Source organism: Oncorhynchus clarkii, chromosome 6 (assembly GCF_045791955.1).
Source record: "Oncorhynchus clarkii lewisi isolate Uvic-CL-2024 chromosome 6, UVic_Ocla_1.0, whole genome shotgun sequence".
NCBI classification, from domain to species: domain Eukaryota; kingdom Metazoa; phylum Chordata; class Actinopteri; order Salmoniformes; family Salmonidae; genus Oncorhynchus; species Oncorhynchus clarkii.
Genome location: NC_092152.1, coordinates 5,004,149 through 5,067,396, shown reverse-complemented (window position 1 = coordinate 5,067,396; position 63,248 = coordinate 5,004,149). Strand labels below are relative to the sequence as shown.

The 63,248-nt window shown below is 46.7% G+C and overlaps 2 protein-coding genes across 3 annotated transcripts in view; one reads left to right on the top strand and one right to left on the bottom strand.

Moving 5' to 3' along the window:
- Positions 1–13,858: 13,858 nt before the first annotated feature.
- On the top strand, positions 13,859–42,372 carry LOC139411878 (E3 ubiquitin-protein ligase KCMF1-like). The gene is made up of 8 exons (XM_071158627.1): positions 13,859–14,019; positions 16,571–16,738; positions 19,302–19,441; positions 32,282–32,383; positions 33,742–33,910; positions 39,984–40,072; positions 40,335–40,546; positions 40,687–42,372. Exons 1-8 carry the CDS (start codon positions 14,004–14,006, stop codon positions 40,976–40,978), a joined length of 1,188 nt encoding a protein of 395 aa, XP_071014728.1. The 5' UTR covers positions 13,859–14,003; the 3' UTR covers positions 40,979–42,372.
- Positions 42,373–61,336: 18,964 nt separating this feature from the next.
- The window catches only part of LOC139410563 (sodium-dependent phosphate transporter 2-like), a 131,819-nt gene continuing 129,907 nt past the window's right edge, over positions 61,337–63,248 (bottom strand). For both annotated transcript variants that reach the window (XM_071155852.1, XM_071155853.1), the window contains one exon: positions 61,337–61,608. In XM_071155852.1, the coding sequence (XP_071011953.1) occupies positions 61,444–61,608 (165 nt within the window). In that variant the 3' untranslated portion in view covers positions 61,337–61,443. The remainder of the gene's footprint in view (positions 61,609–63,248) is intronic.

The following is a 63,248-nucleotide window of genomic DNA, read 5'->3' as shown; positions in this document are numbered from 1 at the left end:
TTATACTACAGTTATACTGCACTCTGTCTACAGTTATACTACAGTATACTGCAGTTATACTGCACTCTGGCTACAGTTATACTACAGTATACTACAGTTATACTGCACTCTGGCTACAGTTATACTGCAGTATACTACAGTTATACTGCACTCTGGCTACAGTTATACTACAGTTATACTGCACTCTAACTACAGTTATACTACAGTTATACTGCACTCTGGCTACAGTTATACTACAGTTATACTGCACTCCTGCTACAGTTATACTGCACTCTGGCTACAGTTATACTACAGTGTACTGCAGTTATACTGCACTCTGGCTACAGTTATACTACAGTGCACTGCAGTTATACTGCACTCCTGCTACAGTTATACTGCACTCTAACTACAGTTATACTACAGTGTACTGCAGTTATACTGCACTCTGGCTACAGTTATACTGCATTCTAACTACAGTTATACTACAGTATACTGCAGTTATACTGCACTCTGGCTACAGTTATACTACAGTTATACTGCACTCTGTCTACAGTTATACTGCACTCTGGCTACAGTTATACTACAGTATACTGCAGTTATACTGCACTCTGGCTACAGTTATACTGCACTCTAACTACAGTTATACTGCACTCTGTCTACAGTTATACTGCACTCTGGCTACAGTTATACTACAGTATACTGCAGTTATACTGCACTCTAACTACAGTTATACTACAGTGTACTGGAGTTATACTGCAATATTTTTTTCTTAAGGGAAGACATCTTCAACCATGAATACATTTTTTTGCGCAATTTATAACAATGAAGTTACGGACGTTTGCAGGAATAACAGGTTTCAAGGTATCCATGAGAAGAAGATTTCGGGTGATATTTTATTTTGACATGTTTAGCTGTCTGTGTAGTTTCTTCTGGCAGACTACTTTAATTAACAGAGTTGTTATTCTGCCATGTGGTTACCTGCTAACAAGTTAAACTCTATCGCACTCAAGTGGCCAACAAAGAAAAGACACCTTTCTACAAATTTTTGGAATGGAGTTAGTTCCAAACTTCACTTCAGTTCAGAGGTCGATCAATTCAATATTTATGTTCCTGCGAGGGCGCTTCTATTGTGGAATTTGGTACATGACACGTGCAGCAAGACACAGAGATGGTGTAGGTGAACAAGTAACAGTCAGGAAGAGACAGAAGGACAAACACTATATAACGTTTTCAAGCAATCGATCACACACAAAACTAGATTATGGTCATTTGTAGGCTACACTTTACATAACTCGGGTTCAACCAAAATACGTTTCTTCTTTCTAGGGAGTTATTTTTTTTCTTCTGGCGACTGTGCTCCTGCTTGCTCTTTGGGGTTGCGATACTATAAAACACGTTGACAATCACCATGGAACTGATGAAAGATAAACCCGCACACAAACACAGTGTTAATTAACCTACGTCATGGGGTTTCGTGTATCTTACCTAGCTTGATGAGTATCTGAAGGGGTACATGACAGTAGCACTAGCAGCATGGCTTCAGCCCGTTGCTCCGGAGGGAGGCGGACCATGTGTGTGTGTGTGTCTTGAACAACATTGAGCAGGAAACGGTACAATTGCCTTCTAAATAAAAGTCCCCAAATGAAACTGATGCAAAACGGATGAAAATGGCGGAATCATGCCACAATTAGACTGGAGAATGCTAAAACAAGGTTGGAATGTTGTTATATAAATTCAACAAAAGAAAATAATTAGTTAATTTCACCCCCAAAAATCTGTTGAAATCGTAAATTAAATCATGTATGTATAGATTAAATAATTCCATTCTGGTCACACGTATAATATCATGAATAGCCTTACCTATGGATTTTGGGTGTGTTGGAGTGTCAGAGTGTCGAGTCCTGTCAGAGTGTAGAGTCCTGTCAGAGTGTCGAGTCCTGTCAGAGTGTCGAGTCCTGTCAGAGTGTAGAGTCCTGTCAGTGTCCTGTCAGTGTGCCGAGTCCTGTCAGAGTGTAGAGTCCTGTCAGAGTGTCGAGTCCTGTCAGAGTGTCGAGTCCTGTCAGAGTGTAGAGTCCTGTCAGTGTCCTGTCAGTGTGTAGAGTCCTGTCAGAGTGTAGAGTCCTGTCAGTGTGTCAAGTCCTGTCAGAGTGTAGAGTCCTGTCAGTGTGTAGAGTCCTGTCAGAGTGTAGAGTCCTGTCAGAGTGTAGAGTCCTGTCAGAGTGTCGAGTCCTGTCAGAGTGTAGAGTCCTGTCAGAGTGTCGAGTCCTGTCAGAGTGTCGAGTCCTGTCAGTGTGTCAAGTCCTGTCAGTGTCCTGTCAGAGTGTCGAGTCCTGTCAGTGTGTAGAGTCCTGTCAGTGTGTCAAGTCCTGTCAGAGTGTAGAGTCCTGTCAGTGTGTAGAGTCCTGTCAGTGTCCTGTCAGTGTGTCGAGTCCTGTCAGAGTGTAGAGTCCTGTCAGAGTGTCGAGTCCTGTCAGTGTGTCGAGTCCTGTCAGTGTCCTGTCAGAGTGTAGAGTCCTGTCAGAGTGTAGAGTCCTGTCAGAGTGTCGAGTCCTGTCAGAGTGTAGAGTCCTGTCAGAGTGTAGAGTCCTGTCAGAGTGTCGAGTCCTGTCAGAGTGTAGAGTCCTGTCAGAGTGTCGAGTCCTGTCAGAGTGTCGAGTCCTGTCAGTGTGTCAAGTCCTGTCAGTGTCCTGTCAGAGTGTCGAGTCCTGTCAGTGTGTAGAGTCCTGTCAGTGTGTCAAGTCCTGTCAGAGTGTAGAGTCCTGTCAGAGTGTAGAGTCCTGTCAGAGTGTAGAGTCCTGTCAGAGTGTAGAGTCCTGTCAGAGTGTCGAGTCCTGTCAGTGTGTAGAGTCCTGTCAGTGTCCTGTCAGAGTGTAGAGTCCTGTCAGGGTGTCGAGTCCTGTCAGAGTCCTGTCAGAGTGTAGAGTCCTGTCAGAGTGTAGAGTCCTGTCAGAGTGTCGAGTCCTGTCAGAGTGTAGAGTCCTGTCAGAGTGTAGAGTCCTGTCAGAGTGTCGAGTCCTGTCAGAGTGTAGAGTCCTGTCAGTGTGTCAAGTCCTGTCAGAGTGTAGAGTCCTGTCAGTGTGTAGAGTCCTGTCAGTGTCCTGTCAGAGTGTAGAGTCCTGTCAGTGTGTCGAGTCCTGTCAGAGTGTCGAGTCCTGTCAGAGTGTAGAGTCCTGTCAGTGTGTCAAGTCCTGTCAGAGTGTAGAGTCCTGTCAGTGTGTAGAGTCCTGTCAGTGTCCTGTCAGTGTGTCGAGTCCTGTCAGAGTGTAGAGTCCTGTCAGAGTGTCGAGTCCTGTCAGTGTGTAGAGTCCTGTCAGTGTCCTGTCAGAGTGTAGAGTCCTGTCAGTGTGTCGAGTCCTGTCAGTGTCCTGTCAGAGTGTAGAGTCCTGTCAGAGTGTAGAGTCCTGTCAGAGTGTCGAGTCCTGTCAGAGTGTAGAGTCCTGTCAGAGTGTAGAGTCCTGTCAGAGTGTCGAGTCCTGTCAGAGTGTCGAGTCCTGTCAGAGTGTAGAGTCCTGTCAGAGTGTCGAGTCCTGTCAGAGTGTCGAGTCCTGTCAGTGTGTCAAGTCCTGTCAGTGTCCTGTCAGAGTGTCGAGTCCTGTCAGTGTGTCGAGTCCTGTCAGTGTGTCAAGTCCTGTCAGTGTCCTGTCAGAGTGTCGAGTCCTGTCAGTGTGTCAAGTCCTGTCAGTGTCCTGTCAGAGTGTCGAGTCCTGTCAGTGTGTAGAGTCCTGTCAGTGTGTCAAGTCCTGTCAGAGTGTAGAGTCCTGTCAGTGTGTAGAGTCCTGTCAGTGTCCTGTCAGTGTGTCGAGTCCTGTCAGAGTGTAGAGTCCTGTCAGAGTGTCGAGTCCTGTCAGTGTGTCGAGTCCTGTCAGTGTCCTGTCAGAGTGTAGAGTCCTGTCAGAGTGTAGAGTCCTGTCAGAGTGTCGAGTCCTGTCAGAGTGTAGAGTCCTGTCAGAGTGTAGAGTCCTGTCAGAGTGTCGAGTCCTGTCAGAGTGTAGAGTCCTGTCAGAGTGTCGAGTCCTGTCAGAGTGTCGAGTCCTGTCAGTGTGTCAAGTCCTGTCAGTGTCCTGTCAGAGTGTCGAGTCCTGTCAGTGTGTAGAGTCCTGTCAGTGTGTCAAGTCCTGTCAGAGTGTAGAGTCCTGTCAGTGTGTAGAGTCCTGTTAGTGTCCTGTCAGTGTGTCGAGTCCTGTCAGAGTGTAGAGTCCTGTCAGAGTGTAGAGTCCTGTCAGTGTGTAGAGTCCTGTCAGTGTCCTGTCAGTGTGTCGAGTCCTGTCAGAGTGTAGAGTCCTGTCAGAGTGTCGAGTCCTGTCAGTGTGTAGAGTCCTGTCAGTGTCCTGTCAGAGTGTAGAGTCCTGTCAGTGTGTCGAGTCCTGTCAGTGTCCTGTCAGAGTGTAGAGTCCTGTCAGAGTGTAGAGTCCTGTCAGAGTGTCGAGTCCTGTCAGAGTGTAGAGTCCTGTCAGAGTGTAGAGTCCTGTCAGAGTGTCGAGTCCTGTCAGAGTGTAGAGTCCTGTCAGTGTGTCAAGTCCTGTCAGAGTGTAGAGTCCTGTCAGTGTGTAGAGTCCTGTCAGTGTCCTGTCAGTGTGTCGAGTCCTGTCAGAGTGTAGAGTCCTGTCAGAGTGTCGAGTCCTGTCAGTGTGTAGAGTCCTGTCAGTGTCCTGTCAGAGTGTAGAGTCCTGTCAGTGTGTCGAGTCCTGTCAGAGTGTCGAGTCCTGTCAGAGTGTAGAGTCCTGTCAGTGTGTCAAGTCCTGTCAGTGTGTAGAGTCCTGTCAGTGTGTAGAGTCCTGTCAGTGTCCTGTCAGTGTGTCGAGTCCTGTCAGAGTGTAGAGTCCTGTCAGAGTGTCGAGTCCTGTCAGTGTGTAGAGTCCTGTCAGTGTCCTGTCAGAGTGTAGAGTCCTGTCAGTGTGTCGAGTCCTGTCAGTGTCCTGTCAGAGTGTAGAGTCCTGTCAGAGTGTAGAGTCCTGTCAGAGTGTCGAGTCCTGTCAGAGTGTAGAGTCCTGTCAGAGTGTAGAGTCCTGTCAGAGTGTCGAGTCCTGTCAGAGTGTCGAGTCCTGTCAGAGTGTAGAGTCCTGTCAGAGTGTCGAGTCCTGTCAGAGTGTCGAGTCCTGTCAGTGTGTCAAGTCCTGTCAGTGTCCTGTCAGAGTGTCGAGTCCTGTCAGTGTGTCGAGTCCTGTCAGTGTGTCAAGTCCTGTCAGTGTCCTGTCAGAGTGTAGAGTCCTGTCAGTGTGTAGAGTCCTGTCAGTGTCCTGTCAGAGTGTAGAGTCCTGTCAGAGTGTAGAGTCCTGTCAGAGTGTTGAGTCCTGTCAGTGTGTAGAGTCCTGTCAGTGTCCTGTCAGAGTGTAGAGTCCTGTCAGTGTGTAGAGTCCTGTCAGAGTGTAGAGTCCTGTCAGTGTGTAGAGTCCTATCAGTGTGTAGAGGAGTCCTGTCAGAGTGTAGAGTCCTGTCAGTGTCCTGTCAGAGTGTAGAGTCCTGTCAGGGTGTAGAGTCCTGTCAGAGTGTAGAGTCCTGTCAGAGTGTAGAGTCCTGTCAGAGTGTAGAGTCCTGTCAGTGTGCATAGAGACAGTGCAAAAAGAAAGATACAAGCCATTTTGCTAGCTATTTAGCAGTCTCATGGCTTGAGGATAGAAGCCAGTTAAGTTTTGTTGTGTTACAGCCTGAGTTTAAAATGGATTCAATTGAGATTTTATGTCACTGGCCTAAACACAATATCCCATAATGTCAAAGTGGAATTACATTAGAGACGATGCAATGATACAATCGTTAACTCAGTTAGTTTGTGAAGCCATTTTGTTATCTATTTAACAGTCTTATGACTTGGGGATAGAAGCTGTTCAGGAGGATGTTGGTGCCCGACGATGTACCAGTATTGCTCGCTGTTACGTTCCCCAGTTTATGTGTTGTAGTTTGTGTATTTGCATGTGTTTTATTTCAGGAAATGGCTTCCTGAAATCCCTCAAGCAGCTGATTGGTCGACTCCAGGGCTAATTGGAGAGCTGACCACGCCCCCTCGTCAAGACACAGCTGTCTCCAATTACACATTCATTCTGAAGCTATATAAAAGCCAGTGTTCTGTTCAGGAGAGAGAGTTTTTCTGGGAGGTCATTGCAGAGTGATTGATTGTGATAGAGAGATTTTGCTAGAGGTTGATTTTGCTGGGAGTTCATTGCTGAGAGTTGGTATGTTCTGTGAGTTTGTTGCTCAGGTAGAGCTTATTTGATGTACTTTGTTTCTTAGTTTGTTTGTGAAAATTGTTTAATATTCTGTTTCATTTGTTCCCAGGGGGGAAGGGGAAGGCACCTTGGGAGTGCTTAGGCAAGAGGCCCGCTGGCATACATATACCCATAGTATATTCACTGTCTAGGCACACTAGGTAAGACCTGGGCGGACCACCCCCTGTATTTTGGTTAGGGCACCAGGTGGTGCTAAATTAGGTGAAAGTGGTTAGGCAGGTAAGATAGGAGAGGGGGGGGCTTTGAGATTTACTTTCTTTGCTTTGGTTCTGTCCAGCCCTTTTCCCCATATTACCGTGTAAAGGAATAAAGTCCTTGTAAACGGTACCACATTCTGCCTGTTGTCATCCTTACTCGCACCTACAGTCCATACCTCTTTCACTTCACAGAGAGTTTAGTTGTAGCAGGGTGTTGCGTTCCATCTTCATAGAGGCGTGCGTAACACTCACGCGGAAGCAGAAAGAACAGTCTATGGCTTGGGTGATTGGAGTCTAGGGCTGTCCCCGACACAAAAAAAAAACTAACTTGGTCGACCAAGAGTCATTTGTTTCTTCGACCAATTGACTGGTTGGAATTTTAAAATGTGTATTGTTCTATGTATAGACACGTCCTATGTGTTTTAATCAAATCAACTATATGCACTGAGCTTATCTGATGCTTTAAGCACAATCAATCAAATGTATTTATAAAGCCCTTCGTACATCAGCTGATATCACAAAGTGCTGTACAGAAACCCAGCCTAAAACCCCAAACAGCAAGCAATGCAGGTGTAGAAGCACGGTGGCTAGGAAAAACTCCCTAGAAAGTCCTCTTCTGGCTGTGCCGGGTGGAGATTATAACAGAACATGGCCAAGATGTTCAAATGTTCATAAATGACCATCATAGTCAAATAATAATAATCACAGGCAGAACGGTTGAAACTGGAGCAGCAGCACGGCCAGGTGGACTGGGGACAGGAAGAAGTCATCATGCCAGGTAGTCCTGAGGAATGGTCCGTTGTCTTTCTCTCTCCTCCCTGCTACAGCGACCACCACAGAACATCAACAGAGTGTATAATGTTGTCTCTCTCTCCTCCCTGCTGCTGTGACCATCACAGAACATCAACAGAGTGTATAGTGTTGTCTCTCTCTCCTCCTGTCCGTGTTACTGAAGGTGTAACATACCTACAACCATTTTTGACTGAAGAGTTTTGTTACCAAAATCCCTAATTTGGTTCATTTAAATTCGAACAGTAAAAAGTATATATTTTTTGTCATTGCTGTAGTATATGGTCAGATATAACATGGCGTTCAACCCATCAGCATTCAGGGCTCAAACCACCCAGTTTATGACTGTAAATAAATGCTGTTTGCACATGTGCATAACTATAGATAAATCTGACAGAAGAGAATGAGTGATTAATGTTGGACAGAGGATCTCAAAATCTCTGAGTGAGAAACACCAGAAGGAACTTTAAAGAATGAACGTTAGACTATTTTCTGGCAATTCTGCCCCAGCTCCAGCATTCTACCCTATCCCCAGCATTCTATCCTATCCCCTGCATTCTACCCCAGCTCCAGCATTCTACCCTATCCCCAGCATTCTACCCTATCCCCAGCATTCTACCCAATCCTCAGCATTCTACCCTATCCCCAGCATTCTACCCTATCCCCAGCATTCTACCCCAGCTCCAGCATTATACCCTATCCCCAGCATTCTACCCTATCCCCAGTATTCTACCCTATCCCCAGCATTCTACCCCAGCCCCAGCATTCTACCCCAGCTCCAGCATTCTACCCAATCCCCAGCATTCTACCCTATCCCCAGTATTCTACCTTATCCCCAGCATTCTACCCCAGCCCCAGCATTCTACCCCAGCTCCAGCAATCTACCCTATCCCCAGCATTCTACCCCAGCCCCAGCATTCTACCCCAGCTCCAGCATTCTACCCTATCCCCAGCATTCTACCCTATCCACAGCATTCTACCTTATCCCCAGCATTCTGCCCTATCCCCAGCATTCTACCCTATCCACAGCATCCTACCCTATCCCCAGCATCCTACCCTATCCCCAACCACTACCCCAGCCCCAGCATTCTACCCCAGCTCCAGCATTCTACCCTATCCCCAGCATTCTAACCTATCCCCAGCATTCTACCCTATCCCCAGCATTCTACCCCAGCCCCAGCATTTTTCCAGCCTCAGCATTCTACCCTATCCCCAGCATTCTACCCTATCCACAGCATTCTTCCAGCCTCAGCCTGCTCCCAACCCTCCCTGTGCAGGTGACCCGTCATTCAGGGCAGGTAACCCGTCATTCAGGACAACTGACCCGTCATTCAGGGTAGGTAACCCGTCATTCAGGACAACTGACCCGTCATTCAGGGCAGGTAACCCGTCATTCAGGACAACTGACCCGTCATTCAGGGCAGGTAACCCGTCATTCAGGACAACTGACCCGTCATTCAGGGCAGGTAACCCGTCATTCAGGACAACTGACCCGTCATTCAGGACAACTGACCCGTCATTCAGGGCAGGTGACCCGTCATTCAGGACAACTGACCCGTCATTCAGGGCAGGGGACCCGTCATTCAGGACAACTGACCCGTCATTCAGGGCAGGGGACCCGTCATTCAGGACAACTGACCCGTCATTCAGGACAACTGACCCGTCATTCAGGGCAGGTGACCCGTCATTCAGGGCAGGTGACCCGTCATTCAGGGCAGGGGACCCGTCATTCAGGGCAGGGGACCCGTCATTCAGGGCAGGGGACCTGTCATTCAGGGCAGGTGACCCGTCATTCAGGGCAGGGGACCTGTCATTCAGGGCAGGGGACCCGTCATTCAGGGCAGGGGACCCGTCATTCAGGGCAGAGGACCCGTCATTCAGGGCAGGGGACCCGTCATTCAGGGCAGGTGACCCGTCATTCAGGGCAGGGGACCCGTCATTCAGGGCAGGGGACCCGTCATTCAGGGCAGGGGACCCGTCATTCAGGGCAGGGGACCCGTCATTCAGGGCAGGTGACCCGTCATTCAGGGCAGGTGACCCGTCATTCAGGGCAGGGGACCCGTCATTCAGGGCAGGGGACCTGTCATTCAGGGCAGGGGACCCGTCATTCAGGGCAGGTGACCCGTCATTCAGGGCAGGGGACCCGTCATTCAGGGCAGGGGACCTGTCATTCAGGGCAGGTGACCCGTCATTCAGGGCAGGTGACCCGTCATTCAGGGCAGGGGACCCGTCATTCAGGGCAGGGGACCCGTCATTCAGGGCAGGGGACCCGTCATTCAGGGCAGGTGACCTGTCATTCAGGGCAGGTGACCCGTCATTCAGGGCAGGGGACCCGTCATTCAGGGCAGGGGACCTGTCATTCAGGGCAGGTGACCCGTCATTCAGGGCAGGGGACCCGTCATTCAGGGCACACCTGTTTTGAGCCCCACATTTTTACCTGGCATTAATACGTGTCACATATCAGCTTGCAAACAATGTAAAATAAAATAAAAAAATCTTTGAGTTGGTAAAGTCACATACAAACATGCTTTTTGCTTTCTTGAGTAAGGCAGCTCCAAAATGTAGGTGTTTCAGCCTAGCTCAGTGCTTTCTGTGGTGGTGGGGCAGCCAACGGAAAATACGGAGCGTAGGGGTTGGTAATGTCCTCTAGTTGCGCTGCGATTGGATAATGTTCTCTAGTTGCGTCATGTTTGGCTCAGTCTTCTGTCACTCATGGGGACACTACTTCACTGCCAAATCTAAGGGTAGACCTAAAAAAAATTCAAGCCCCTTGGGTGCTGCCGAAGAGTTACTTTTAGAAGTGTCCATCCAAGATGGGTGGTCATTGGTCACAGATAAAATGACGGCAAATCACGTTATTATCTACTGTAGCTTTGATTGGACTGATCTTAGCTAGCAAGATAGCAGAACCTAACAGTTTGTCCATCTCAACTGTCAGTAGAAACCAAATTTGTTTAAGCAAGTCAGCCATATCAGCTATGTTCTTTTTAAAAGGCAGTAAATGAGGCTGAATTAACTGTTTCGCTGCCAGACAAGGATCTGCTGATAGCCAGGTGTAGCAGTGGTAAGGTGTTGGGACTCTGCTGATAACCAGGTGTAGCAGTGGCAAGGTGTTGGGACTGCTGATAACCAGGTGTAGCAGTGGTAAGGTGTTGGGACTCTGCTGATAACCAGGTGTAGCAGTGGTAAGGTGTTGGGACTCTGCTGATAGCCAGGTGTAGCAGTGGTAAGGTGTTGGGACTCTGCTGATAGCCAGGTGTAGCAGTGGTAAGGTGTTGGGACTCTGCTGATAGCCAGGTGTAGCAGTGGTAAGGTGTTGAGACTCTGCTGATAGTCAGGTGTAGCAGTGGTAAGGTGTTGGGACTCTGCTGATAGCCAGATGTAACAGTGGTAAGGTGTTGGGACTCTGCTGATAGCCAGGTGTAGCAGTGGTAAGGTGTTGGGACTCTGCTGATAGCCAGGTGTAACAGTGGTAAGGTGTTGGGACTGATGTTTGCAGGTCTTAGGAGTTTGTGGGCTTGCCCCACCAAGATGTACCAGCTAAAATCGCCACTGGTCTCCATAATGATCAGTCTAAATGGCTTACCTACAACTGGCACGACGTGCACGCTCTGTTTCCGTGACTCGGCTACCTCTGCTGCAACACACACACACACACACACACACACACACACACACACACACACACACACACACACACACACACACACACACACACACCTCCGGCCCGCCGCCTCCCAAACATACACTCACTCACTCAATATCATAGTCAGTAACAGTGAACAATATATACTGAAATATATAAATTCCTATGGTGGTCGCGGTGGAATTTAGAAGTAGGTCAAAAAAATTATATATTTTCCACCCGTGACATCGTTTTCAAAATAGCCCAATTTGTCAGGAAGACTGTGAACATGGCAGCCCTCGTTCAGGAAACACTTATGTTCCTACCCTGTCACAATAACTGTGGCGGACTGAACAAGGCCACTGTTCCTAGGCCGTCATTGAAAATAAGAATCTGTTCTTAACTGACTTGCCTAGTTGAATAAAGGTAAAAATAAAATAAAAAATAAAAAAACTCCTCCTGGCGTTTTCATTTGTTGTCACATCAAACAACACTGTTTTCAACGTGCCCACTGCCCTATCGGGGGGCTCCCGAGTGCCGCAGCAGTCTAAAGCATTGCATCTCAGTGCTAGGGGGTATCATTACAGACCCTGGTTTGATTCCAGGCTGTATCACAACCGGCCGTGATTGGGAGTCCCGGCGCACAATTGGACCAGCGGAAAGTAAGAATTTGTTCTTAACTGACTTGCCTAGTTAGAAAATAACAATTTGTATTTATTTTTTATTTATCTATAGAATTAGAATAGTCATTGATTACATATCCTTGATTCCAACAGTTCACCAAAGTGTTTCGCTCTAAATCACAAGTCAAACCGTAATTGCAACCTTTATAAATAAAGCTTAGATTGTCTGCCCATATTGTGCAGCCCTAAGTGGCAGTGTGGAAAGGACATCGACTGAGTGAAGTTGAATTGAACAGTATAAACCAATCAGAATGGAGAAAGACCCATTGAAATCATGTAGAATGTATGTGTTGCCACCCTGTGATCACGACTCATAAAGAACATTTAGAATGTATGTGTTTTACCACCCTGGGATCACGACTCATAAAGAACATGTATAATATATATGTGTTGTCACCCTGGGATCACGACTCATAAAGAACATGTATAATATATATGTGTTGCCACCCTGTGATCACGACTCATAAAGAACATTTAGAATGTATGTGTTTTACCACCCTGGGATCACGACTCATAAAGAACATGTATAATATATATATGTGTTGTCACCCTGGGATCACGACTCATAAAGAACATGTATAATATATATGTGTTGTCACCCTGGGATCACGACTCATAAAGAACATTTAGAATGTATGTGTTGTCACCCTGGGATCACGACTCATAAATAACATGTATAATATATATGTGTTACCACCATTGGGATCACGACTCATAAAGAACATGTATAATATATATGTGTTGTCACCCTGGGATCACGACTCATAAAGAACATGTATAATATATATGTGTTGTCACCCTGGGATCACGACTCATAAAGAACATGTATAATATATATGTGTTGTCACCCTGGGATCACGACTCATAAAGAACATTTAGAATGTATGTGTTGTCACCCTGGGATCACGACTCATAAAGAACATGTATAATATATATGTGTTGTCACCCTGGGATCACGACTCATAAAGAACATGTATAATATATATGTGTTGTCACCCTGGGATCACTACTCATAAAGAACATGTATAATATATATGTGTTGTCACCCTGGGATCACTACTCATAAAGAACATGTATAATATATATGTGTTGTCACCCTGGGATCATGACTCATAAAGAACATTTAGAATGTATGTGTTGTCACCCTGGGATCACTACTCATAAAGAACATGTATAATATATATGTGTTACCACCCTGGGATCACGACTCATAAAGAACATGTATAATATATATGTGTTGTCACCCTGGGATCACGACTCATAAAGAACATGTATAATATATATGTGTTGTCACCCTGGGATCACGACTCATAAAGAACATTTAGAATGTATGTGTTGTCACCCTGGGATCACGACTCATAAAGAACATGTATAACATATATGTGTTGTCACCCTGGGATCACTACTCATAAAGAACATGTATAATATATATGTGTTGTCACCCTGGGATCACTACTCATAAAGAACATGTATAATATATATGTGTTGTCACCCTGGGATCATGACTCATAAAGAACATTTAGAATGTATGTGTTGTCACCCTGGGATCACTACTCATAAAGAACATGTATAATATATATGTGTTACCACCCTGGGATCACGACTCATAAAGAACATGTATAATATATATGTGTTGTCACCCTGGGATCACGACTCATAAAGAACATGTATAATATATATGTGTTGTCACCCTGGGATCACGACTCATAAAGAACATTTAGAATGTATGTGTTGTCACCCTGGGATCACGACTCATAAAGAACATGTATAATATATATGTGTTGTCACCCTGGGATCACGACTCATAAAGAACATTTAGAATGTATGTGTTGTCACCCTGGGATCACGACTCATAAAGAACATGTATAATATATATGTGTTGTCACCCTGGGATCACGACTCATAAAGAACATTTAGAATGTATGTGTTGTCACCCTGGGATCACGACTCATAAAGAACATGTATAATATATATGTGTTGTCACCCTGGGATCACGACTCATAAAGAACGTCAAATGAACAGATTATTTTTTATTTTGTTGGCTGAATTTATATGGGGAGGCAGGGTAGCCTAGTGGTTAGAGTGTTGGACTAGTAACCGGAAGATTGGAAGTTCAAACCCCCGAGCTGACAAGGTACAAATCTGTCATTCTGCCCCTGAACAGGCAGTTAACCCACTGTTCCTAGGCCGTCATTGAAAATAAGAATTTGTTCTTAACTGACTTGCCTAGTAAAATAAATATATAACAACATTCCACATTTTGTTTTAGACATATCGAGTCCAATTGCGGCACGATTCCACTGTTTTAATCTGTTTACGTCAGTTTCCAATGTGCGACTTTTATTTGGAAGGAGAATCGCAGATTCCCACTATTGTTTCTCACATCACACACATGTGGCTGCGGAGACCGGATCCTTCATATGAGTTATTAAGAGGTCAGGGACAGCTAGGTTGCTGGTTCAAGCTTCAAGCGAGTCCGTGTATGGGCCTGTGTTAGTGTCCCAATAGGATGTCCCGTCATGAAGGTAAGAAGTCAACTCGGGATAAAGAGACCGGGGTGAAGCGGGTTAGTGACATGGGAGGGTGTTGTTTTTGTATCGACCTGTATATGATGGCGGCACCACTTTAACATTTGGCCACTTTTATCAAGCCCCCTACCCGAGTTTCTGTAGCTAAATAATAAAGAAATACTTGCTTTCCAATAAAGAAATACTTGTATTTACCCGCAAGGACACTGGCCAAGAAAGCAGCTCATATTTGGTTTCTTATAGCTATCCAAACAACTACAGTCACGTAGAACTAAGTTAGCATTAGTTGGACTTGCTAATAAGTTAGCTGGCTAACTGTTTATTAGGTTTAAGGTACTGAGGCAAAAAAAAAAAACAACAACACTTTTTACAAATTTGAAAAGTATTTCGACACTTTGACAAAAGTGTCCTTGTTAAGTTGCCTCTGTTTCACTTTCCCTTTCTCTCTTGCCAACTTCACACTCACAGGTTGTGAATGAATGCCCTGTCATCAAATTAGTCATGGATGAGGCCCCTGTATTCAAGCTTTCAGCAGTATAGTTCGTTTACTCCATTTCTTTTAGCATGTACAACAACTAAAATATATATATATATCAGCGTAATTATTTTCTTGGTTTCTAAAATAAAAACCCAGATAATGAACAACCTTTGCTGGCTCCGTTCTGACCTCTGCTAGTTCGGTACAGTTCGGTACTGTTCGGTACAGTTCGGTACAGCCTGGAGATCTAACGTTGGCTTCAACGGTGGACATTATTGACAGAGTGGATTAGGAACGTTTTATTTCCTCTCACTACCTTTACAAGCCATAATGTTCAATCAAAGTATATTTTAACATACTTAAAAAAATGTTTTTATTGCAGGGAGGAATGAGATAAACAATGTCCACAAAAGTATACTTACATAATGTTTCAAAGTGCTGGTAGTGCAGTTCAATTGTCTTATCACCTGGAGCAAGGGTGTACACCTAGGGTGTACAATATTTTGTTGTGGGGGTGCGGGACCCTGCTTGTTTTGACGGGTACATTATTTAAAAAAAAATGATTTAAAATTCACGCTTGTTTATACCGATCATGCTTTAGTCTAGAAACAAGCAGTGAAATCCAAATTCAACGTTGGATTTCCAGGCTATTGGGGAATGTTGGCTCGTTTTGCAAACCAGCTAGTTTTTTTTTTTTTACCTGACGTAGAAAAGACGCCAGGACAAGTTAGTTTGAAAATACTGTATCCCTGAGAACCAGAAACATCCGCTTTTCTACCAACGCTGCTAAGGGTGGCTGTTTTATTTTTTTATATAGCAAGACTGTTGTAGTCAATCAATTGCCTGCTGTCAAAGTTGGAAGTTCACATAGCTAGCTGGATATAGTAATCACACTGGTATTTCATAACGACGGCCATCAGTCCTGCACTGGCATTGTAGCAATGGTGGCTTTTCATTAATCATGTGGACCCCGGAAATGTGAAACTGTTCTGTGTCTGTGCAGTAGGTTAGGTTAAGTGTGTTACATCAATATGTTGGTTCTATGTCATGATGGATAAATTATGCAACATGTAGGCTTGCTGTGTGTGTGTGTGTGTGTGTGGTGGGATTTGACCAATACTGTCGTGTGTGTGTGTGTGTGTGTGTGTTGTGGGGTTTGACCAATACTGTCTGTGTGTTTTATACCCTTTATACCCTGACTGCCATGTGTGTGTGTGTGTGGTGGTGTTGGGTTTGACCAATACCCTGTGTGGGGGTGTTGGGTTTGACCAATACCCTGTGTGGTGGTGTTGGGTTTGACCAATACCCTGTGTGGTGGTGTTGGGTTTGACTCGGTCCTGTGTGGTGGTGTTGGGTTTGACCAATACCTTGTGTGGTGGTGTTGTGTTGGGTTTGACCAATACCCTGTGTGGTGGTGTTGGGTTTGACCAATACCCTGTGTGGGGGTGTTGGGTTTGACCAATACCCTGTGTGGTGGTGTTGGGTTTGACCAATACCCTGTGTGGGGGTGTTGGGTTTGACCAATACCCTGTGTGGTGGTGTTGGGTTTGACCAATACCCTGTGTGGGGGTGTTGGGTTTGACTCGGACCTGTGTGGTGGTGTTGGGTTTGACTCGGTCCTGTGTGGGGGTGTTGGGTTTGACCAATACCCTGTGTGGTGGTGTTGGGTTTGACTCGGTCCTGTGTGGTGGTGTTGGGTTTGACCAATACCCTGTGTGGTGGTGTTGGGTTTGACTCGGACCTGTGTGGTGGTGTTGGGTTTGACTCGGTCCTGTGTGGGGGTGTTGGGTTTGACCAATACCCTGTGTGGTGGTGTTGGGTTTGACTCGGTCCTGTGTGGTGGTGTTGGGTTTGACCAATACCCTGTGTGGTGGTGTTGGGTTTGACTCGGTCCTGTGTGGGGGTGTTGGGTTTGACCAATACCCTGTGTGGTGGTGTTGGGTTTGACTCGGTCCTGTGTGGGGGTGTTGGGTTTGACTCGGTCCTGTGTGGTGGTGTTGGGTTTGACCAACACCCTGTGTGGTGGTGTTGGGTTTGACTCGGTCCTGTTAATGTTGTGTCCTTCCCCAGGTGTGAGCTGCGACGCGTGTTTGAAAGGTAACTTTCGGGGGCGGCGGTACAAGTGTTTAATTTGCTACGACTACGACCTGTGTGCCTCGTGCTACGAGGGCGGCGCCACGACCACCAGACACACTGCAGAGCACGCCGTGCAGTGTATACTAACCAGGGTCGACTACGGTGAGTACACACACACACACACGCACACACACACTTGCATATAAACCACAGACACACAACTACAGTGGGGCAAAAAAGTATTTAGTCAGCCACCAATTGTGCAAGTTCTCCCACTTAAAAAGATGAGAGAGGCCTGTAATTTTCATCATAGGTACACTTCAACTATGACAGACAAAATGAGGGAAAAAATCCAGAAAATCACATTGTAGGATTTTTAATGTATTTATTTGCAAATTATGGTGGAAAATAAGTATTTGGTCTGCTGTTCCATCCTATCTCCTCCTCCCTAACCTCTGCTGTTCCATCCTGTCTCCTCCTCCCTAACCTCTGCTGTTCCATCCTGTCTCCTCCTCCCTAACCTCTGCTGTTCCATCCTGTCTCCTCCTCCCTAACCTCTGCTGTTCCATCCTGTCTCCTCCTCCCTAACCTCTGCTGTTCCATCCTGTCTCCTCCTCCCTAAGCTCTGCTGTTCCATCCTGTCTCCTCCTCCCTAAGCTCTGCTTTTCCATCCTGTCTCCTCCTCCCTAATCTCTGCTGTTCCATACTGTCTCCTCCTCCCTAAGCTCTGCTTTTCCATCCTGTCTCCTCCTCCCTAAGCTCTGCTGTTCCATCCTGTCTCCTCCTCCCTAACCTCTGCTGTTCCATCCTGTCTCCTCCTCCCTAACCTCTGCTGTTCCATCCTGTCTCCTCCTCCCTAACCTCTGCTGTTCCATCCTGTCTCCTCCTCCCTAAACTCTGCTGTTCCATCCTGTCTCCTCCTCCCTAAGCTCTGCTGTTCCATCCTGTCTCCTCCTCCCTAAGCTCTGCTGTTCCATACTGTCTCCTCCTCCCTAAGCTCTGCTGTTCCATACTGTCTCCTCCTCCCTAAGCTCTGCTGTTCCATACTGTCTCCTCCCCCCTAAGCTCTGCTGTTCCATACTGTCTCCTCCCCCCTAAGCTCTGCTGTTCCATACTGTCTCCTCCCCCCTAAGCTCTGCTGTTCCATACTGTCTCCTCCCCCCTAAGCTCTGCTGTTCCATACTGTCTCCTCCCCCCTAAGCTCTGTTGTTCCATACTGTCTCCTCCTCCCTAAGCTCTGCTGTTCCATCCTGTCTCCTCCTCCCCCTAAGCTCTGCTGTTCCATACTGTCTAACCCTGTCTCCTACTCCCTATCCTCTGCTGTTCCATCCTGTCTCCTCCCCCCTAAGCTCTGTTGTTCCATACTGTCTCCTCCCCCCTAAGCTCTGCTGTCCATCCTGTCTCCTCCCCCCTAAACTCTGCTGTTCCATACGGTCTAACCCTGTCTCCTACTCCCTATCCTCTGCTGTTCCATACTGTCTCCTCCCTAAACTCTGCTGTTCCATACTGTCTCCTACTTCCTAAGCTCTGCTGTTCCATACTGTCTCCTCCCTAAACTCTGCTGTTCCATCCTGTCGCACTGCTGTTCCATACTGTCTCCTCCTCCCTAAGCTCTGCTGTTCAATCCTGTCTCCTCCTCCCTGAGCTCTGCTGTTCCATACTGTCTCCTCTCTAAGCTCTGCTGTTCCATACTGTCTCCTCCTCCCTAAGCTCTGCTGTTCCATCCTGTCTCCTCCTCCCTAACCTCTGCTGTTCCATCCTGTCTCCTCCTCCCTAACCTCTGCTGTTCCATCCTGTCTCCTCCTCCCTAACCTCTGCTGTTCCATCCTGTCTCCTCCTCCCTAACCTCTGCTGTTTCCGTCCTGTCTCCTCCTCCCTAACCTCTGCTGTTCCGTCCTGTCTCCTCCTCCCTAACCTCTGCTGTTCCGTCCTGTCTCCTCCTCCCTAACCTCTGCTGTTCCGTCCTGTCTCCTCCTCCCTAACCTCTGCTGTTCCGTCCTGTCTCCTCCTCCCTAACCTCTGCTGTTCCGTCCTGTCTCCTCCTCCCTAACCTCTGCTGTTCCATCCTGTCTCCTCCTCCCTAACCTCTGCTGTTCCATCCTGTCGCCTCCTCCCTAACCTCTGCTGTTCCATCCTGTCTCCTCCTCCCTAACCTCTGCTGTTCCATCCTGTCTCCTCCTCCCTATCCTCTGCTGTTCCATCCTGTCTCCTCCTCCCTAACCTCTGCTGTTTCATCCTATCTCCTCCTCCCTATCCTCTGCTGTTCCATCCTGTCTCCTCCTCCCTAACCTCTGCTGTTTCCGTCCTGTCTCCTCCTCCCTAATCTCTGTTGTTCCATACTGTCTCCTCCTCCCTATCCTCTGCTGTTCCATCCTGTCTCCTCCTCCCTATCCTCTGCTGTTCCAGACTGTTCCAGACTGTCTCCTCCTCCCTATCCTCTGCTGTTCCATCCTGTCTCCTCCTCCCTAACCTATGCTGTTCCACCCTGTCTCCTCCTCCCTATCCTCTGCTGTTCCATCCTGTCTCCTCCTCCCTAACCTCTGCTGTTCCATCCTGTCTCCTCCTCCCTAATCTCTGCTGTTCCATACTGTCTCCTCCTCCCTATCCTCTGCTGTTCCATCCCGTCTCCTCCTCCCTATCCTCTGCTGTTCCAGACTGTCTCCTCCTCCCTAACCTCTGCTGTTTCCGTCCTGTCTAACCACGTCCCGGTCCTCTTTTCTTCCAGACCTGTATTATGGGGGAGAGTCCTTCTCGGTGGAGCAGCCCCAGGCTTTCACCTGTCCCTACTGTGGCAGGATGGGCTACACGGAGACTTCTCTACAGGAGCACGTGACTGCAGAGCACACAGAGACCTCCTCAGAGGTGGTGAGTATACACTGAGTGGACAAAACATTAGGAACACCGACTCTTTCCTTCGACACCCTGACCAGTTTAAAGATATGATCCCTTATTGATGTCACTTGTTAAATCCACTTCAATCAGTATAGAAGAAGGGGAGGAGACAGGTTAAAAAAATATATATTTTTAAGCCTGGAGATAATTGAGACATGGATTGTGTAGGTGTGTCATTCATCAGGTGAATGGGTAAGAAAACATATTAAAGTGCCTTTGAACACTTGAATATCTTGGCCATGTACGGTTATAATCTCTACCCGGCACAGCCAGAAGAGGACTGGCCACCCCTCAGAGCCTGGTTCCTCTCTAGGTTTCCTCTAGGTTCTGGCCTTTCTAGTGAGTTTTTCTCTTGCCACCGTGCTTCTACACCTGCATTGCTTGCTGTTTGGGGTTTTAGGCTGGGTTTCTGTACAGCACTTTGAGATATCAGCTGATGTAAAATGGGCTTCATCAATACATTTGATTATGGTAGTAGGTGCCAGGCGCACCGGTTTGTGTCAAGAACTGCAACGCTGCTGGGTTTTTGACGCTCAACAGTTTCCCTGTGTGTATCAAGAATAGTCCACCACCCAAAGGACACCCAGCCAACTTGACACAACTGTGGGAAGCATTGGAGTCAACATGGGCCAGTATCCCTGTGAAACACTCAACATCTTGTAGAGTCCGCGCGCCCCGATGAATTGAGGCTTTTTTTTTTAGGGCAAAAAAGAGGGAAGGTGTTCCTAATGTTTTGTGCACTGTGTATATTACTGTGTATATAAGGACACAGAGACTTCTCTACAGGAACATGTAGCTACAGAGGCTTTTAAAACATTTTTTTTTAAAACCTCAGTTAAAGAACAAATTCTTATTTTCAATGACGGCCTAGGAACAGTGGGTTAACTGGTCTAGGAACAGTGGGTTAACTGGTCTAGGAACAGTGGGTTAACTGGTCTAGGAACAGTGGGTTAACTGGTCTAGGAACAGTGGGTTAACTGGTCTAGGAACAGTGGGTTAACTGGTCTAGGAACAGTGGGGTTAACTGGTCTAGGAACAGTGGGTTAACTGGTCTAGGAACAGTGGGTTAACTGGTCTAGGAACAGTGGGTTAACTGGTCTAGGAACAGTGGGGTTAACTGGCCTGGGAACAGTGGGGTTAACTGGTCTAGGAACAGTGGGTTAACTGGTCTAGGAACAGTGGGTTAACTGGTCTAGGAACAGTGGGGTTAACTGGTCTAGGAACAGTGGGGTTAACTGGTCTAGGAACAGTGGGGTTAACTGGTCTAGGAACAGTGGGGTTAACTGGTCTAGGAACAGTGGGTTAACTGGTCTAGGAACAGTGGGTTAACTGGTCTAGGAACAGTGGGGTTAACTGGTCTAGGAACAGTGGGTTAACTGGTCTAGGAACAGTGGGGTTAACTGGTCTAGGAACAGTGGGGTTAACTGGTCTAGGAACAGTGGGGTTAACTGGTCTAGGAACAGTGGGGTTAACTGGTCTAGGAACAGTGGGTTAACTGGTCTAGGAACAGTGGGGTTAACTGGCCTGGGAACAGTGGGTTAACTGGTCTAGGAACAGTGGGTTAACTGGTCTAGGAACAGTGGGTTAACTGGTCTAGGAACAGTGGGGTTAACTGGTCTAGGAACAGTGGGTTAACTGGTCTAGGAACAGTGGGTTAACTGGTCTAGGAACAGTGGGTTAACTGGTCTAGGAACAGTGGATTAACTGGTCTAGGAACAGTGGGTTAACTGGTCTAGGAACAGTGGGTTAACTGGTCTAGGAACAGTGGGGTTAACTGGTCTAGGAACAGTGGGTTAACTGGTCTAGGAACAGTGGGTTAACTGGTCTAGGAACAGTGGGTTAACTGGTCTAGGAACAGTGGGTTAACTGGTCTAGGAACAGTGGGTTAACTGGTCTAGGAACAGTGGGTTAACTGGTCTAGGAACAGTGGGTTAACTGGTCTAGGAACAGTGGGGTTAACTGGTCTAGGAACAGTGGGTTAACTGGTCTAGGAACAGTGGGTTAACTGGTCTAGGAACAGTGGGTTAACTGGTCTAGGAACAGTGGGGTTAACTGGCCTGGGAACAGTGGGGTTAACTGGTCTAGGAACAGTGGGTTAACTGGTCTAGGAACAGTGGGTTAACTGGTCTAGGAACAGTGGGGTTAACTGGTCTAGGAACAGTGGGGTTAACTGGTCTAGGAACAGTGGGGTTAACTGGTCTAGGAACAGTGGGGTTAACTGGTCTAGGAACAGTGGGTTAACTGGTCTAGGAACAGTGGGTTAACTGGTCTAGGAACAGTGGGGTTAACTGGTCTAGGAACAGTGGGTTAACTGGTCTAGGAACAGTGGGGTTAACTGGTCTAGGAACAGTGGGGTTAACTGGTCTAGGAACAGTGGGGTTAACTGGTCTAGGAACAGTGGGGTTAACTGGTCTAGGAACAGTGGGGTTAACTGGTCTAGGAACAGTGGGTTAACTGGTCTAGGAACAGTGGGGTTAACTGGTCTAGGAACAGTGGGTTAACTGGTCTAGGAACAGTGGGTTAACTGGTCTAGGAACAGTGGGTTAACTGGTCTAGGAACAGTGGGGTTAACTGGTCTAGGAACAGTGGGTTAACTGGTCTAGGAACAGTGGGTTAACTGGTCTAGGAACAGTGGGTTAACTGGTCTAGGAACAGTGGGTTAACTGGTCTGGGAACAGTGGGTTAACTGGTCTAGGAACAGTGGGTTAACTTGTTCAGGGGAAGAACGACAGATTTGTACCTTGTCAGCTTGGGGGTTTGAACTTGCAACCTTCCGGTTACTAGTCTATAACGCTCTAACCACTAGAGAAGTGAACCACTAACCTTTATTGGGGCCCCGGTCTTAGCCATGAAAACTGAAAAGTCTGAGTCTTTAGGTCAATCACTGAGGTAAATCCCTACAGTGGAAAAGAGACATCAGTGTTTTCTCTAGATTATTTCCAGGCGGGAGGGTAGGTGCAAAAATATCCACAAAAAGATCAAGGCCATGTTCAGTAAAACAAAACAGCACCTAAACAGCACCTAAAAAAAAGTCTGGCAGTAAAAGTGTTTTCAAATTCATTTGATGTGGAGTGTGTTCAGATGGTCGTGTGTTCTCTACCAGGGGTTGGAACCCGGTTCATTTGATGTGGAGTGTGTTCAGATGGTCGTGTGTTCTCTACCAGGGGTTGGAACCCGGTCCATTTGATGTGGAGCGTGTTCAGATGGCCGTGTGTTCTCTACCAGGGGTTGGAACCCGGTTCATTTGATGTGGAGCGTGTTCAGATGGTCGTGTGTTCTCTACCAGGGGTTGGAACCCGGTTCATTTGATGTGGAGCGTGTTCAGATGGTCGTGTGTTCTCTACCAGGGGTTGGAACCCGGTTCATTTGATGTGGAGTGTGTTCAGATGGTCGTGTGTTCTCTACCAGGGGTTGGAACCCGGTTCATTTGATGTGAGGCGTGTTCAGATGGTCGTGTGTTCTCTACCAGGGGTTGGAACCCGGTTCATTTGATGTGGAGCGTGTTCAGATGGTCGTGTGTTCTCTACCAGGGGTTGGAACCCGGTTCATTTGATGTGGAGCGTGTTCAGATGGTCGTGTGTTCTCTACCAGGGGTTGGAACCCGGTTCATTTGATGTGGAGTGTGTTCAGATGGTCGTGTGTTCTCTACCAGGGGTTGGAACCCGGTTCATTTGATGTGGAGCGTGTTCAGATGGTCGTGTGTTCTCTACCAGGGGTTGGAACCCGGTTCATTTGATGTGGAGTGTGTTCAGATGGTCGTGTGTTCTCTACCAGGGGTTGGAACCCGGTTCATTTGATGTGGAGTGTGTTCAGATGGCCGTGTGTTCTCTACCAGGGGTTGGAACCCGGTTCATTTGATGTGGAGCGTGTTCAGATGGCCGTGTGTTCTCTACCAGGGGTTGGAACCCGGTTCATTTGATGTGGAGCGTGTTCAGATGGTCGTGTGTTCTCTACCAGGGGTTGGAACCCGGTTCATTTGATGTGGAGCGTGTTCAGATGGTCGTGTGTTCTCTACCAGGGGTTGGAACCCGGTTCATTTGATGTGGAGCGTGTTCAGATGGTCGTGTGTTCTCTACCAGGGGTTGGAACCCGGTCCATTTGATGTGGAGCGTGTTCAGATGGCCGTGTGTTCTCTACCAGGGGTTGGAACCCGGTTCATTTGATGTGGAGCGTGTTCAGATGGTCGTGTGTTCTCTACCAGGGGTTGGAACCCGGTTCATTTGATGTGGAGCGTGTTCAGATGGTCGTGTGTTCTCTACCAGGGGTTGGAACCCGGTTCATTTGATGTGGAGCGTGTTCAGATGGTCGTGTGTTCTCTACCAGGGGTTGGAACCCGGTTCATTTGATGTGGAGCGTGTTCAGATGGTCGTGTGTTCTCTACCAGGGGTTGGAACCCGGTTCATTTGATGTGGAGCGTGTTCAGATGGTCGTGTGTTCTCTACCAGGGGTTGGAACCCGGTTCATTTGATGTGGAGTGTGTTCAGATGGTCGTGTGTTCTCTACCAGGGGTTGGAACCCGGTTCATTTGATGTGAGGCGTGTTCAGATGGTCGTGTGTTGGAGTGTGTTCTGGTCTGTGTTCTCTACCAGGGGTTGGAACCCGGTTCATTTGATGTGGAGCGTGTTCAGATGGTCGTGTGTTCTCTACCAGGGGTTGGAACCCGGTTCATTTGATGTGGAGTGTGTTCAGATGGTCGTGTGTTCTCTACCAGGGGTTGGAACCCGGTTCATTTGATGTGGAGCGTGTTCAGATGGTCGTGTGTTCTCTACCAGGGGTTGGAACCCGGTTCATTTGATGTGGAGTGTGTTCAGATGGTCGTGTGTTCTCTACCAGGGGTTGGAACCCGGTTCATTTGATGTGGAGCGTGTTCAGATGGTCGTGTGTTCTCTACCAGGGGTTGGAACCCGGTTCATTTGATGTGGAGCGTGTTCAGATGGTCGTGTGTTCTCTACCAGGGGTTGGAACCCGGTTCATTTGATGTGAGGCGTGTTCAGATGGCCGTGTGTTCTCTACCAGGGGTTGGAACCCGGTTCATTTGATGTGGAGTGTGTTCAGATGGTCGTGTGTTCTCTACCAGGGGTTGGAACCCGGTTCATTTGATGTGGAGCGTGTTCAGATGGTCGTGTGTTCTCTACCAGGGGTTGGAACCCGGTTTTGATGTGGAGCAGATGGTCGTGTGATGTGATGTGGAGCGTGTTCAGATGGTCGTGTGTTCTCTACCAGGGGTTGGAACCCGGTTCATTTGATGTGGAGCGTGTTCAGATGGCCGTGTGTTCTCTACCAGGGGTTGGAACCCGGTTCATTTGATGTGGAGTGTGTTCAGATGGTCGTGTGTTCTCTACCAGGGGTTGGAACCCGGTTCATTTGATGTGGAGCGTGTTCAGATGGCCGTGTGTTCTCTACCAGGGGTTGGAACCCGGTTCATTTGATGTGGAGCGTGTTCAGATGGTCGTGTGTTCTCTACCAGGGGTTGGAACCCGGTTCATTTGATGTGGAGCGTGTTCAGATGGTCGTGTGTTCTCTACCAGGGGTTGGAACCCGGTTCATTTGATGTGGAGCGTGTTCAGATGGTCGTGTGTTCTCTACCAGGGGTTGGAACCCGGTTCATTTGATGTGGAGTGTGTTCAGATGGTCGTGTGTTCTCTACCAGGGGTTGGAACCCGGTTCATTTGATGTGAGGCGTGTTCAGATGGTCGTGTGTTCTCTACCAGGGGTTGGAACCCGGTTCATTTGATGTGAGGCGTGTTCAGATGGTCGTGTGTTCTCTACCAGGGGTTGGAACCCGGTTCATTTGATGTGGAGTGTGTTCAGATGGTCGTGTGTTCTCTACCAGGGGTTGGAACCCGGTTCATTTGATGTGAGGCGTGTTCAGATGGCCGTGTGTTCTCTACCAGGGGTTGGAACCCGGTTCATTTGATGTGGAGTGTGTTCAGATGGTCGTGTGTTCTCTACCAGGGGTTGGAACCCGGTTCATTTGATGTGGAGCGTGTTCAGATGGCCGTGTGTTCTCTACCAGGGGTTGGAACCCGGTTCATTTGATGTGGAGCGTGTTCAGATGGTCGTGTGTTCTCTACCAGGGGTTGGAACCCGGTTCATTTGATGTGGAGCGTGTTCAGATGGTCGTGTGTTCTCTACCAGGGGTTGGAACCCGGTTCATTTGATGTGGAGCGTGTTCAGATGGTCGTGTGTTCTCTACCAGGGGTTGGAACCCGGTTCATTTGATGTGGAGCGTGTTCAGATGGTCGTGTGTTGTTCTCTACCAGGGGTTGGAACCCGGTTCATTTGATGTGGAGCGTGTTCAGATGGTCGTGTGTTCTCTACCAGGGGTTGGAACCCGGTTCATTTGATGTGGAGCGTGTTCAGATGGTCGTGTGTTCTCTACCAGGGGTTGGAACCCGGTTCATTTGATGTGGAGCGTGTTCAGATGGTCGTGTGTTCTCTACCAGGGGTTGGAACCCGGTTCATTTGATGTGGAGCGTGTTCAGATGGTCGTGTGTTCTCTACCAGGGGTTGGAACCCGGTTCATTTGATGTGGAGCGTGTTCGTGTTCAGATGGTGGAGCGTGTTCAGATGGTCGTGTGTTCTCTACCAGGGGTTGGAACCCGGTTCATTTGATGTGGAGCGTGTTCAGATGGTCGTGTGTTCTCTACCAGGGGTTGGAACCCGGTTCATTTGATGTGGAGCGTGTTCAGATGGTCGTGTGTTCTCTACCAGGGGTTGGAACCCGGTTCATTTGATGTGGAGCGTGTTCAGATGGTCGTGTGTTCTCTACCAGGGGTTGGAACCCGGTTCATTTGATGTGGAGCGTGTTCAGATGGTCGTGTGTTCTCTACCAGGGGTTGGAACCCGGTTCATTTGATGTGGAGCGTGTTCAGATGGTCGTGTGTTCTCTACCAGGGGTTGGAACCCGGTTCATTTGATGTGGAGCGTGTTCAGATGGTCGTGTGTTCTCTACCAGGGGTTGGAACCCGGTTCATTTGATGTGGAGCGTGTTCAGATGGTCGTGTGTTCTCTACCAGGGGTTGGAACCCGGTTCATTTGATGTGGAGCGTGTTCAGATGGTCGTGTGTTCTCTACCAGGGGTTGGAACCCGGTTCATTTGATGTGGAGCGTGTTCAGATGGTCGTGTGTTCTCTACCAGGGGTTGGAACCCGGTTCATTTGATGTGGAGCGTGTTCAGATGGTCGTGTGTTCTCTACCAGGGGTTGGAACCCGGTTCATTTGATGTGGAGCGTGTTCAGATGGTCGTGTGTTCTCTACCAGGGGTTGGAACCCGGTTCATTTGATGTGGAGCGTGTTCAGATGGTCGTGTGTTCTCTACCAGGGGTTGGAACCCGGTTCATTTGATGTGGAGCGTGTTCAGATGGTCGTGTGTTCTCTACCAGGGGTTGGAACCCGGTTCATTTGATGTGGAGCGTGTTCAGATGGTCGTGTGTTCTCTACCAGGGGTTGGAACCCGGTTCATTTGATGTGGAGCGTGTTCAGATGGTCGTGTGTTCTCTACCAGGGGTTGGAACCCGGTTCATTTGATGTGGAGCGTGTTCAGATGGTCGTGTGTTCTCTACCAGGGGTTGGAACCCGGTTCATTTGATGTGGAGCGTGTTCAGATGGTCGTGTGTTCTCTACCAGGGGTTGGAACCCGGTTCATTTGATGTGGAGCGTGTTCAGATGGTCGTGTGTTCTCTACCAGGGGTTGGAACCCGGTTCATTTGATGTGGAGCGTGTTCAGATGGTCGTGTGTTCTCTACCAGGGGTTGGAACCCGGTTCATTTGATGTGGAGCGTGTTCAGATGGTCGTGTGTTCTCTACCAGGGGTTGGAACCCGGTTCATTTGATGTGGAGCGTGTTCAGATGGTCGTGTGTTCTCTACCAGGGGTTGGAACCCGGTTCATTTGATGTGAGGCGTGTTCAGATGGCCGTGTGTTCTCTACCAGGGGTTGGAACCCGGTTCATTTGATGTGGAGCGTGTTCAGATGGTCGTGTGTTCTCTACCAGGGGTTGGAACCCGGTTCATTTGATGTGGAGCGTGTTCAGATGGTCGTGTGTTCTCTACCAGGGGTTGGAACCCGGTTCATTTGATGTGGAGTGTGTTCAGATGGTCGTGTGTTCTCTACCAGGGGTTGGAACCCGGTTCATTTGATGTGGAGCGTGTTCAGATGGTCGTGTGTTCTCTACCAGGGGTTGGAACCCGGTTCATTTGATGTGGAGCGTGTTCAGATGGCCGTGTGTTCTCTACCAGGGGTTGGAACCCGGTTCATTTGATGTGGAGCGTGTTCAGATGGCCGTGTGTTCTCTACCAGGGGTTGGAACCCGGTTCATTTGATGTGGAGCGTGTTCAGATGGTCGTGTGTTCTCTACCAGGGGTTGGAACCCGGTTCATTTGATGTGGAGCGTGTTCAGATGGTCGTGTGTTCTCTACCAGGGGTTGGAACCCGGTTCATTTGATGTGGAGCGTGTTCAGATGGCCGTGTGTTCTCTACCAGGGGTTGGAACCCGGTTCATTTGATGTGGAGCGTGTTCAGATGGTCGTGTGTTCTCTACCAGGGGTTGGAACCCGGTTCATTTGATGTGGAGCGTGTTCAGATGGCCGTGTGTTCTCTACCAGGGGTTGGAACCCGGTTCATTTGATGTGGAGCGTGTTCAGATGGTCGTGTGTTCTCTACCAGGGGTTGGAACCCGGTTCATTTGATGTGGAGCGTGTTCAGATGGTCGTGTGTTCTCTACCAGGGGTTGGAACCCGGTTCATTTGATGTGGAGTGTGTTCAGATGGCCGTGTGTTCTTTACCAGGGGTTGGAACCCGGTCCATTTGATGTGGAGCGTGTTCAGATGGTCGTGTGTTCTCTATCAGGGGTTGGAACCCGGTCCATTTGATGTGGAGCGTGTTCAGATGGTCGTGTGTTCTCTCCAGGGGTTGGAACCCGGTTCATTTGATGTGAAGCGTGTTCAGATGGTCGTGTGTTCTCTCCAGGGGTTGGAACCCGGTTCATTTGATGTGGAGCGTGTTCAGATGGCCGTGTGTTCTCGCCAGGGGTTGGAACCCGGTTCATTTGATGTGGAGCGTGTTCAGATGGTCGTGTGTTCTCTACCAGGGGTTGGAACCCGGTTCATTTGATGTGGAGCGTGTTCAGATGGTCGTGTGTTCTCTCCAGGGGTTGGAACCCGGTTAATTTGACGTGGAGCGTGTTCAGATGGTCGTGTGTTCTCTCCAGGGGTTGGAACCCGGTTCATTTGATGTGGAGCGTGTTCAGATGGTCGTGTGTTCTCTACCAGGGGTTAGAACCCGGTTCATTTGATGTGGAGCGTGTTCAGATGGCCGTGTGTTCTCTCCCGGGGTTGGAACCCGGTTCATTTGATGTGGAGCGTGTTCAGATGGTCGTGTGTTCTCTACCAGGGGTTGGAACCCGGTTCGTGGAACAGAACCAAAAGAGTAAATATTTGAGGAACAAAATCAAACTCGTTAAGGAAAGTGATCTAGAACCCCTGGAGAGAACACACGACCATCTGAACACGCTCCACGTAAATTTACGTTACGGGTGTTTAAAAAAAAATATATATATATTTTTTTTTCAACCAAAAAACACAAGAGTGAGGGCTTTGCATAGACACTTGTCACTCAAACCTATTCCAATGCCTGCCTGTTGGCTGATAATTTTTGTCTGGGTGTGCACGATAGGGCTGACCCCAATTAGTCGACTGGTCGACCAAGATTTTGTTGTTGTTGAGCACTAGCAAATATATATAAACGCAGCAACAAAAAAGAAACGTCCCCTTTTCAGGACCCTGTCTTTCAAAGATAATTCGGAAAAATCTAAATGACTTTACAAATCTTCATTGTAAAGGGTTTAAACACTGTTCCCCATGCTTGTTCAATGAACTATAAACAATGAATGAACATGCACCTGTGGAACGGTCGTTAAGACACTAACAGCTTGACGGTAGGCAATTAAGGTCACAGTTATGAAAACTTAGGACACTAAAGAGGCCTTTCTACAGACTGAAAAAGACACACAAAAAAAGATGCCCAGGGTCCCTGCTCATCTTCGTGAACGTGCCTTAGGAATGCTGCAAGGAGGCATGAGGACTGCAGTTGTGGGCAATAAATTGTAATGTCCATTAGGGCTGAGTGATAAATCAATATCAATAATTAGAGGTGATTACTTCCCTCCAATAACGATAAAAAAAAGTGTAGATTTATTTTTGATAATATCGATATAGAATAATTCGGTACAGCAGTCCATTTCACCCCTGTGACGCAACAGGAACGTGCAGAGAAGTGACACTATGCACGTGGAGAGGTACACGCCCACTAAACACCACTTAGCACCTCGAGTAGCCACTATTAACCACGAAACATTTGTGATGTAGGTGAAAACAGTGGCAGTGAAAGCCATGGAGCAGCTTCCAACCAAGAAATCATTGATATTAAAAGGGTTAAACGGTTTCAGTCATATTATGCATTGCATTGCTAGGGACATTGGTAAGGATCAATTAGCACTGTCGAAAAGGAAGGTTAAGAGGCTTATCAATTTAATTGACCCCAGGTACGTGCTCCTTGGCCTCCTTTATTTAACTAGGCAAGTCAGTTAAGTTGACAGCCTATCGGGGAACAGTGGGTTAACTGCCTTGTTCAGGGGGTAGAACGACAGATTTTTACCTTTCTGTTACTGGCCCAACGGTCTAACCACTAGGTTACCTGCCGCCTCTACACTCTAACCACTAGGCTACCTGCCTCCTCTACACTCTAACCACTAGGCTACCCTGCAGCCTCTACACTCTAACCACTAGGCTACCTGCCTCCTCTACACTCTAACCACTAGGCTACCCTGCCGCCTCTACACTCTAACCACTAGACTACCTGCCTCCTCTACACTCTAACCACTAGGCTACCTGCCTCCTCTACACTCTAACCACTAGGCTACCCTGCCTCCTCTACACTCTAACCACTAGGTTACCTGCTGCCTCTACGCTCTAACCACTAGGCTACCTGCCTCCTCTACACTAACCACTAGGCTACCCTGCCGCCTCTACACTCTAACCACTAGGCTACCCTGCTGCCTCTACACTCTAACCACTAGGCTACCCTACCGCCTCTACACTCTAACCACTAGGCTACCTGCCTCCTCTACACTCTAACCACTAGGCTACCCTGCCTCCTCTACGCTCTAACCACTAGGCTACCTGCCCCCTCTACACTCTAACCACTAGACTACCCTGCCTCCTCTACACTCTAACCACTAGGCTACCTTGCCGCATCTACACTCTAACCACTAGGCTACCCTGCCGCCTCTACGCTCTAACCACTAGGTTACCTGCCGCCTCTACACTCTAACCACTAGGTTACCTGCCGCCTCTACGCTCTAACCACTAGGCTACCTGCCGCCTCTACGCTCTAACCACTAGGCTACCTGCCCCCTCTACACTCTAACCACTAGGCTACCCTGCCTCCTCTACACTCTAACCTCTAGGCTACCTGCCTCCTCTACATTCTAACCACTAGGCTACCTGCCTCCTCTACGCTCTAACCTCTAGGCTACCTGGCGCCTCTACACTCTAACCGCTAGGCTACCTGCCGCCTCTACACTCTAACCACTAGGCTACCTGCCTCCTCTACATTCTAACCACTAGGCTACCTGCCTCCTCTACACTCTAACCACTAGGCTACCTGCCTCCTCTACACTCTAACCACTAAGCTACCTGCCGCCCCTACGCTCTAACCCCTAGGCTACCTGCCCCCTCTACACTCTAACCACTAGGCTACCTGCCGCCTCTACACTCTAACCACTAGGCTACCTGCCACCTCTACACTCTAACCACTAGGCTACCTGCCACCTCTACACTCTAACCAATAGGCTACCCTGGCGCCTCTACACTCTAACCACTAGGCTACCTGGCGCCTCCACACTCTAACCACTAGGCTACCTGCCGCCTCTACACTCTAACCACTAGGCTATTCTGCCGCCTCTACACTCTAACCACTAGGCTACCTGCCTCCTCTACACTCTAACCATTAGGCTACCTGCCACCCCTACACTCTAACCACTAGGCTACCCTGCCACCTCTACACTCTAACCAATAGGCTACCCTGGCGCCTCTACACTCTAACCACTAGGCTACCTGCCACCCCTACACTCTAACCACTAGGCTACCCTGCAGCCTGAACTTGATAGAAGCTGCTCCTCTGGAGGTATAACTCATCTAGCGCCCTACACTTGTCTGTCCAACGCATGTAAACAGCTTGCCCAGTCCACGGCCCAGTCCACGGCCCAGTCCACGGCCCAGTCCACTGCCCAGTCCACGGCAAGCTGCTCTATCCGCACTGATTGATAGATCACTTTAATGTTGAGGCAAATGTAAAAAAATATAATAAAAAAGGAATTATATAAACATGACTTTTCGGTTAAGAACATTTTATTTTGCTGGTCAGACAGTGGAATGAACGATTGGAAAATAATTTTGGTTCCAACCCTTGGTTCTCTCTCTCTCTCTCTCTCTCTCTCTCTCTCTCTCTCCCTCTCCAATTTTGGTTCCAACCCTTGGTTCTCTCTCTCTCTCTCTCTCTCTCTCCCTCTCCAATTTTGGTTCCAACCCTTGGTTCTCTCTCTCTCCCTCTCCAATTTTGGTTCCAACCCTTGGTTTTCTCTCTCTCTCTCTCTCCCTCTCCAATTTTGGTTCCAACCCTTGGTTCTCTCTCTCTCTCTCTCTCTCTCTCTCTCCCTCTCCAATTTTGGTTCCAACCCTTGGTTCTCTCTCTCTCTCTCTCTCTCCCTCTCCAATTTTGGTTCCAACCCTTGGTTCTCTCTCTCTCTCTCCAGATCTGTCCCATATGTGCTGTGCTGCCTGGCGGAGACCCTAATCACGTGACGGGCGACTTCGCTGCTCATCTCACACTTGAACACAGAGCACCCAGAGACTTGATATCCTTTACCCTCAGGGTCTTTCCCAATAGGCACACTACCGTTCTTTGAGCATGAATGAGTCCAAATCAAAGTATGCAAAAAGGGAGGCCTTTCTTGGGATGCGTACTTCGCTTGTAAATATTTTCGAAAGCGTGCGTCAACGCTTCAATGAAAAGGACGTAAAGACGATGTAATGCAATATTTCTCTAAAATCGGTGGCGAAAATTGTTTGGGCTGAAGAGAGAAAATAAACGGACTTTGCCTCTTCACATCTCATATCTTGCCTGACTACAATATTAATATTCTATCTTGATATGTTAATAAATACATGGTGTTTCATTTTGGCTTGTTTACCTGCCTATAATACCCACTGATGTGTGTAGATCACAACCCCATAGTAAGTCAATAGGGCTAGCTAGCCATTAAGAATTGGTTGATTCTCGCGTCCCACTGGCGTGTAGATCACAACCCCATAGTAAGTCAATAGGGCTAGCTAGCCATTAAGAATTGGTCGATTCTCGCGTCCCGACTCCCGCTCTTTCACTACAAAAAAATATAATCTGACAGAGAGGATGGCGACCAGTGATATCAGCAAACCACAACTGAACTCTAGTCTAGTGGGAAGATGTGTCTATACTGAACAAAAAAGTATAAATGCAACAATTTCATAAGGATATCAGTCAATTGAAATAAATTCATTAGGCACTAATCTATGGATTTCACCTGACTGGGAATACAGATATGCATGTGTTGCTCAAGGACACCTTAAAAAAAAAAACATGGGCCTCATCTCGTCACGTTATCTCTGTGCCATTGATTAAAATGAAACTGTTTGTTGTCCGTAGCTTATGCCTGCCCCATACTATAACTGCATCGCCACAACGGGGCGCTCTGTTCACAACGTTGACATCAGCAATATACACGTGGTCTGTGGTTGTGAGGCATGTTGGACCTACTGTCAAATTCTCAAAAAAAATATATATATATTGGAGGCGGCTTATGGTAGAGAAATGAACATTCAATTCTCTGGCAACAGCTCTGGTGGACATTCTTGTAGTCAGCATGCCAATTGCATTCTGTTGTGTGACACAACTGTACATTTTAGTGGCCTTTAAAAAATGTTTTGTCCCCAACACAAGGTGCACCTGTGTAATCAGCTTCTTGATATGACACAACCGGCCGATGGATGGATTATCTAATGAGTAGTTAGTAGTTAATAGCCAATGAGAAATGATCACCAACAGGGATGTAAATAAATCTGGGCACAATATTGAGAGAAATAATATTTTTGTGTGGAACATTTCTGGGATCTTTTTATTTACATGTTGTGTATATTCATGACGTGCCCTTGATGTTCCTTGACGGTGTTGCTCCACGATGAGTCGAGCGGTGTGCGGCACGTGCGTAGGATGATCCACCCGGGTCGGGGTCTAGGGGGGCCGAGGGCCCGTCGATCCAACATGCACTTCACCTCGTCAACCTCCGGGGGGAGCTCTACTACACAGAGCTCCAACTACAACAGGGAGGCCATGGATCCTATAGGAGGTAGGATGGGGACGGCTGGTTTGGAGATGACACCGCCTAATGCAGAAGTCTGTTCTACGAAATATATTTACAGAGCCTTCGGAAACTATTCACACCCCTGGACATTTTTTTTCCACATTTTGTTACATTAGACTGATTTAAAAAAAAAATGGATTGAATCACTGGTCTACCCACAATACACCATACTGTGAAAGTGGAATTATGATTTTAGACATTTTTTTTTTTTTTACAAATGAAAAACTGAAATGTCTTGCGTCAATAAGTATTCAATTCCTTTGTTATGGTAAATTAGTTCAGGAGGAAACATTTGCTTAACAATTTAACATATTGCAGAGTGAGTCCATGCAACACAAGTGTGTAACATGATTTATTTTTTTATGACTACCTCATCTCTGTACCCCCACACATACAATTATTTGGACGGTCTCTGTCAAGTAGTGAATTTCAAACATATTCAACCACAAAGACCAGAGTTTCCCAATGCTTCGCAAAGAAGGGCACCTATTGGTAGATGGGCAAAAAAACAAACATTGAATATCCCTTTGAGCATAGTGAAGTTATTAATTACACTTTGGATGGTGTATCAATACACTCAGTCACTACAAAGATACAGGCGTCCTTCCTAACTCAGTTGCCGGAGAGGAAGGAAACCCCTCAGGCATATCACCATGATGCCAACGGTGACTTTAAAACAGAGTTGAATGGCTGTGATAGGAGAAAACTGAGGGTGGATCAACGACATTGTAGTTACTCCACAATACTAACCTAAATGACAGAGTGAAAAGAAGGAAGCCTGAACAGAATACAAATATTCCAAAACATTTTGACAGAGAAACTAACTATGTCCTGAATACAAAGCGTTATGTTTGGGGCAAACACAACACATGGCCGAGTACCACTCTTCATATTTTCAAGAATGGCGGTGGCTGCATCATGTTATGGGTATGCTCATCGGGAAGGACTAGGGAGTTTTTTTTAACAATAACCCAACTTTTCAAACAGACACTAAAACACAAGGCTAACCAAGACGACATTGAATGTTCCTGAGTGGCCTAGTTAGTTTTGACTTTAAAAAAAAAAAAAAAAAATTGGCTTAAATCTACGGCCAGACTTGAAAATGGCTGTGACTTCCCCCCCTTTCTCTGCCGATAACTACTTTAAAATGTACGGTACATTCGGAAAGTATTCAGACACGTTGACTTTTTCCACATTTTATGTTAGTTACAGCCTTATTCTAAAATGGATTAAAGGAAATGTTTTCATTCTAAAACACACAATACCCCATAATGACATCACAATACCCCACGATGACATCACAATACCCCACGATGACATCACAATACCCCACAATGACATCACAATACCCCACAATGACAAAGCAAAAACAGGTTTTACATTTTTTTTGCACATTTATTAAAAATAAACTGAAATACATTATTTACTTAAGTATTCAGACCTTTTGCTATGAAACTTGAAATTGAGCTCCGGTGCATCCTGTTTCCATTGATCATCCTTGAGATGTTTCTACACCTTGATTGGAGTCCACCTGTGGTAAATTCAATTGATTGGACATGATTTGGAATGGCACGCAGCTAGGACTTTGGCGGTCACGGTTATTGTAAAGCAAAACACTGTCTGTCTCATGGTAATTGACTGTTATTCAACAAACACATGTAGCATCTCCTGGCTTCCACACATAGCCAACATGCCATTTTAAAAAGTCTAATAAATCCATGTAATATAGCCATTATTTATTTTAGACAGGTCTAAAGAAGCATGATTTGAAGAAAATATAGTATTTCCGAATAAAAGAATAGCATACTCTGAGTTGTCCTTATGTTATGTCCTGATGTGGCTATGCCAAATGGCTTTGGGGCGGCAGCGTAGCCAAGTGGTTAGCGCGTTGGACTAGTAACCAAAATGTTGCAATATCAAATCCCCGAGCTGACAAGGTACAAATCTGTTGTTCTGCCCCTGAACAGGCAGTTAACCCACTGTTCCTAGGCCTTCATTGAAAATAAGAATTTGTTCTTAACTGACTTACCTAGTTAAATAAAGGTAAAATGTTTTTTGAAAGTCACGCACTGCTTATGTATGATATCAGTTACGCCCCTTGTAAAGCAGATTAATTAATGTGCTTAAATTAAGAAGTTATTTGGCCACTTTAGTTGTGATAAACCTTATTAAAACATATAGGCCTATGGGCTAGGCTACATGAGTTGTGATACTAACCTTATTAAAACATATAGGCCTATGGGCTAGGCTACATGAGGTGTGATACTAACCTTATTAAAACATATAGGCCTATGGGCTAGGCTACATGAGTTGTGATACTAACCTTATTAAAACATATAGGCCTATGGGCTAGGCTACATGAGTTGTGATACTAACCTTATTAAAACATATAGGCCTATGGGCTAGGCTACATGAGGTGTGATACTAACCTTATTAAAACATATAGGCCTATGGGCCAGGCTACATGAGTTGTGATACTATGATTAGAAAAAGTTGCCAAAAAAAGTCAGTTTCTTGCCTTAAATTGGGGATCATTCACTAGTGATGGGCTAATATTGTCACTCATCACACTATTCTTGATTTAATCTTGTCTTTACATATACTAAATAACGTGACATTTAGTTAATTTCGATTGGACCATTAATCATGCACGTGTATCGAAAGAGGGGCAGAGGAAATGCATATATCTATGCACTTAAATAGGAAATGGAGAACGCTTTTCCTATGATTTATTTTCATGCCAGCCAGCTAGGTTATGCTCCTGTTGTAAATCTAAGCAATGTGCTTAATATTAGGAAAGTTGAGAAATACATATATTAAGGTTAGCCTATAGAAAGCTGATGGGAGCCTCCTCTTTTTAAGAGGCCATCACTCCTGTTTTCTCACGCAATTGCATAGGCTATAGAAATGTTGCTCTCGTGAAGTGTTTGATTCGATTTTTGGGCTCCCGAGTGGCCAGCGGTCTTAAGGCACTGCATCTCAGTGCTAGAGGCGTCACTACAGAATCTGGTTAGATTCCAGGCTGCATCACCACCAGCCGTAATTGGGAGTCCCATAGGTCGTGATTGGGAGTCCCATAGGTCGGCGCACAATTGGCCCAGCGTCGTTAGGGTTTGGCCGGGGTAGACCGTCATTGTAAATAAGAATTTGTTCTAAACTGACTTGCCAAGTTAATATAAAAATACATTTTGCATTGATGTCAGAGTGATTAGAGGGAAAATAGAGTGCTGAGTACCAGGCAGTTAGCAAGTTTGGTAGGCTACTAGGTTACGACCAGGAGCAGCATCAGAGCTTGGCGAAGCTTAATTGCCGTGACTAAAGGGTCAAGTGGAATTTGACTGCCTTCATGACTCATGACTGCCGGTGTGGCGGTAATACGGTCACCACAACAGGGCTACATTTCATCACTTTGTAGAGTCCATTTTACAGTAGAAATGGACGCAACCGCTCGAATGCCCGACCGTCCAGTCTTTATTTAGCTGTTCATTACACACACACACACACACACACACACACACACACACAAAAAGTGTGTAACTGCCAAAATAAAGGAAACACCATGTTTTTAGGGCATTGGGCCACCATGAGCCAGAACAGTTTCAATGCGCCTTGGCATACATTATACCAGTGTCTGGAAGTCTTATCTTCTTCCATGAGAAATTCCATCATTTGGTGTTTTTTGTTGTTGATGGGGGTGGAAAAAAATGCTGTCTCAAGGGCCAACTCCAGAATCTCCCATAAGTGTTCAATTTGGTTGAGCTCTGGTGACTGAGATGGCCCAGGACATATAGTTTATGCTCACCAAACCATTCAGTGACCAGTCCTGCTCTGTAGATGGGGGAATTTTCAACCTATGGGGGGTGGGGGGGGGGGGGGGGGGGGCATAGACATGGTAGCCTAAATCATCACCTTTATTTAACCAGTTAGGCTAGTTGAGAACAAATTCTCATTTACAACTGCGACCTGGCCAAGACGAAGCAAAGCAGTGCGACAGAAACAACAACAGAGTGACACATAAACAAGCGTACAGTCAATAACACAATAGGAAAAAAAAGAAAGTCTATATACAGTGTGTCTAAATGGCATGAGGAGGTAAGACAATAAAATAGGCCATGGTAGCAAAATAATGACAAAGTAGCAGATTAACACTGGAGTGATAGAGGTGCAGATGATGACGTGTAAGTAGAAATACTGGTGTGCAAAAGAGCAAAAAAAGTAAATAAAAACAATATGGGGATGAGGTAGATAGACTGGGTGGGCTATTTACAGATGGGCTGTGTACAGCTGCAGCGATCGGTTAGCTGCTCAGATAGCTGATGTTTAAAGTTAGTGAGGGAGATGTAAGTTTCCAACTTCAGCAATTTTTTTTTGTTGTTGTTGCAATTAGTTCCAGTCAATGGCAACAGAGAACTGGGAGGATAGGCGGCCAAAGGAGGTGTTGGCTTTAGGGATGACCAGTGAGATATACCTGCTGGAGCGCGTGCTACGGGTGGGTGTTGTTATCGTGACCAGTGAGCTGAGATAAGGCGGGGCTTTACCTAGCAGAGACTTGTAGATGACCTGGAGCCAGTGGGTCTGGCGACGAATATGTAGCGGGGGCCAGCCGACTAGAGCAGACAGGATGCAGTGGTGGGTGGTGTAAGGCGCTTTGGTAACAAAACGGATGGCACTGTGATAGACTGCATCCAATTTGCTGAGTAGAGTATTGGAAGCTATTTTGTAGATGACATCGCCGAAGTCGAGGATCGGTAGGATAGTCAGTTTTACGAGGGTATGTTTGGAAGCTATTCTATAGATGACAGGATGTCATTGCTTAATTACCTGAAGAACCACACCTGTGCGGAAGCACCTGCTTTCAATGCACTTTGTATCCCTCATTTACTCAAGTGTTTCCATTATTTGGGCCTGTGTATATGTATTTCTGTTCACCCTGCTACATCAGGCGACGGAGATCATTCTTATTGCACATCTGATAATGTACACCATGGATAGCCTATATGCATGGTCCAATGTGTTCATCTGATAATGTACACCATGGATAGCCTATATGCATGGTCCAATATGTTCATCTGATAATGTACACCATGGATAGCCTATATGCATGGTCCAATGTGTTCATCTGATAATGTACACCATGGATAGCCTATATGCATGGTCCAATATGTTCATCTGATAATGTACACCATGGATAGCCTATATGCATGGTCCAATATGTTAATCTGATAATGTACACCATGGATAGCCTATATGCATGGTCCAATGTGTTCATCTGATAATGTACACCATGGATAGCCTATATGCATGGTCCAATATGTTCATCTGATAATGTACACCATGGATAGCCTATATGCATGGTCCAATATGTTCATCTGATAATGTACACCATGGATAGCCTATATGCATGGTCCAATGTGTTCATTTTGGCTCATTTCTGGAGGTAGAAGTTGTATTTTAGATGATGTCGGCGTGCTTTTTATTTTCATACATTTTGGAGTAGGACACACACACACTGGTAGGACACACACACACTGGTAGGACACACACACACACACACACACACACACACTGGTAGGACACACACACACTGGTAGGACACACACACACTGGTAGGACACACACACACTGGTAGGACACACACACACACACTGGTAGGACACACACACACTGGTAGGACACACACACACACATACTGGTAGGACACACACACACTGTTAGGACACACACACAACAGATTCCTAAAAAAGAATATGCACTGTGCAACACACACCCTTAGTACATACCCGCCCCCACCCCCCCCCAATAGACCAGTCAAGACTAACACCCCCCTCCCACCCAAGGCCCTGACAGACCAGTATATCAGTAAAGACAGTGTTCGTGTCGGTGTTGCCATGACACATTCCTTAGTTATCCTAATCCTGTTTTTAATCCCGATTTTAATCCGTTTGGTTCAATGCCTACCACTGCTGTTTTTTAATGGCACCGGCCCAGATAGACTGCCACATGGACAGACAGAAATGACATTTTTATTTAACCCCTTCTTCCTCCCCACGCCTCGCAGAGCTGCTGTCCCAGTTGTCAGGGGTGCGTAGGTCGGCGGGCAGCCAGCTGAGTTCAGGTCCTTCAGCCTCCCAGCTACAGCAGCTCCAGGTAGGTAGTCCATAGGAGGGTCAGCAACCAGAGGGTCGACAGTTCGAATCCCAGAGCCCTCCGGTTGTTGTTATCAGTAGCCTAGAATCTGATGCAATTATTCTGCCATTTATGCCCTTAAGTGAAGCACTTTAACTCTTCATTGTCTTCTACGACTTCTTGTTCATCACTTCCTCCGTCCCCTCTCTTCCAACTTCCTGTCTTCATCTTCTCCTCCTCCTCCCACTTCGGTCTTCTTCGTCCTCATCACTTCGTCCTGTAGATGCAGCTCCAGGTGGATTGGCAGCAGACCCAGGCTACCAGACAGCAGTTGGAGACGGCCCGGGGCACCTCGCAACGCGGCAGCCGCACCTCCAACCACGCAGGGAATCACAACGCCAACCCTGGCTCCAACTTCTTCAACAACCTTAGTCCCAACCCGGAGCAGCAGGAGCCCAAAACACAGAGCAGCACCTCCCAGTTCCTTCTCAACAGGTTGGCAACTGTCTGCTACACTTCATTTATACTAGTTATTCTCTTGAGCGAGAGGCTTGTCTGCCCGTTAGATGTGGGTGATGGATTGTTTTTGTAATAGAGCTCCATTTGTCCCCCCTCCATCCTCCCTCCCCCTCCAGACTGAGTGAGCCGAGGTTGTCAGAGGCGGAACACCAGCTATGTGAGGGCCAGTGGGCGGACCGCTCGCTCTTCGTCACGGAGCTCCTCCTCTCCACCCTGCTGGCCAATCCCGAACACAGCGAAGACGACGACGATCTCCGTGACTACCACGATGCCGTGACGCGAGGCTCGGATGCCTTCGCCGCCTTCGAAGATATGGGCTGCGTGGGGGTCATGACCCTAGACGTGGCTCTGCAGAACCTCAACCTCCGAGAACTGAAGAACGAGCAGCATCCCCCGGCGTTGCCGTAGCCACCACTACAAAGTTGGGGGAGGGGGGGGGAAATTGTCATCTCATCTGTCAACCCCCCACACCACCACCACATTCTATTACAATGTGTACATGACAGGACACAGAATGTGAACGTGAGAGAGCGAGTGTTGTGAGCAAGAGGCAATTGAACAATTTATAATACATCTATATAAATGTTTATGAATGAAAGCGGATAATCAACTCCACATGAAGACGTGTTTGACTGCTTGGCCCCCAGCAGGTGAACGTAGGTCAGATAGATGGGTAGGTATAGCAGCTTGATCATTTATTATCATAGAGTCGTCCACAGACACACAAGAGGACAGACAGACAGTGGGAAGATCTCAATTGCATACTCCTTGTCCCCTATCCCTTAAAACCCAGTGGGTTTTAAGGAGACGTTTTAAGGAGACGTCTTCCCAGATTCTCTCCTCCTACGCCTCTGTGTTCCTGGATATTTATCAAAACCTACTTTGATGGTTTGCCACAACAAACGTTGGCACGTCCAGATTGTTCACCACTGTGTTCCCTCTTCTCAACTACAGTCACTGTTCCATATTAAACTGCTATCACAAATCGGGGAGTCGGGTATCATCGTAGAGATGTTTTAACTCCTATAGGATAGCATATGTGTGTTCGGTCTATGGCTAATCTTCCTAACCTGCTCTGTCAATTATAGGGGGTGTTTTTTAATTTTAATTTTAGTTCTACACAAATGATTCACTCCTCAGAGACTGTTGATTGAATGGTTTAGTTCCTACCACGTGTTTAATATCACTTACGGTGCCATGTGACCTTCTGCTTAATGCCAACTGACCCGTAGCTCAGTTTTTTTGAGTTGCATATCCAGAGAGAAGCTTCATACAGTATGCATAACACTACATAAAGGAGGTAATTAGACATGTTACACAAGAGGACCATAGAAGATCCACAAGACTGGTATAAAAAGGGAGTGTTTTCTTCTAAAAGGCAGGTCTGGAAGTAGGGAGTGTTGTCTTCTAAAAGGCAGGTCTGAAAGTAGGGAGTGTTGTCTTCTAAAAGGTCTGAAAGTAGGGAGTGTTGTCTTCTAAAAGGTCTGAAAGTAGGGAGTGTTGTCTTCTAAAAGGCAGGTCTGAAAGTAGGGAGTGTTGTCTTCTAAAAGGCAGGTCTGAAAGTAGGGAGTGTTGTCTTCTAAAAGGCAGGTCTGAAAGTAGGGAGTGTTGTCTTCTAAAAGGCAGGTCTGAAAGTAGGGAGTGTTGTCTTCTAAAAGGTCTGAAAGTAGGGAGTGTTGTCTTCTAAAAGGCAGGTCTGAAAGTAGGGAGTGTTGTCTTCTAAAAGGCAGGTCTGAAAGTAGGGAGTGTTGTCTTCTAAAAGGCAGGTCTGAAAGTAGGGAGTGTTGTCTTCTAAAAGGCAGGTCTGAAAGTAGGGAGTGTTGTCTTCTAAAAGGTCTGAATGTAGGGAGTGTTGTCTTCTAAAAGGTCTGAAAGTAGGGAGTGTTGTCTTCTAAAAGGTCTGAAAGTAGGGAGTGTTGTCTTCTAAAAGGTCTGAAAGTAGGGAGTGTTGTCTTCTAAAAGGCAGGTCTGAAAGTAGGGAGTGTTGTCTTCTAAAAGGTCTGAAAGTAGGGAGTGTTGTCTTCTAAAAGGCAGGTCTGAAAGTAGGGAGTGTTGTCTTCTAAAAGGCAGGTCTGAAAGTAGGGAGTGTTGTCTTCTAAAAGGCAGGTCTGAAAGTAGGGAGTGTTGTCTTCTAAAAGGCAGGTCTGAAAGTAGGGAGTGTTGTCTTCTAAAAGGCAGGTCTGGAAGTAGTGAGTGTTGTCTTCTAAAAGGCAGGTCTGGAAGTAGGGAGTGTTGTCTTCTAAAAGGTCTGAAAGTAGGGAGTGTTGTCTTCTAAAAGGCAGGTCTGAAAGTAGGGAGTGTTGTCTTCTAAAAGGTCTGAATGTAGGGAGTGTTGTCTTCTAAAAGGTCTGAAAGTAGGGAGTGTTGTCTTCTAAAAGGTCTGAAAGTAGGGAGTGTTGTCTTCTAAAAGGTCTGAAAGTAGGGAGTGTTGTCTTCTAAAAGGCAGGTCTGAAAGTAGGGAGTGTTGTCTTCTAAAAGGTCTGAAAGTAGGGAGTGTTGTCTTCTAAAAGGCAGGTCTGAAAGTAGGGAGTGTTGTCTTCTAAAAGGCAGGTCTGAAAGTAGGGAGTGTTGTCTTCTAAAAGGCAGGTCTGAAAGTAGGGAGTGTTGTCTTCTAAAAGGCAGGTCTGAAAGTAGGGAGTGTTGTCTTCTAAAAGGCAGGTCTGGAAGTAGTGAGTGTTGTCTTCTAAAAGGCAGGTCTGGAAGTAGGGAGTGTTGTCTTCTAAAAGGCAGGTCTGAAAGTAGGGAGTGTTGTCTTCTAAAAGGTCTGAAAGTAGGGAGTGTTGTCTTCTAAAAGGCAGGTCTGAAAGTAGGGAGTGTTGTCTTCTAAAAGGCAGGTCTGAAAGTAGGGAGTGTTGTCTTCTAAAAGGCAGGTCTGAAAGTAGGGAGTGTTGTCTTCTAAAAGGCAGGTCTGAAAGTAGGGAGTGTTGTCTTCTAAAAGGTCTGAAAGTAGGGAGTGTTGTCTTCTAAAAGGCAGGTCTGAAAGTAGGGAGTGTTGTCTTCTAAAAGGCAGGTCTGAAAGTAGGGAGTGTTGTCTTCTAAAAGGCAGGTCTGAAAGTAGGGAGTGTTGTCTTCTAAAAGGCAGGTCTGAAAGTAGGGAGTGTTGTCTTCTAAAAGGTCTGAATGTAGGGAGTGTTGTCTTCTAAAAGGTCTGAAAGTAGGGAGTGTTGTCTTCTAAAAGGTCTGAAAGTAGGGAGTGTTGTCTTCTAAAAGGCAGGTCTGAAAGTAGGGAGTGTTGTCTTCTAAAAGGTCTGAAAGTAGGGAGTGTTGTCTTCTAAAAGGTCTGAATGTAGGGAGTGTTGTCTTCTAAAAGGTCTGAAAGTAGGGAGTGTTGTCTTCTAAAAGGTCTGAAAGTAGGGAGTGTTGTCTTCTAAAAGGTCTGAAAGTAGGGAGTGTTGTCTTCTAAAAGGTCTGAAAGTAGGGAGTGTTGTCTTCTAAAAGGCAGGTCTGAAAGTAGGGAGTGTTGTCTTCTAAAAGGTCTGAAAGTAGGGAGTGTTGTCTTCTAAAAGGCAGGTCTGAAAGTAGGGAGTGTTGTCTTCTAAAAGGCAGGTCTGAAAGTAGGGAGTGTTGTCTTCTAAAAGGCAGGTCTGAAAGTAGGGAGTGTTGTCTTCTAAAAGGCAGGTCTGAAAGTAGGGAGTGTTGTCTTCTAAAAGGCAGGTCTGGAAGTAGTGAGTGTTGTCTTCTAAAAGGCAGGTCTGGAAGTAGGGAGTGTTGTCTTCTAAAAGGTCTGAAAGTAGGGAGTGTTGTCTTCTAAAAGGCAGGTCTGAAAGTAGGGAGTGTTGTCTTCTAAAAGGTCTGAATGTAGGGAGTGTTGTCTTCTAAAAGGTCTGAAAGTAGGGAGTGTTGTCTTCTAAAAGGTCTGAAAGTAGGGAGTGTTGTCTTCTAAAAGGTCTGAAAGTAGGGAGTGTTGTCTTCTAAAAGGCAGGTCTGAAAGTAGGGAGTGTTGTCTTCTAAAAGGTCTGAAAGTAGGGAGTGTTGTCTTCTAAAAGGCAGGTCTGAAAGTAGGGAGTGTTGTCTTCTAAAAGGCAGGTCTGAAAGTAGGGAGTGTTGTCTTCTAAAAGGCAGGTCTGAAAGTAGGGAGTGTTGTCTTCTAAAAGGCAGGTCTGAAAGTAGGGAGTGTTGTCTTCTAAAAGGCAGGTCTGGTAGTAGTGAGTGTTGTCTTCTAAAAGGCAGGTCTGGAAGTAGGGAGTGTTGTCTTCTAAAAGGTCTGAAAGTAGGGAGTGTTGTCTTCTAAAAGGCAGGTCTGAAAGTAGGGAGTGTTGTCTTCTAAAAGGTCTGAATGTAGGGAGTGTTGTCTTCTAAAAGGTCTGAAAGTAGGGAGTGTTGTCTTCTAAAAGGTCTGAAAGTAGGGAGTGTTGTCTTCTAAAAGGTCTGAAAGTAGGGAGTGTTGTCTTCTAAAAGGCAGGTCTGAAAGTAGGGAGTGTTGTCTTCTAAAAGGTCTGAAAGTAGGGAGTGTTGTCTTCTAAAAGGCAGGTCTGAAAGTAGGGAGTGTTGTCTTCTAAAAGGCAGGTCTGAAAGTAGGGAGTGTTGTCTTCTAAAAGGCAGGTCTGAAAGTAGGGAGTGTTGTCTTCTAAAAGGCAGGTCTGAAAGTAGGGAGTGTTGTCTTCTAAAAGGCAGGTCTGAAAGTAGGGAGTGTTGTCTTCTAAAAGGCAGGTCTGAAAGTAGGGAGTGTTGTCTTCTAAAAGGCAGGTCTGGAAGTAGTGAGTGTTGTCTTCTAAAAGGCAGGTCTGGAAGTAGGGAGTGTTGTCTTCTAAAAGGTCTGAAAGTAGGGAGTGTTGTCTTCTAAAAGGCAGGTCTGAAAGTAGGGAGTGTTGTCTTCTAAAAGGCAGGTCTGAAAGTAGGGAGTGTTGTCTTCTAAAAGGTCTGAATGTAGGGAGTGTTGTCTTCTAAAAGGTCTGAAAGTAGGGAGTGTTGTCTTCTAAAAGGTCTGAAAGTAGGGAGTGTTGTCTTCTAAAAGGCAGGTCTGAAAGTAGGGAGTGTTGTCTTCTAAAAGGTCTGAAAGTAGGGAGTGTTGTCTTCTAAAAGGTCTGAATGTAGGGAGTGTTGTCTTCTAAAAGGTCTGAAAGTAGGGAGTGTTGTCTTCTAAAAGGTCTGAAAGTAGGGAGTGTTGTCTTCTAAAAGGTCTGAAAGTAGGGAGTGTTGTCTTCTAAAAGGCAGGTCTGAAAGTAGGGAGTGTTGTCTTCTAAAAGGTCTGAAAGTAGGGAGTGTTGTCTTCTAAAAGGCAGGTCTGAAAGTAGGGAGTGTTGTCTTCTAAAAGGCAGGTCTGAAAGTAGGGAGTGTTGTCTTCTAAAAGGCAGGTCTGAAAGTAGGGAGTGTTGTCTTCTAAAAGGCAGGTCTGAAAGTAGGGAGTGTTGTCTTCTAAAAGGCAGGTCTGGAAGTAGTGAGTGTTGTCTTCTAAAAGGCAGGTCTGGAAGTAGGGAGTGTTGTCTTCTAAAAGGTCTGAAAGTAGGGAGTGTTGTCTTCTAAAAGGTCTGAAAGTAGGGAGTGTTGTCTTCTAAAAGGTCTGAAAGTAGGGAGTGTTGTCTTCTAAAAGGTCTGAAAGTAGGGAGTGTTGTCTTCTAAAAGGCAGGTCTGAAAGTAGGGAGTGTTGTCTTCTAAAAGGCAGGTCTGGAAGTAGTGAGTGTTGTCTTCTAAAAGGCAGGTCTGAAAGTAGGGAGTGTTGTCTTCTAAAAGGTCTGAATGTAGGGAGTGTTGTCTTCTAAAAGGTCTGAAAGTAGGGAGTGTTGTCTTCTAAAAGGTCTGAAAGTAGGGAGTGTTGTCTTCTAAAAGGTCTGAAAGTAGGGAGTGTTGTCTTCTAAAAGGCAGGTCTGAAAGTAGGGAGTGTTGTCTTCTAAAAGGTCTGAAAGTAGGGAGTGTTGTCTTCTAAAAGGCAGGTCTGAAAGTAGGGAGTGTTGTCTTCTAAAAGGCAGGTCTGAAAGTAGGGAGTGTTGTCTTCTAAAAGGCAGGTCTGAAAGTAGGGAGTGTTGTCTTCTAAAAGGCAGGTCTGAAAGTAGGTGTTTGCTATAGAATCACTTTTAGCTTTTACATCACAATGGTTGATTTATATGGACAGACATGGGGGAGGGGGCTGATCCTAGATCAGTACTTTATGACACCGACACTCTCCTGCCAGTTTACATAGTCCCCCCCCCCCTGACTGACAGTATTCCTCAATTGCAGAGATGCTAATCTGACAGAGTGACTGGAGAGAATCCTTTATATTATCTCTCTCTGTCTCTCTCTCTCTCTCAGACGACCCTTTGTATGCCTCCAATGCTACCTTTAACAAATGCAATGTATGATTACATGTTTTTGATGTTTTGGAAAATGCTAAAAGACAGGGTAAATTGTTCAACTTGGGGAGGACAATAAAATTAGTTTTGGATGTAAAATTAAATACACCATCGCTGTCTAGAGACTCCTAAATGCGACATCCCCGTCACTATTCTGTAGAAAGAGGTGCCCAGCAGGTAACCATCTATTTTTTCGGCAGAGCGTACCTTTTAAACGTGCCCAGAGGGGCAGAGCGTACCTTTTAAACGTGCCCAGAGGGGCAGAGCGTACCCTTTAAACGTGCCCAGAGGGGCAGAGCGTACCCTTTAAACGTGCCCAGAGGGGCAGAGCGTACCCTTTAAACGTGCCCAGAGGGGCAGAGCGTACCCTTTAAACGTGCTCAGAGGGGCAGAGCGTACCCTTTAAACGTGCCCAGAGGGGCAGAGCGTACCCTTTAAACGTGCCCAGAGGGGCAGAGCGTACCCTTTAAACGTGCCCAGAGGGGCAGAGCGTACCCTTTAAACGTGCCCAGAGGGGCAGAGCGTACCCTTTAAACGTGCTCAGAGTGGCAGAGCGTACCTTTTAAACGTGCCCAGAGGGGCAGAGCGTACCTTTTAAACGTGCTCAGAGTGGCAGAGCGTACCCTTTAAACGTGCTCAGAGTGGCAGAGCGTACCCTTTAAACGTGCCCAGAGGGGCAGAGCGTACCCTTTAAACGTGCCCAGAGGGGCAGAGCGTACCCTTTAAACGTGCCCAGAGGGGCAGAGCGTACCCTTTAAACGTGCTCAGAGGGGCAGAGCGTACCCTTTAAACGTGCCCAGAGGGGCAGAGCGTACCCTTTAAACGTGCCCAGAGGGGCAGAGCGTACCCTTTAAACGTGCCCAGAGGGGCAGAGCGTACCCTTTAAACGTGCCCAGAGGGGCAGAGCGTACCCTTTAAACGTGCCCAGAGGGGCAGAGCGTACCCTTTAAACGTACCCAGAGGGGCAGAGCGTACCTTTTAAACGTGCCCAGAGGGGCAGAGCGTACCCTTTAAACGTGCCCAGAGGGGCAGAGCGTACCTTTTAAACGTGCCCAGAGGGGCAGAGCGTACCTTTTAAACGTGCTCAGAGGGGCAGAGCGTACCTTTTAAACGTGCCCAGAGGGGCAGAGCGTACCCTTTAAACGTGCCCAGAGGGGCAGAGCGTACCCTTTAAACGTGCCCAGAGGGGCAGAGCGTACCCTTTAAACGTGCCCAGAGGGGCAGAGCGTACCCTTTAAACGTGCCCAGAGGGGCAGAGCGTACCCTTTAAACGTGCCCAGAGGGGCAGAGCGTACCCTTTAAACGTGCCCAGAGGGGCAGAGCGTACCTTTTAAACGTGCCCAGAGGGGCAGAGCGTACCCTTTAAACGTGCCCAGAGGGGCAGAGCGTACCCTTTAAACGTGCCCAGAGGGGCAGAGCGTACCCTTTAAACGTGCCCAGAGGGGCAGAGCGTACCCTTTAAACGTGCCCAGAGGGGCAGAGCGTACCCTTTAAACGTGCTCAGAGGGGCAGAGCGTACCCTTTAAACGTGCCCAGAGGGGCAGAGCGTACCCTTTAAACGTGCCCAGAGGGGCAGAGCGTACCCTTTAAACGTGCCCAGAGGGGCAGAGCGTACCCTTTAAACGTGCCCAGAGGGGCAGAGCGTACCCTTTAAACGTGCCCAGAGGGGCAGAGCGTACCCTTTAAACGTACCCAGAGGGGCAGAGCGTACCTTTTAAACGTGCCCAGAGGGGCAGAGCGTACCCTTTAAACGTGCCCAGAGGGGCAGAGCGTACCTTTTAAACGTGCCCAGAGGGGCAGAGCGTACCTTTTAAACGTGCTCAGAGGGGCAGAGCGTACCTTTTAAACGTGCCCAGAGGGGCAGAGCGTACCCTTTAAACGTGCCCAGAGGGGCAGAGCGTACCCTTTAAACGTGCCCAGAGGGGCAGAGCGTACCCTTTAAACGTGCCCAGAGGGGCAGAGTGTACCCTTTAAACGTGCCCAGAGGGGCAGAGCGTACCCTTTAAACGTGCCCAGAGGGGCAGAGCGTACCCTTTAAACGTGCCCAGAGGGGCAGAGCGTACCTTTTAAACGTGCCCAGAGGGGCAGAGCGTACCCTTTAAACGTGCCCAGAGGGGCAGAGCGTACCCTTTAAACGTGCCCAGAGGGGCAGAGCGTACCCTTTAAACGTGCCCAGAGGGGCAGAGCGTACCCTTTAAACGTGCCCAGAGGGGCAGAGCGTACCCTTTAAACGTGCCCAGAGGGGCAGAGCGTACCCTTTAAACGTGCCCAGAGGGGCAGAGCGTACCTTTTAAACGTGCCCAGAGGGGCAGAGCGTACCCTTTAAACGTGCCCAGAGGGGCAGAGCGTACCCTTTAAACGTGCCCAGAGGGGCAGAGCGTACCCTTTAAACGTGCCCAGAGGGGCAGAGCGTACCCTTTAAACGTGCCCAGAGGGGCAGAGCGTACCCTTTAAACGTACCCAGAGGGGCAGAGCGTACCTTTTAAACGTGCCCAGAGGGGCAGAGCGTACCCTTTAAACGTGCCCAGAGGGGCAGAGCGTACCTTTTAAACGTGCCCAGAGGGGCAGAGCGTACCTTTTAAACGTGCTCAGAGGGGCAGAGCGTACCTTTTAAACGTGCCCAGAGGGGCAGAGCGTACCCTTTAAACGTGCCCAGAGGGGCAGAGCGTACCCTTTAAACGTGCCCAGAGGGGCAGAGCGTACCCTTTAAACGTGCCCAGAGGGGCAGAGCGTACCCTTTAAACGTGCCCAGAGGGGCAGAGCGTACCCTTTAAACGTGCCCAGAGGGGCAGAGCGTACCCTTTAAACGTGCCCAGAGGGGCAGAGCGTACCTTTTAAACGTGCCCAGAGGGGCAGAGCGTACCCTTTAAACGTGCCCAGAGGGGCAGAGCGTACCCTTTAAACGTGCCCAGAGGGGCAGAGCGTACCCTTTAAACGTGCCCAGAGGGGCAGAGCGTACCCTTTAAACGTGCCCAGAGGGGCAGAGCGTACCCTTTAAACGTGCCCAGAGGGGCAGAGCGTACCCTTTAAACGTGCCCAGAGGGGCAGAGCGTACCCTTTAAACGTACCCAGAGGGGCAGAGCGTACCTTTTAAACGTGCCCAGAGGGGCAGAGCGTACCTTTTAAACGTGCCCAGAGGGGCAGAGCGTACCCTTTAAACGTGCCCAGAGGGGCAGAGCGTACCCTTTAAACGTGCCCAGAGGGGCAGAGCGTACCCTTTAAACATGCCCAGAGGGGCAGAGCGTACCCTTTAAACGTGCCCAGAGGGGCAGAGCGTACCCTTTAAACGTGCCCAGAGGGGCAGAGCGTACCCTTTAAACGTGCCCAGAGGGGCAGAGCGTACCTTTTAAACGTGCCCAGAGGGGCAGAGCGTACCCTTTAAACGTGCCCAGAGGGGCAGAGCGTACCCTTTAAACGTGCCCAGAGGGGCAGAGCGTACCCTTTAAACGTGCCCAGAGGGGCAGAGCGTACCTTTTAAACGTGCCCAGAGGGGCAGAGCGTACCTTTTAAACGTGCTCAGAGGGGCAGAGCGTACCCTTTAAACGTGCCCAGAGGGGCAGAGCGTACCCTTTAAACGTGCCCAGAGGGGCAGAGCGTACCCTTTAAACGTGCCCAGAGGGGCAGAGCGTACCTTTTAAACGTGCTCAGAGGGGCAGAGCGTACCCTTTAAACGTGCCCAGAGGGGCAGAGCGTACCCTTTAAACGTGCCCAGAGGGGCAGAGCGTACCCTTTAAACGTGCCCAGAGGGGCAGAGCGTACCCTTTAAACGTGCCCAGAGGGGCAGAGCGTACCCTTTAAACGTGCCCAGAGGGGCAGAGCGTACCCTTTAAACGTGCCCAGAGGGGCAGAGCGTACCCTTTAAACGTACCCAGAGGGGCAGAGCGTACCCTTTAAACGTGCCCAGAGGGGCAGAGCGTACCTTTTAAACGTGCCCAGAGGGGCAGAGCGTACCCTTTAAACGTGCCCAGAGGGGCAGAGCGTACCTTTTAAACGTGCTCAGAGGTGCAGAGCGTACCTTTTAAACGTGCCCAGAGGGGCAGAGCGTACCCTTTAAACGTGCCCAGAGGGGCAGAGCGTACCCTTTAAACGTGCCCAGAGGGGCAGAGCGTACCCTTTAAACGTGCCCAGAGGGGCAGAGCGTACCCTTTAAACGTGCCCAGAGGGGCAGAGCGTACCTTTTAAACGTGCCCAGAGGGGCAGAGCGTACCCTTTAAACGTGCCCAGAGGGGCAGAGCGTACCCTTTAAACGTGCCCAGAGGGGCAGAGCGTACCCTTTAAACGTGCCCAGAGGGGCAGAGCGTACCCTTTAAACGTGCCCAGAGGGGCAGAGCGTACCCTTTAAACGTGCCCAGAGGGGCAGAGCGTACCCTTTAAACGTACCCAGAGGGGCAGAGCGTACCCTTTAAACGTACCCAGAGGGGCAGAGCGTACCCTTTAAACGTGCCCAGAGGGGCAGAGCGTACCCTTTAAACGTACCCAGAGGGGCAGAGCGTACCCTTTAAACGTACCCAGAGGGGCAGAGCGTACCCTTTAAAAGAAAAGCATAATGCGTGGTCATAAAACACAACAAAATAAACATGTCATAAAGAGACGATTCGTCTATAGAGCATTTCAATTAAACCTATTTATTTAACAAGGCAAGTCAGAATGACGGCCTACCTCGGGCCAAACCCGAACGCCGCTGGGCAAATTGTGCGCGGTCCTCCGGGACTGGTTATGACTGCAGTGACGCTTCTTGCAGACTGCTGCGCTACGCGGGAGCCCAATTTTAAAAGGGAGACTCGGTGACAATGAACAGTGATGAAACTACAGATGTCGTAGAAGATCAAGTCAAGTGTAGACCTTACCTCGGTTAGTGCAGTTATAGGCGTGCCATACAGATGGCGTGTGATCGTCGCGTGACAACAAACGTAGTCGTTCCACGGTTTATATCCATATCGCTGAGCGTACCTTTAATAATGGTTAAAAAAAAATGCCACACCCTCTTAGCTCAGACCACACCTACAACACACAATAACCACACCCACAACACACTGTTTGGTATGCTTTGTAATTTTAATTCCCGTAATTTCATTTGTTTTTAAATGCAGACACATTTTTTTAAATCTTTTTTTTCCACAAAAAACATTTCAACTTAAAACTTTACGGTACAATTATTATGCAAGTCAGAAGAGCTTTAGTCTTAGCTGAAGCTCAGGCTTGGAGGAGGGACTGATTATCAAACGGGTTAAACAGTGAAGCAGTATAAAGACGACATCGAGCAGTACACAGCTAGCAATACCTAGTGGACGAAGCTCTGTCTGCGCCCTCAGTAGAGACAGCTAGCGCTACCTAGTGGACAAAGTGAGGACTGGAACCGTTTCATCCTCGGGAGCAGCAGCAGTGCTAGCCTGGAAATCCATCCTGAATTCAGCTCCCTTTATTACAGTAGTGAAACCATTCTAAAACGTAGCGTGATTCAGTCTGGCTTTCTGGGCTAAAAGCAACAGCGCCACCATGTGGGGAGACAATACCGTTACACCCATCCACCCTGAGAAGAACAGTGTCTCTACAGAGAGAGAGAGAGAGAGAGAGAGAGAGAGAGACAGCGGTGCAGTCACAACAAGCAGCTTCATCTAATATTAACGTTCAGAAAATAAACCCTTTGTCACATTCTGTTCTGTTCCCGCAGAACTGAGAGGGGTTGGCTGTCTGCTATCACACGTCGGCATGGTAACAACACAGGAGGCTGCTGATTGGAGGACGGCTCATAATAATGTCTGGAACGGAGCAAATGGAACGGCATCAAAACACCTGGAAACCATGGAAACCATGTGTTTGATACCATTCCGCTGATGTCGCTCCAGTCATTACCACGAGCCAGTCCTCCCCAATTAAGGTGCCACCTGTGGGTAACAAACTGTCACCAACTCCCAATGGGCAACTACATCAGCCATTGGTTATTGTTTTGATTGATGATCGGTAGCTAATATTGATTGATCAAAATGTGGTCCCTCTCTACCTTGAGCGGTGCATCAGCCTATCAGGACTGAGAATGCATGAAAATAAGAATGACCAAGTGTGTCCCAAAAGGGTCTCAATCTATGGAAGCAGATGAATGCCAAAATGTTGGCAGGAATAAGCCTTCATAGCCCACAGAGCAACTCAGTGTTTGTCAAAGGAAAAGGAACATGAGCCGCTAGAGCGAAAGCCGCCTCCGGCAAAAACCCATTTCAGATAATCTCCCGTCTACAGACCTATTCTGAGAAGAGCTGATTTGAGACCAGCCCTTAAGTGTTACCAGTCTTAAGCTCTGTCCTTAGTGATACTGATTTCAGGCCTGCTGTTAACTTATGGGCCAGACGTGGATGGTAAAAAAAACAGTGTAATATATATAGGCTTTCTGTTTCCATTTCCTACTTTTCAAACAAGTGACCCCAGTCTGGCCGCTCATCAAAGCGGTATAGGGAAACAAAATTACAAAGTGTTTTTTATCTAAAATAAAAATGGTCATTTAAAAGTCTGCATCTATATCGGCAAACTGACACGCCATCTAACGTAAGGCGAGGAGAGCGCACTGGGTTAGAGTCGAACCGTGGTCAATCGCATTGGAACGGAGGAGATTGTTTTTCCTGTGTCGTCACGTCCACTTCCTGTTTAAGGGCTAGGTTTAAAATTAACAAAGGTTAAGACAATAGGATTCTAATATCCCATAAGTCTTTGCATAAATACGGAACAAGTCTAAACAATGGGACTAGCAATTTGAGTCAAAATGACAGTGACTGTTCGCAGTAGCCTATAGAAAGTTCGCCAACCAAAGTTAAAAAAAACAACACAATCGTAGTGAATTTCCCGCTAACTACACAGCCAACACATAGGATAACTGTTTTACTGTTATTCATAAAAAAATAAAATAAAATAAAATGGTCACTTTATTACTTGATTTTCACGACCGCTAATCCTGTAGAATCAGCAACGGTGCTGGTCAAATGAAAATATTTATTTTCTAACGTTTCGCATTGAAAATTGTCTTAACCTTTGTTACCTAGGTTACAGGCGATAGCGTCATAGCCTAAGACCCGTTGCCAGCGATCTCCCATTGGTTCCCAGCGCATTCCGCCACCCTCACGGTGTATGGAGTGCTTCACTCAGATGGTAGAAAAATATAGTCTATTTATTCTCTTCATTGTTTACATCGCAGCCAGACATGTGGTGTTAACACAGCAGTGTAGAGGCTTTCAGGATAACTAGCACTACAAGAGAAGAAAAAAAAAACCATGAGGGCAATGAGACGTCAGCAACTCTCGTCTAGACACTTCAGGTTATCTTTTGTCTTACTTGCACTTGATAATTCATGGTTAATAATAATAATTATTATAGTTGTCTTTTCATTGGCATTATTTGGCAACACGTTTGTATTTTTTTTTGTTTTGAGGTACTTTACAATATGGTTACGATGTAAATTCCACAGTACTTAGAAATGACTGTATCAATCACACAGTAAAACACTACTTTACAAGGCAAATGGCCACTTCAGAATAGATGTTTTCATGACAAATAACGCAGCACAACGAAAGAATAATACTAAATAAAATAACAGCGACTCCTCGCATTGGGGGGGGGGGGGGGGTTTGTTCAGATTTGAAAAACAAAGCCACACTTTCATTAATTTGTTCATTTACAAGTGAGGTGACTCTGATAAAAATGCTGGTGATGACCAATACAACCGCAAGAACCTCAATATAAACCCGAGTTGGACAGAGGGCTCACTTGCCACAAACCCTGTTTTAACATGGGCAGAGACATTGATATGTGCCCTTTATCCAACTCTATGCCTCCATGTCTTGTATGAGCTACAGGTACCTCCATATTAGCCCCTGATATCAGACCTATAACCCCCCATATTATTACTCCTGATATCAGACCTATCCCCCCTCAATGTCACTCCTGATATCAGACCTATCCCCCCTCAATGTCACCCCTGATATCAGACCTATAACCCCCCATATTATTACTCCTGATATCAGACCTATCCCCCCTCAATGTCACTCCTGATATCAGACCTATCCCCCCCTCAATGTCACTCCTGATATCAGACCTATCCCCCCTCAATGTCACTCCTGAATCCAGACCTATCCCCCCTCAATGTCACTCCTGATATCAGACCTATCCCCCCTCAATGTCACTCCTGATATCAGACCTATCCCCCCTCAATGTCACTCCTGATATCAGACCTATCCCCCTCCTCAATGTCACTCCTCATATCAGACCTATCACCCCCCTCCTTAAGGTCACTCCTGATATCAGACCTATCCCCCCTCAATGTCACTCTTGATATCAGACCCATCCCCCCTCAATGTGACTCCTGGTATCAGACCTATCCCCCCTAAATGTCACTCCTGATATCAGACCTATCCCCCCTCAATGTCACTCCTGATATCAGACCTATCAACCCCCCCTCATTGTCACTCCTGATATCAGACCTATCACCCCCCTCCTTATTGTCACTCCTGATATCAGACCTATCCCCCCTCAATGTCACTCCTGATATCAGACCTATCCCCCCTCAATGTGACTCCTGGTATCAGACCTATCCCCCCTCAATGTCACTCCTGATATCAGACCTATCCCCTCTCAATGTCACTCCTGATATCAGACCTATCACCCTCTCCTTATTGTCACTCCTGGTATCAGACCTATCCCCTCTCAATGTCATTCCTGATATCAGACCTATCCCCTCTCAATGTCACTCCTGATATCAGACCTATCCCCTCTCAATGGCACTCCTGATATCAGACCTATCCCCTCTCAATGTCACTCCTGATATCAGACCTATCCCCCCTCAATGTGACTCCTGGTATCAGACCTATCACCCCTCCTTATTGTCACTCCTGATATCAGACCTATCCCCCCTCAATGTCACTCCTGATATCAGACCTATCCCCCCTCAATGTCACTCCAGATATCAGACCTATCCCCCCTCCTTAATGTCACTCCTGATATCAGTGGGGACTACTATACAGTTGACAGAGGCTGGTGGGGGACGGTGTGTGATTGGCTACTATACTGTTGACAGAGGTGGGTGGGAGACGGTGTGTGATTGGCTACTATACTGTTGACAGAGGTGGGTGGGGGACGGTGTGTGATTGGCTACTATACTGTTGACAGAGGTGGGTGGGGGACGGTGTGTGATTGGCTACTATACTGTTGACAGAGGTGGGTGGGAGACGGTGTGTGATTGGCTACTATACTGTTGCCAGAGGTGGGTGGGGGACAGTGTGTGATTGGCTACTATACTGTTGACAGAGGTGGGTGGGAGACGGTGTGTGATTGGCTACTATACTGTTGATCCACTTCCAACACTTGTCTTGTCTTAGAACGAACAGACAACAGGAAATCGGTAACGAACTGACAGGGTGTTCCGCTCTCATGCTCGGGGGTGCATTCTCCGACCACGTTCTCTTGAGTACGTTCATGTGAGGACAAAGTGTGGAGAATGTAAAAAAACAAACATTCAATTTGAGAAGCATTTCCCCTCTTGTGTATTACCTCACGCTGCACCTCCCCTAGTGTATTACCTCACGCTGCACCTCCCCTAGTGTATTACCTCACGCTGCACCTTCCCGTTCACTGACCCTTCTTCCAGCCAGGACAATGGCAACAATAGAGACCAAACAAGATATGCACAAAGCAAACATTTTAGTTCATAACTTTCAGCTACGTATGTGAATTGTAATAATGTAGCTAACCAGATAGTTTAAACAGGAAAACATGACCTAAAACTGTGGAGGGTCGGAGATGTCAATCTGCCTAGCTAACAGTACTAGTTGCTAGCCTGTTAGCCCTATAGACTTATTATGGACTTTTAGAAAAACATTCAAATAGGGTATTTCATCTTTAAAATAGGGTATTTCATCTTTAAAATAGGCTATCTCATCTTTAAAATGTACAGGAACACAGTTAAAATTTTAGACATCATTTTCTGGGAACTGGTTTCTATGGCAACAGCTAAAAAGAAGAAGAAAAAAAAATAATATATATATATATGTAAATTTAACTTTGACTTGGACTCCTGCTCCGACCCTCCAGTGCTCGGAGCACGCTAGTATGCAGAAACAACCACAGAGTCACCCTGACCGGGGTACGTATGAAGTCGAGCGAGAGATGAGAATTGGTTTAGGGAGCCTCCAGAATTGGCTCTGAGTGTGTGTGTGTGTGTGTGTGTGTGTGTGTGTGATGGTTTCAGTATCATGGCTGATGGATCTGCGTGACATATTCTAATGTTGCCATGGCAACAAGTATGACAGGTTCATGTGTAACTCAGTGTTTTTTCCAAACTCAGTCCTTTGTTTTTTTTTTTTCTTCTCCCCCCCCAAGCACTACACAGCGGATTCAATTAACCAACTCATCATCAAGCGTTGATTATTTGAAATCAGCTGTTTAGTGCTAGGGGGCAAAAAACCAAAACATTCACGTAGGGGGGGGGGGGGGGGGGGGGGGGGGACGGACGGACGGACGGACGGACTCCGGTGTAACTCACCCTGTTAAGCTATCCTAACCAACACACACACCTCTTATACTATACTTGCAGCACAAGAGAATGTGCAGTTTCCTAGAGAAAGGAAACGGGTTGATTACTGGTTAAATTGCTGCTGCAAAAGAGACGGTTCAGAATCCTGGAGCTGATAATAAAAAGGTTTCCTCAGTATCTTTGGTAAAAAAAATAAAAATAAAAGATTATTCTGAAATGAAGAAATGAGAAAAAAAAAGCCCAATGTGCTCAATTTAAATTTCAAATAGTGGATTAAAACCGTAGTTCAGACAGAATAACTGGTGTGAACTCTACGCCTCAGGTTCTAGGGCCAGGGTGACTCAAGCATGACATCATACCTCCCAGGAGGATAGTGTTTACAGTACAAATGACATTTAGAAAAACATTCAAATAGGGTATTTCATCTTTAAAATAGGGTATTTCATCTTTAAAATAGGCTATTTCATCTTTAAAATGTACAGGAACACAGTTAAAATTTTAGACATCATCTTCTGGGAACTGGTTTCTATGGTAACAGCTAAAAAGAAACAAAAAAATATATATATGTAAATTTAAAATGAAAGCAGTCCCACCACCCCTGGGAGGATTTGAAGGTTGCCGCGGCAACAAGACCCTGCGTGTTCCAACCTTTCCTTCCAGGCTATCTAGCTAGCATGTTAGGGAGGTAACTATGAAATGGTCACTACAAAGGGTCATAGGTAACTATGAAGGGGCAGGGGGCGGGGGGCGGGGGGGTTGGTTGACCAGCCAAGCACACATCTTCAGTTTTAAAGCAAAGGTGCACAACAACAAAACCCCACTCTAAACAATACATTATGTAAAACATTTCTTTCGGGCATTAAGTATAGCTGCTAAACCCACTACGCTGCTGCCTCCTAGCGCAGGCAGCAACTATTAACGCAATGAAATATATATTCATATACAACTTTAGGCATTTCGCATAGATGTTGTGCAAATGATTCTGTTATGTTCAGTGTTTGTGTGTCCATCTCTGTATCTCTGTGTGTGTGTGTGTGTCACGGTCTACTACTGAGGACTGCGTTGAGTCTTTTTTTCATATTTATATCACCGTGTAAAACACTACAGTGTCTTAACGTACAGTAGAGCCCTATTCACAGGGGACTGGTCTTACTATAGAACGTCGGTTATGTAATTATCACCCCAGCAGGCCCGTTTTTCCAGTGGACGATTTCGGACCGTATTAGTTTTACCAAACTGCCCCTGTAATATTTTTTACATTATTTTTATACCTCATTCACAATTGACCGATATTGTCAAATTAATTGAGAAATTAAATCCGACCATTAAACCTCTACGCAGGCTACAGTTCATGGTTCTTATTGATATGGATCCAAACTGAAGGTCATTAGGTCAATATTAGACTATTCCTAGACATGTGAACTGAAGGTCAATAGGTCAATATTAGACTATTCCTAGACAAGTGAACTGAAGGTCATTAGGTCAATATTAGACTATTCCTAGACATGTGAACTGAAGGTCATTAGGTCAATATTAGACTATTCCTAGACATGTGAACTGAAGGTCATTAGGTCAATATTAGACTGTCCCTAGACATGTGAACTGAAGGTCAATAGGTCAATATTAGACTATTCCTAGACATGTGAACTGAAGGTCATTAGGTCAATATTAGACTATTCCTAGACATTTGAACTGAAGGTCAATAGGTCAATATTAGACTATTCCTAGACATGTGAACTGAAGGTCATTAGGTCAATATTAGACTATCCCTAGACATGTGAACTGAAGGTCATTAGGGGTAAAACTAATCCTGTCCGAATCGTCCCTGACATGTTGGGGTAATAATTACATAACCGACGGTCTATAGTAATACCAGTCCCGTGCGAAAAGGGCTTAATATGTATGTCTATAATATGTCAATCTGTAATATACATGTCTGATATATGTAAGTCTGTAATATACATCTCTGATATATGTAAGTCTGTAATATTAGTCTCTGATATATGTACAATGCCTGTAAAGTCTCCACACCCATTGACTTTCTCCACATTTTGTTGTTGTTACAGCCTGAATTTAAAAATGGATCCAAATGAGGTTCTGTATCAGAATATCCCATCATATCCCATCATGACATCACAATATCCCCATCATGACATCACAATACCCCCATCTTGACATCACAATACCCCCATCATGACATCACAATACCCCCATCATGACATCACAATACCCCATCATGACATCACAATACCCCATCATGACATCACAATACCCCATAATGTCAAAGTGGAATAATGTTTTTAGATTATTATTTCTTACACAGTAATTAAAAATTAAAAACTGAAATGTCTCGAGTCAATAAGTATTCAAACCCCTTTGTTACGGCAAGTCTAAATGAGTTCAGGAGTAAATATTTGCAGAATATGTTGCATGTATTCACTCTGTGTGCAAAAATAGTGTTTAAACAATATGTTTTAATGGCTATTCATCTCTGTACCCCACACATACAATTATCTGTAAGGTTCCTCAGATGAGCAGTGAATTTCAATCACAGATTTAACCACAAAGACCAGGGAGGTTTTTCCAATGTTTTCCAATGCTTTGCAAAGAAGGTCACCTATTGGTAGATGGTGTAAACATATAAAAAACAGACATTGGGTAACCCTTCGATCGTGGTGAAGTTATTCATTACACTACTGGTGTATCAATACACCCAGTCACTACAAATATACAGGCGTCCTTCTTCCTAACTCAGTTGCCAGAGAGGAAGACAGTTGCTTACCAAGAAGACAGTAAATGTTCCTGAGTGGCCCGAGTTACAGTTTAAACTTAAATCTACTTGAACATCTATAGCAAGACCTGAAAATGGTTGTCTAGCAATGATCAAGCCAGCTCTTAGAGACTCACCCAGAGGTGCTTCTACAAAGTATTGACTTAGGGGTGTGAATACTTATATAAAAAAGAGACAATTCTGTATTTAATTTTCAATAAAATAGCCAACATTTCTAAAAACATGTTTTCACTTTGGAATTTTGCCAAATTGTGTAGATCGGTGAAATCCATTTTGAATTCAGGCTGTAAAACAACAAAATGTGGAATAAGTCATGGGGTATGAATACTCTCTGAAGGCATTGTACGTCTGTATTATGTAGCTACAGTATGTCTGTGATATGGACGTCTGTGATGTGGACGTCTGTGATGTGGACGTCTGTACAGCAGGTTGCTCTGTAAGATTTAACATGTTAGTTAAACACCATTCGTTTTTTTTAATGCAAAAATAACAAAAATAAAACACAATAGAAGGAAGTCAACGAGTCTCTGGACTAGAACCCAGGCAGCATGTGATCTAACCCTCTTCGGGACTAGAACCCAGGCAGCATGTAATCTAACCCTCTTCGGGACTAGAACCCAGGCAGCATGTGATCTAACCTTCTTCAGGACTAGAACCCAGGCAGCATGTGATCTAACCCTCTTCGGGACTAGAACCCAGGCAGCATGTAATCTAACCCTCTTCAGGACTAGAACCCAGGCAGCATGTGATCTAACCTTCTTCAGGACTAGAACCCAGGCAGCATGTAATCTAACCCTCTTCAGGACTAGAACCCAGGCAGCATGTGATCTAACCTTCTTCAGGACTAGAACCCAGGCAGCATGTAATCTAACCCTCTTCAGGACTAGAACCCAGGCAGCATGTGATCTAACCTTCTTCAGGACTAGAACCCAGGCAGAATGTAATCTAACCCTCTTCAGGACTAGAACCCAGGTAGCATGTGATCTAACCTTCTTCAGGACTAGAACCCAGGCAGAATGTGATCTAACCCTCTTCTCCAGACACAGTGTAATTAACCATTCCACCCCACCATCTCTCTCCTCTCCCCCTAACCCCATTCTTAACATCGAGACCCACTCTTCATCCCCTCATTCTTTACCCCTCTCTTTTATCTCCCCTCACTCTCCATCTCCTTGAGGCCTCCCTCTCTCCTCTTTCCTCCCTCTCTCCTCTCTCCTTCCTCTCTCCTCTTTCCTCCCTCTGTCCTCTCTCCTCTTTCCTCCCTCTGTCCTCTCTCCTCTTTCCTCCCTCTCTCCTCTCTTCCTCAGACGTAAGGGAGGATGCCGTAGACGAACAGAGCCATGACCGCGGCGCTGAACAGCCCCGCCACCGGCACCGTGACGAACCACGCCAGGAAGATGTTACGGAACAACCGCCAATCAACCGCCTTCTTGGAGCGGATCCAGCCAACCGCTACCACCGAGCCCACCTGGTCGTCACGGCAATGCACAAGAGGAGAAAAACACAAAACAGGAACCAAATCAACACCTGGGTTACATTTCTATCAGTTCAACTAGTAGTCCTGGTACACCAAACCTGGTCCTGGAAAAGGGTGAGCAGATGTTGCCACAAGTTACTGCTCAAGACCTGACCTGAGAGTCAGGTGGGTTAGTGCAGGGATAGAACAAAAGCCTGCTGTGAGCCCAGCAGGACTAGGGTTGGTTGGTGACAGACCACAGACTGTAAAGCTCCTAGGTTAGTAGTGCCAGCTGATTTGAACACTTCTATTAGTAGGTTTCTTCAAATCAGTTAGTTGAAGTCTGAAATTTGCAGTTTTATATTTCACCTCTCCAAAAATGGAATACACCCAACTAGAATTCACCCAAATCAATAAATGTCAATTTATGTGTGATTGTGTGTTTCCTTTAGTGTATACTTCTGCTAAATTCAGGCTTCCACAAGAACACATATATAATCTAACATATTTACTCACCTTGTCTTCATCAAATATTTAATAGATCAAGCTAACAATAGAACAACCTGTCTCTCTGTGTCTCTGTCTCTCTCTCTCTCTCTCTCTCTCTCTCTCTCTCATATACGGCCAGTGTAACCCGAGCTAGCACCCCTGTGGTGAAGATAGCAGCATCTAAATTTGGTCTAGGGTCAGGATGGACTGCCAATGTTTCCAGACCACTCTGACACAGAAATGATCTGTGGCTGCGTTTACACAGGCATCACAATTCTGATCTTTTGCCTAAGTATTGGCAAAGAGCTGATCTGATTGGTCAAAAATCCAATTAGTGAAAAGAATATCAGAATTAGGCTGCCTGTGTAAACGCTGCCAGTGTGGCCGGAGAAACCAAGATGAAAGCTAGCGAACTTAACGTTGTGAGAATGGACATGTTCCAGACATATCATATTGCAGTCGCGTTGAACACTTCAACCAATAGGCTGCGTGCGATATCCTCAACTGTGCAGTCAGCCATCAAATTGCTATATCATCCGATGTGGGTTAGCCGATATGTTAAAACACCCATCTAGGCGTTGTGTGAGCTCTGACAGGCGACTGCAATGTAGTCAGCCTGGAACGCGCCCCTTGTTTGATGCCGTTTGAACGGAGCCCCATCATCACCATCACTACTTTTCACACACCAGCCAGGGTTGAGGGGGTCCACTCGGGGGTAGATTAGCTTAGTAAACGGAGTAGGGAATATCTGGTTAATAAACTGGGTTCAACCTGAATGGACCCCTAAAAGTTGTTGAGGTGTGTCACCAGGGTCCTGTTCATTTGGCACCAAACGGATGACAACAGACTAAAATGTTAATCTTCCGTTACAAGAAAAAAACATTTTATTTTTGTTGCTACGGCATGCCCTAATGAATGCCCTAATTAATGCCCTAATGAATGCCCTAATGAATGCCCTAACGACCCTGATCTCAGTTAAGCCCCCTGACACATCACACAACAAATTAATAAAATCAAACAATCACCATATTGCAGGGACAATAAGGACACATCAATCAGAAATCATACAGCAGACATAGCTAGCTATTAGCGTGTTAAAAATGTAGTCCTACCAAGGAAGTGGAGGAGGTGAGAAATCAAGAGAAATGGTTTGCATCAGGTCA

Coding starts and splice junctions, on each gene's coding strand:
- LOC139411878 (XM_071158627.1), top strand. Junction 19,442..32,281: donor CAGAGACCTCCTCAGAGGTG/GTGAGTATACAC, acceptor CTCTCTCTCCAG/ATCTGTCCCATATGTGCTGT. Junction 32,384..33,741: donor ACAGAGCACCCAGAGACTTG/ATATCCTTTACC, acceptor GTGTTGCTCCAC/GATGAGTCGAGCGGTGTGCG.